General features: G+C 35.1%; 3 protein-coding genes across 5 annotated transcripts; 1 reads left to right on the top strand and 2 right to left on the bottom strand.

The window, feature by feature from the left end:
- Positions 1 to 37,248: 37,248 nt before the first annotated feature.
- On the top strand, positions 37,249 to 39,059 carry LOC131595323 (berberine bridge enzyme-like 13). The gene has a single exon (XM_058867647.1). It carries the CDS (start codon positions 37,289 to 37,291, stop codon positions 38,924 to 38,926), a length of 1,638 nt encoding a protein of 545 aa, XP_058723630.1. The 5' UTR covers positions 37,249 to 37,288; the 3' UTR covers positions 38,927 to 39,059.
- A 128-nt stretch (positions 39,060 to 39,187) lies between these two features.
- On the bottom strand, positions 39,188 to 48,060 carry LOC131595322 (uncharacterized). The gene is made up of 8 exons (XM_058867645.1): positions 47,725 to 48,060; positions 47,511 to 47,625; positions 44,291 to 46,695; positions 42,070 to 43,451; positions 41,684 to 41,802; positions 40,302 to 41,113; positions 39,815 to 39,927; positions 39,188 to 39,729 (listed from the first exon to the last, which is right to left on the bottom strand). The coding sequence occupies exons 1-8, from the start codon at positions 47,758 to 47,760 to the stop codon at positions 39,429 to 39,431; spliced, it is 5,283 nt and encodes a 1,760-aa protein (XP_058723628.1). The 5' UTR covers positions 47,761 to 48,060; the 3' UTR covers positions 39,188 to 39,428.
- A 4,201-nt stretch (positions 48,061 to 52,261) lies between these two features.
- On the bottom strand, positions 52,262 to 57,501 carry LOC131595321 (dihydroceramide fatty acyl 2-hydroxylase FAH1-like). Of its 3 annotated transcripts, none has more exons than XM_058867643.1 (7): positions 57,136 to 57,274; positions 56,067 to 56,124; positions 55,778 to 55,870; positions 55,010 to 55,206; positions 54,547 to 54,652; positions 53,405 to 53,551; positions 52,262 to 52,597 (listed from the first exon to the last, which is right to left on the bottom strand). In XM_058867643.1, the coding sequence occupies exons 2-7, from the start codon at positions 56,115 to 56,117 to the stop codon at positions 52,478 to 52,480; spliced, it is 714 nt and encodes a 237-aa protein (XP_058723626.1). In that variant the 5' UTR covers positions 56,118 to 56,124; positions 57,136 to 57,274; the 3' UTR covers positions 52,262 to 52,477. The 3 variants fall into 3 exon arrangements, with proteins under 3 accessions (XP_058723626.1, XP_058723627.1, XP_058723625.1); XM_058867644.1 differs by lacking the exon at positions 57,136 to 57,274 and adding an exon at positions 56,251 to 56,338; XM_058867642.1 differs by lacking the exon at positions 56,067 to 56,124 and having other exon boundaries at positions 57,136 to 57,501.
- Between the last annotated feature and the right edge of the window lie 14,588 nt (positions 57,502 to 72,089).

Raw genomic sequence — 72,089 nt, 5'->3', positions numbered from 1 at the left:
TCTGGCTTTGAACTGATAATGCACTCACCCTACTTTTGCTTGCTATCTTTCCAATTTTCAAGGTTTGCTAATCGCCAAAGCTCAAATAGTCGGTAACCCTAAAACCCTGACTTATTTAATTATTACTTGTTCAGACCTATTATTTTTTATCCGCTGGTTTCATCTTCCCTTTCCCCCCGCTGGTTTCTTTCTCCCCTTCCCCATATTGCTTTATATATATTTATATTAGTTGATGTGGTTAGTAATCCTAGGGAGTGACAACCATTTAATTGAATTAGAATCACTTAATTTTTACAAGATAAATATTCGAATTGATCACGTGATTGTTGCACCCACGCACACTTTTTGGTAACCCCTCTTGTTGCTTGTTGCCTGTTGCCTTTGTTGCCTTGTGTTTTTGCAGAATAGCCATGTCCCTCGAATACGAGGATACCTCAGCCATGTTGCCTCAATTAAATCATAAGTCCCTAATGATGCTGCCTTCGATACGCTAAACATGATCTCAACCCTCGGAAGTTGCCTACGAAAGGCTGAGGTATCCTCTGGCTGCCTACGAAAGGCTATTCTGGTTCTTCCCTTAGACTACCTGCCTCTCTATGGCATGGGACAGTCTTATGGCGAACGAACTCTCGATGACCCTTCAACCTCCAAATGAAAGGCTTCCTGCTCTCTTATGGCATGGATAGACCCTTTCACCCTGAAAGGCTAAAAGAACTGATTTTCTACATTATCAAGGTAATTGCCCCTAATTGCCTTGCTCTGGCTAAAACTTTTTCATATTCTTTCTCATAAACCTTCAAAATGGCTACGCTCATTTACGAGCTAAAGTCTGTATTCACTTCTTCTACATTTCTGAAATCAAAGAAATCAAAGAGCAAAGCAATTAAGAGCCCATGGATAACCATGGATGCAAAGGGTGCCTTACACCTTCCCTTTGCATAATTACCCCCCGAACTCAGTTTTTATTTAAAAGGTTTTTCCTGTTCTTTTAGCCTTTCTAATATTTGGATAAAATAAAAGTCGGTGGCGACTCTTGCTATCTGCACATTTCGATAAAAAGTCAGTTCACTGTATTATAGTAATTTTGTCAAACACTTGGTGTGCAAAATTCACCAAATTCTAACAGCTCACACTAACACAAATTATGCTAAAAAGAAAGTAAAGTGCGATAAAGAAAAAGTAACACACGATTTGTTTAGGCAGTTCCCCTTGTCCTCCTGGCGTAGGGTACGTCTGCCCCTAATTCTAAACTTAGAATTAGGATATATGAAATTGAATTGTAAAGTTTTTACAAGAGAAGAAATGTTACCCACAACCAAGATCGTGACCTCAATTCTTCCTTCTTTATCCTCCAATTGTTGCTACCTTGTTAAGCAAACCCCTGATTCCTCAATCCCTTAAGCACGGATGAATATTGATGAAGCGAAGAATTGTCAAAACCCCCCAAATCTCAATGATCTTGGAGGATAAAACCCTCAGATTTTATCCAAGAAAAACCCACAATCTCTTAACCGAACAAGAACTCAATCTACCGTCAGACGTTATCAACACACGCTCTTCGCCTTGATCGACAAAAATTGTTATGTGTAGTTGTCAATGGACAAGTGAGAGGTTGAAGATGATAAGAGCCTTGTGTATCTATTTCACTTTTCTTGTTGTCAACCAAATGAAATAACCAATGAAACTTATATATGTTATCCAAAGCCAAAGCATTAAGTGAACAGCAAAAAATCACTTTTTCACAGCGACAGGTCGACCTGAACAACTAAGACGGTCGACCTGAGCAAATCCGTGGCTGCAGGAAAGAAAGCTTGGCAACCTATGCATCACCCTATGGGTCGACCTGAGCAAACTCGTAGCTTACTCAATGTGCCATGCGTCGACCTAAACAGGGCCATGCGTCGACGCATATTTCCCCATCATGACTTCCAGGTTGCGTCGACCTATGGGTCGACCTGAGCATTCCCGATGCTTCATCAAAAAAACCATGAGTCAACCTGAACAAGCTATAGGTCAACCTGAGTTTTTCAAACTTCCAAAAATGCCATTTCTTGAAACTGTGAGTCGACCTAAACCCTGTGTAGGTCGACCTATACATCACAAACTTCCAAAAATGCCAATTTTGAGATCCTTCATGCTTCCTTCTTTGTCTTCACGATAAGAGTCACTTCCAAACTTAAAGTACATGTTTTGACATCATTGAAACGCTTCTTTGCCCTCACACATTTCACACAGATTATGAATAGTGTATAAAAATAAGATAGAGAATAATGTTTTTACTATAGTATCCTTATCATGTATTAAAAATTATGACATTTTTTTATTAATTATCGAATAAAATTAAAAAATATATTAGAAATTAAAATGGATCATTCATTTTGGGACACTATTTTATTCTAAATAGACCACTCATTGTGGGACGGATGGAGTAATACTCTAAGGAAATGGGAATTGTAATACGGTGAATTGACTTTTTATCGAAATGTCGCGGTTAAGCATGAGTCGCCACCGACTTTTATTTTATCCAATTAAGAAAGGCTAAAAGAACAGAAAAAGACCTTTTAAAGATTTTGAGTTCGGGGGGCAAGTTATGCAAAGGGAAGGTGTAAGGCACCCTTTGCATCCATGGTTATCCATGGGCTCTTAATTGCTTAGCTCAAAATGTTTGAATTGTTTGAAATGTAGGGTGTGAATAGAAAAACTTCGTTTAAGGACTTTAGCTTGTAAATAAGCGTAGCCTTGTTTTGAAAGTGTTTGAAAAATGAGTGGGAAAAGTATTTTTGATTTGATTTTGAAAATAGCAAGCAATTAGTAGCAACTACCCTAAGTTTGAAAAAAATCGTTCTTTTAGCTTTTCGGGCGAAAGGATCTATCCATACCATGAGAGGGCAGGAAGTCTTTCAATTGGATGTTGAAAGGGTCATCGAGATTATCGTTCGCCATAAGACTATCCCTGCCATAAAGAGGGAAGGTAGTCTGAGGGAAGGATATAATAGTCATTAATCTTTTTAGGCATCATGCGAGAATACCTTAGCAATAGGACAATCATCTTATTTTTCCGAGGCAACATCGAGGGACTAGATGATTTTTATTTCTTAAGACAACCTTGCTTTAGGTATCCTCGGAATCGAGGGGCTTGACTATTTTTAGGCAACAAAATTAATAAGGCAACCAGGCAACAATATAAGGCAACAGGCAGCAAGAAAGGTTACCCTAAAGGTGTGTGTGTGGCAGAATCATGTGTTTCATTCAGATATTGTTATCTTGTATTTAGTTATCCTACTTTTGTTAAAGGCTTGCACTCCCTAAGATTACTAACCACGCACTTTAAAATATGCAGAAAATTAAAGGCGGGAATTAAAACCTACGCTATTACAATAAACACCTGCGGGGATGGGGAATTAAAAGACAGAAGAAAACCCTTATAAGGTAACAGAACAATAAAAGATCCTTGAACGCCTTGATCTTCCTTGATTGACTCTGATCATCTGAGAATTAGACGGAAAAAAAATAAAAGTAAGTGTAGGAGAGATTCATTGACTATTGAAGTAAACCCTAATTGAACCTATAAGGTAAAAGTAAAAATTAATAAAAATTAAATTTAAATAAGAAAAGAGTCAGAACTTAGCTTTTTGGTTGGCATGGCGCATGGCTGGAGGATCGCGACTAACCCTGAAAAATAAAGAAGAGAAAGGTAGAAAACTTTTTGTGGCAAATAAAGGGCATTGAAATAGAAGAGGTTCTGAAAAAGGCAAAGATTTTGAAAACATTCAGGATAAATCCTGATTTTTAGGGAATGAAGATTTTATGAGAAAACTCGACACACTAGGATTAAGGGTAAAGATAAATGATGAAACCTAAAATCAGACCAAAATTGAATTATTGACCTGAAAATCCTAATTTGATTAAATTAGCCTAAGCCTAAAATTTATTTTGTTAATTAAACCTAAATTAAAAAATTAATTTGATTTTATTAAAAAACTACATTAAGAGTCAAACCTAAATTGAAGAAATATTATATCGATTTTATTAAGCCTAAAAATAAATTAAGAATTAATTATTTATGGTTATTTAAGAAAAAAGGTTAATAAAAAGAGGTTTAAAAAAAGTGATTAGTTAAAGAAACAATTAGTTTAAAAAAAAAGGAAACAAAATAAAATTAAATAAACAAAACACTAGAACCTGGAACAGGGATCTGATGTGTTGCTCCCCCTGAGTGTCCATGGTGCGCTTGCACTCAGGGGACGTTGGATCATACACTCACGTGATCTGATGGTTGACACGGCGAAGGTGCATTGTATTCCTGTGTGGCCTGTATGTGCTGGATCTACAAGCTTTACAAGTAAATAAAAATTAATGTAATGACCTGGGGATCGAATCCAGGTCCTTGAATACCATCATTCTTTTCAGTTTCCAACCAGGCTGCATGACTTATTTGTTTAAATAATGGTTCCAAGTAAATAAGTATAAAACGTAATAAAGAATCCAAAATTCAAAATGTTAGTTACGTGTGGGCCCCATCATCGTGATCAAGCCAATAGAAAAGAGAGAGAGACAGAACCTGTGAATCTTTGACCCACCAATAAAAACCTACACGTGTGGTGTAGAACCTTTAGACTTTTGACTGGCCAATGGGGTTTGCTGATCGTGTCACGCGTATACCTGAAACATCTACGGCCACCGGAACAGTATATCCGGTCTCCTTCTCCGGTCAATCGAAACGCCGAACCTGCAAGAATTAATCAAAAAAAGAAAAGAACAACCCAGATCCACTGAATCGACCCCTGCGAATTCAATGGTGGTGGCCGTTTGGCCTGAAACTGCCTAGAACACCAGATACGAAGGAAAGGACCTTTAAGCCCTAGTTATGGCGTTTTGCCACTACTGTGTTAAAACTTACATGTAACACATCAATCTTGTTCTAACAATGCATATGAGTTGATCTGGTATGTTTGAAATAATGGAAAATGCATGAGATCGAAGATTCGAGATTTACATCCTTACCAAACCGGTGTAACTGTATGAACGCGTTCTGGGCACTGTTGAGATTGATTACGGACCTGAGGACGTTCCAGGGGATCTCAGGAAGCTAGTGGGATGGTTGAAACCAAGTGAAACTTACTGGAGAAGATTTTTGCTCGTGCCCTACTTCTTGAACAAGTTTGGAATATTTTAATCCTTGGAACCCTAACTCTCCTCTCCAATTTTTTCGTTCCCCTAGTTGGCTGAATGTATTGAGTATATATAGGAGCAGACATTAGGTCAATTAAACTTGGAAAAATTTGATGATTGAATATTTGGAATTTTTACAAAATATTTGATTGAAAAATCTCATAATAACTTGCTATTTTCATCCAAATATTATTCCAATCAAATATGAATGACTTGCTTGAGTTCCAAGAATGCCTATTGATTAAAAAATCTAATCATGCTTCAATTGGATATTTATTTTATTTTTCATTGATTTAAATTGAATAAAATCAAAGAATAAATAAAATAATTGTTGAAACCATGCACCACGAAATTTTATGGTCCTCAATGAGTTTCTTGGGCCTTTATATGATCCAAACCAAAGCCTCACAATTTAATTTGTATTTTTGGTATTTTATTTGATTTATTTGCAATTTAAATGAATGAAATTCAAATAAATAAAATTAAAAAGGCCAAAAACATAAGAATGGTTTTATGGGTCCTTCTTTGGGTCATATGTATGCTTGAAGTCCAAAACCTGAGCTCATTAGTTTAAAAACACAAAATTATTCAATTATGGTTTCATGCACTTTTTGAAATTTGACCAACTTCTGAGCCTCATATCTCCTTCAATTTTTGTGGCATGAACATGTTCTAGGACTTTTTAGAAAGCTTAAAGAGTCCTCTAAAAGCTCCTTTTGGTGTCATCTCAATTGAGTCTACCATGTTCAAGTTATGAGCTTTGAGAAAAAATGCCTTTTGGCGATCTTTTAGAAGGACCTGTAACGTATTAGCTCATATCTCTCAAATGAAGCATTTTTGGACTTGGCTTGTGAGAGACAAAGTTGTAGAGAATTCAATTTCCTTCATTTTAAGCTTTGGATGGAAAATTTATGATGTTCCATGTGAAAGTTATGGCTGGTCAAAGTTGGGTTGACTTCCTCCTTAAAAACCCTAATTTAGAAACTCAGGTTCTTGATGATTTTGGAGCTTTTCTTGATGAATCATGATCAATCCTTTATCAAATGATGAATCTAACATTGAAATGATGATGTTGACCAAAAATCAAGAGTTTTGACTGTACTTTGACCACAGTTGACTGTTAGGTCAAACTAGTCGATTGCTGACCATTTGAGCTGTTGATTGAGTATTCTGTGGAATCAGAGCTTGAAACTTGTCATGAGGATATTATAAGACATATGAGAGACCCTGAGGTCCCCTTGAGGTGTCAGAACCTGATTTTTCTTTGAGAAAGGCAAAACCCTAGTCGGAGAACTGTTGTTTAGGAGAGTGTATATTATTTAATCAAGTATTGAAACTTTGATATTCAAATGAGCTTTAGCATGAAAATGTGGTGGGTAAATTTTAGGGTATGACAACTGCCCTTGTTCAATCTTCTTATACCTGAAGATGTAGATTGGCTTGTGTGCCCGTCGGAATCTGAAGGTAGAAGAGGATTGAACACTAGAATACCCAGGAATTTGCCCTGGCTGAAGCAGAGACTCTTGTCGGAGACGGGCTTAAAGATGCCGTCAAGTGTTGGAAAAGATGTATGAGACGGGCTTAAAGATGCCAGCTGATCTGGATAAGTTTTTGAGAGTCAGAATGAATCGTACGTTAGATTATATCTGGATTTGAAGTGTTGAGAAGTAGTTGTTGAATGTTAATCGTGTCATTTCTGTTCGTAGTAACAGAATTTAGACTTTGACAGTTGATTGCGTCTACCTCGTTTGTGGTGATAGAGCTATATCTTGGAAGGTTGATCGTGTCAGCACCGTTCGTAGTAACTGAATTAGATCTTGGAGAGATGATCGCGTCTACACCGTTCGTGATGATAGAATTAGATCTTGTAAATAGAATACCATAACGGGTCATACATTAGACCATATATGATAGAGGACGTCAGAACGAGTCATGCATTAAACCATATCTGAAGGAGAATATTAGATCATATCTGTTGGAGGGTGTCAGAACGAGTCATACATTAGACCATATCTGAAGAAGGATACCAGAACGAGTCGTACATTAGACCATATCTGGAAGTAGGACATCAGAACGAGTTATTCATTAAACCATATGTGAAGGAGAATACCAGAACGAGTCGTACATTAGACCATATCTGATGAAGGATGTCAGAACGAGTTATTCATTAAACCATATCTGAAGGAGAATACCAGAACGAGTCATACATTAGACCATATCTAACTGAGAATACCGGAACGGGTCATACATTAGACCATATCTGATAGAGAATGTCAGAACGAGTTATTCATTAAACCATATCTGAAGGATAATGCCAGAACGAGTCATACATTAGACCATATCTAACTGAGAATACCGGAACGGGTCATACATTAGACCATGTCTGATAGAGAATGTCTGCTTGTTAGAGTTGATAAGTTATTTGATGAAGTTTTGGAATGTAAAAGGCTTGTCGGAATGAATCTTCAGCTCGATTATATCTGGGAGGAATGCTTGTCGAGGAGGAACCTGAAAACAAAAGTAGAAATATGCCATGTCATGATGCATGTATTATATGACGAGTCTCTCCAAATAAATGAGAAACCCGTATGTTTATCATGAAGTAATGTATGCAATGTATGAATATGTATGTGATGTATATGATGTATGACTGATGTTGTTCTGAGAAAATAAATCCCTGTATCATTGTGACTTGGATATTTGATCTTGTTTTGAAGATGTGTAGCTGGGGATTTATGATTTCTGCTTGGGGATGGAAACGATTTGAATGATTTGTCTTGATGTACCCTGACTGGGGATAAGAGAGATGAATAACCCTGTTTGGAGAAGAGAATAGTATAGGGGAACCGGCAGTGTCAAAGATGTAAACTCAGTTGAGGAACTAAGTCTTTGTTGGGACGAGAACATTTGAAGATATCTTCTTAATGATTACTCTGTGGGGGTATGATCTTGTGAAACCAGCTTTGTGGGAAAGCATGGATGATTTGAATATTGCCCCCAGTGGTTACAAACTTTCCATTCCTGGACTCGCTTTGATTGGAACACCAGTGAGTATTGATCGAAGTTTTGATTATGCCTTGTATAACTCTGCCCCCGCTATTAGGGAATTTTGAAGAGGTTCGCCTCGCGAGGACTTTATGAGATGTGCACTATGGGCGACATGCCCCCTAGTAATCATAGACCCAGGATAATGTCCCATGTTGATTGGGAAGTAGCTTCGGATCTACTTGGATGCATGCCCCTGATTGTTTTGGCATCCTTGAGAGATTCTCGGAATCTTGACTTGATTGCCCTAGATTGATTGGGAAATAGTTTGAAACCCACTTGGGATGTATGCCTTTGATTATTCGGCTTTTGAGAGATTCTTGGAATCTTGACCTGATTGCCCCAGATTGATTGGACAAAACACGTCGTGCCCCTTGTAAACGTAAGAGACATTGCTTCTGGAATGATCTTGTCTGTCGGGATAACTGTTAGTCATTAGTTGTACCCTGTGCAGGTTCTTCCTGTTGCTAACATCTGAAATTATGTAGCAGAATATGTTTAATAATGTATTCATGAGATGCAATGCATACGTTTGTCTTGAGTTTTTGAAAAACATTAAAACAGGAGATGTAAAAGCGTGATATTTGTAAAAACGCGATGTTTGTAAAAACGGAATATCAACTCAGCATTTTTGGTGAACCTTAAGGAGTCAGGATACCTTTGTTGTGACAGTATGATTTCGAATTAACCATGCTTCAGTTAGGACTTTCAAGGGTTGTAGCGTGGCTTGGTTCACGGTTTAAGAAACAAAGGATAAAGGCTCAAAATTTTATTTATACCCATCCCAATCTTCGTGATGTCCTTCGATCTTATTCTCAGTTAACTTTGCGTTTCAGCTTTAGCAAATCTTGAAGTATTAACATTGATATTTGATGGTGGTTGAAGCACCCGAAGTTTATTTGGACAGTTAGTCATCCTTCTTTATAACTCTTTCTTTTTGTCGAGGATTTGTAGTGACCTCTTTTGAATTGTTTTCTTTTGTCGAGGATTTTTAGCAACCTCCTTTTAGACTTTGTTATCCCTAACTTTTGCCTGAACTGTTTATTTTGAGACTACAGTCAGCGGGATGTTTTTGATTTTTGATAAGTCTCCTTCATAGGTTTTGACTTAACATCTTTTCTTTTTTTGGTGGACATTGACTGCCTGACTTAATGGTTGCGGGAACCCATCATTATTTGTGTAAACAACAGCTAGTACAATCGAGTTAACTGAGTAACTACCCTGCCCCAGGTTATGATTAAGGGTTTAATTTGTGTGAGAAAGAAACTTCTACTTCTTCGGCTCAAACGGGGTTGACGAGGGATTAACATCCTTATATCTCCACTGTTTAGGAATTGAAACAATGCCTATACATCATCAACATAGTCCGTTCAAAGGCATACTGTATGAGGTTGCGGTATCATTTTCGTCATCCTCCCTTAAAAGGCTTACAGCTTAGCAGGAGTTGAATATCACAAAACATATGCAAGGTAAAGACATAATTTAAAATGAGTGATAGCGAAATAATTTATTCAAGATAAACATATGCAATGCACTGATGATGATTATTAAAACAGATAATGTCTATCATAAGTCGAATGTTTAAACAAACAGAAAAAGAAATTGCAACTGAAAGTAAAACTAATGATCTTAAAGTCCACCCTTCTAGCCATCCATAGTATTAGCACTCTTGTTGTGATTAGGCATGGTTGCAGGAGCGTCGAACTCGATTTCTCCAGCGTCGATCATATCCTGGATCTTGTTCTTCAATGGCCAACAATCATTAATGTCATGTCCAATGCTTTCGGAGTGATAAGCGCACCTTGCATTAGGGCTATATTGATGAGATGCGGTAGTAGGCTTCAAAGGAGGATCCTTTAAAGTAATCAACCCTGCTTTCAGCAACTGTTGTAATGCCTCAGCCAAAGTTATGTTGATCTTTGTAAATTGTCTTTTAGATGCGCCTTGTTTACGCTGGTTGCCCCCTTGTCGTATCAGCGCTTGATTAGAGGCTAGGATCGTCCCCACAGTATTAGATTCATTCCTCTCATTGTGCGCTTTCTTTGAGGTATTAAAATATGTAGCCATTTGAATTTTACCGCTTTGGATACCACTTTCAACACGTTCCCCAGTCAGTATATGCTCGGTGAATCCAGATGATGAACTTCCCAGCAAATGACTATAGAAAGGGTCAGTCAGTGTATTCATGAACATATCTACCATCTCTCTGTCAGCCAAGGAAGGTTTGACTCTTCTAGCTAGATCTCTCCATTTTTGAGCATACTCCTTGAAACTTTCCTTGGGTCCCATAGACATGCTTTGTAGTTGCATGCGAGTCGGTGAAAGGTCAGAGTTATATTCGTATTGCTGGTAGAAAGCAACAACCAAATCCTCCCAGGTATGGATATTGGTACTTTCCAGTTGATAGTACCATTCGAGTTGAGTTCCGGATAAGCTCTCTTGGAAGAAATGGATCCAGAGCTTCTTATCAGCAGTATGAGGCTGAATCTTTCTCACATAAGACCTCAAGTGTAGTTTAGGACAAGAGACTCCATCATACTTAGCAAAGGTCGGAGTCTTGAACTTCAGAGGGATAACAACTCCAGAGATGAGTCCTAGTTCTTCAAAATCTAACCCAGGTATCTTTTGAATTTCCATGGCTTTCATACGTTCTTCCAACAACTTGTATTTGTCATCAGGATGTTCATTCTCATGGTGATAGTCTTCTTCTTCTTCTTCAGAGGGCTTGGCAGAATCATGGTTACTTTTTGCATCAGTTTTGATACTAGCATCATCATCTTGCTCATCTTCGTCACTGTCTTCAGAGGCTTCGGCATCCCTGAGTTGCAAGATCGGTCTAAGCCTTTTCCCCAGAGTCTTCTTGCCTTTCTTCTTCTTTTTAGTCAGCATGGTTTTCAGCTCTTCTTGCCCCTTGGACAAGTTCAAGATCAAATCTTGAAACTGGGCATTCTGAGCTTGAAGGTCTTTGACTGATTGCTCAAGATTCATGGTGCTGAAATAAACAGCGAGGAGGTGAGAAACCTGCGGTAGAAACCTGTGGTGCGATGTTATGAATACAGATGCAATATTTTCAAGGATCTTTAGGAATTTAGTTAGAAACATTTAGACATTTAATCGGTCACAGCTTCCTCTGCGGAACCTTGGCTTTCGTCTTTAAGCGTCCTTCTTTAAGAATCAAGCTCACCATATCGAGTGGATCATCGCCTCTGATTCAGGATACTTCTTGAATTGGAAGGTATGTGGCTAGAGGAAAATAAATCCTCCTGCCCCTTGATTAGGAATTCGGTCCTTGATAAGAGTACCTGAAATTGTGCGCCCTAAATCCCTAAGATCCTTGAAAGGGTTAGTTAGATCATGTTATGCTTATGATGTCATGATGTCATGAATGTTATGCGAATGCAGTTCATTAGGCACAGCGTGAGATATTAAGGGCAAACAAGTCCTTTAACAAAACCTGCAAGGAAACAAAGGTTAGTAGCAAACACAAACAAGTCACACAAGTGTCCTTAGGTTTTGAGGCTTGCATGAAGTTCGTAGGTAAGTACCCTCCCCACTGAAGTTAAGTTGGTTCAACCTGTCCTACATAAAGACCGGGTTCTAGGGAGCTCATATCATTGACCTTTCTCGAAGGCGCTTATATCAGTTCGGCAATCGAATCACCAACCGAGAAGGTCCTGAAAGTCCAGTCCATATGAGTGTAGCATCGAGTATCAACCAACTTCAGTCGGAACCAAAGCCAGCCATCTCGCTACTTTCTAATAGGCCAAAGTCAAGTTCAACTAGGGTTCTAAGGGCAAATTAGTGCTTAATGACACCATGCAACAGCCAAGTGTTTCCTCAAGTCGGATCCCAAGGAACACCAGGACAAACCAATGTGTCACACTAACGATGACCACCATATCAACCACATCAGTATACGCTGTGCAGTCTCCTTGGTCTCATGCCATTTACCTAAGGTACTCAGATCCGGGTTAGGATCTTTCACACGAGTAAATACCCAAAACAGCCTTTGAAATATAAAGCAGACAAATCAAACAGTTTAAAGTGAATCCTAAGCTTTAAGGTAACCCCTCTTTTAATTCGAAAGCATCCCCAGTAGAGTCGTCAGTTCTGTAATACGGTGAACTGACTTTTTTATCGAAATGTCGCGGTTAAGCATGAGTCGCCACCGACTTTTATTTTATCCAATTAAGAAAGGCTAAAAGAACAGAAAAAGACCTTTTAAAGATTTTGAGTTCGGGGGGCAAGTTATGCAAAGGGAAGGTGTAAGGCACCCTTTGCATCCATGGTTATCCATGGGCTCTTAATTGCTTAGCTCAAAATGTTTGAATTGTTTGAAATGTAGGGTGTGAATAGAAAAACTTCGTTTAAGGACTTTAGCTTGTAAATAAGCGTAGCCTTGTTTTGAAAGTGTTTGAAAAATGAGTGGGAAAAGTATTTTTGATTTGATTTTGAAAAGAGCAAGCAATTAGTAGCAACTACCCTAAGTTTGAAAAAAATCGTTATTTTAGCTTTTCGGGCGAAAGGATCTATCCATACCATGAGAGGGCAGGAAGTCTTTCAATTGGATGTTGAAAGGGTCATCGAGATTATCGTTCGCCATAAGACTGTCCCTACCATAAAGAGGGCAGGTAGTCTGAGGGAAGGATATAATAGTCATTAATCTTTTTAGGCATCATGCGAGAATACCTTAGCAATAGGACAATCATCTTATTTTTCCGAGGCAACATCGAGGGACTAGATGATTTTTATTTCTTAAGGCAACCTTGCTTTAGGTATCCTCGGAATCGAGGGGCTTGACTATTTTTAGGCAACAAAATTAATAAGGCAACCAGGCAACAATATAAGGCAACAGGCAGCAAGAAAGGTTACCCTAAAGGTGTGTGTGTGGCACAATCATGTGTTGCATTCAGATATTGTTATCTTGTATTTAGTTATCCTACTTTTGTTAAAGGCTTGCACTCCCTAAGATTACTAACCACGCAGTTTAAAATATGCAAAAAATTAAAGGCGGGAATTAAAACCTACGCTATTACAATAAACACCTGCGGGGATGGGGAATTAAAAGACAGAAGAAAACCCTTATAGGGTAACAGAACAATAAAAGATCCTTGAACACCTTGATCTTCCTTGATTGACTCTGATCATCTGAGAATTAGACGGAAAACAAATAAAAGTGAGTGTAGGAGAGATTCATTGACTATTGAAGTAAACCCCAATTGAACCTATAAGGCAAAAGTAAAAATTAATAAAAATTAAATTTAAATAAGAAAAGGGTCAGAACTTAGCTTTTTGATTGGCATGGCGCATGGCTGGAGGATCGCGGCTAACCCTGAAAAATAAAGAGGAGAAAGGTAGAAAACTTTTTGTGGCAAATAAAGGGCATTGAAATAGAAGAGGTTCTGAAAAAGGCAAAGATTTTGAAAACATTCAGGATAAATCCTAATTTTTAGGGAATGAAGATTTTATGAGAAAACTCGACACACTAGGATTAAGGGTAAAGATAAATGATGAAACCTAAAATCAGACCAAAATTGAATTATTGACCTGAAAATCCTAATTTGATTAAATTAGCCTAAGCCTAAAATTTATTTTGTTAATTAAACCTAAATTAAAAAATTAATTTGATTTTATTAAAAAACTACATTAAGAGTCAAACCTAAATTGAAGAAATATTATATCGATTTTATTAAGCCTAAAAATAAATTAAGAATTAATTATTTATGGTTATTTAAGAAAAAAGGTTAATAAAAAGAGGTTAAAAAAAGTGATTAGTTAAAGAAACAATTAGTTTAAAAAAAAAAGGAAACAAAATAAAATTAAATAAACAAAACACTAGAACCTGGAACAGGGATCTGATGTGTTGCTCCTCCTGAGTGTCCATGGTGTGCTTGCACTCAAGGGACGTTGGATCATACACTCACGTGATCTGATGGTTGACACGGCGAAGGTGCATCGTATTCCTGCGTGGCCTGTATGTGCTAGATCTACAAGCTTTACAAGTAAATAAAAATTAATGTAATGACTTGGGGATCGAACCCAGGTCCTTGAATACCATCATTCTTTTCAGTTTCCAACCAGGCTGCATGACTTATTTGTTTAAATAATGGTTCCAAGTAAATAAATATAAAACGTAATAAAGAATCCAAAATTCAAAATGTTAGTTACGTGTGGGCCCCATCACCGTGATCAAGCCAATAGAAAAGAGAGAGAGAACCTGTGAATCTTTGACCCACCAATAAAAACCTGCGCGTGTGGTGTAGAACCTTTGGACTTTTGACTGGCCAATGGGGTTTGCTGATCGTGCCACGCGTATACCTGAAACATCTACGGCCACCGGAACAGTATATCCGGTCTCCTTCTCCGGTCAATCGAAACGCCGAACCTGCAAGAATTAATCAAAAAAAGAAAAGAACAACCCAGATCCACTGAATCGACCCCTGCGAATTCAATGGTGGTGGCCATTTGGCCTGAAACTGCCTAGAACACCATATACGAAGGAAAGGACCTTTGAGCCCTAGCTATGGCGTTTTGCCACTCCTGTGTTAAAACTTACATGTAACACGTCAATCTTGTTCTAACAATGCATATGAGTTGATCTGGTATGTTTGAAATAATGGAAAATGCATGAGATCAAAGATTCGAGATTTACATCCTTACCAAACCGGTGTAACTGTATGAACGCGTTCTGGGCACTGTTGAGATTGATTACGGACCTGAGGACGTTCCAGGGGATCTCAGGAAGCTAGTGGGATGGTTGAAACCAAGTGAAACTTACTAGAGAAGATTTTTGCTCGTGCCCTACTTCTTGAACAAGTTTGGAATATTTTAATCCTTGGAACCCTAACTCTCCTCTCCAATTTTTTCGCTCCCCTAGTTGGCTGAATGTATTGAGTATATATAGGAGCAAACATTAGGTCAATTAAACTTGGAAAAATTTGATGATTGAATATTTGGAATTTTTGCAAAATATTTGATTGAAAAATCTCATAATAACTTGCTATTTTCTTCCAAATATTATTCCAATCAAATATGAATGACTTGCTTGAGTTCCAAGAATGCCTATTGATTAAAAAATCTAATCATGCTTCAATTGGATATTTATTTTATTTTTCATTGACTTAAATTGAATAAAATCAAAGAATAAATAAAATAATTGTTGAAACCATGCACCACGAAATTTTATGGTCCTCAATGAGTTTCTTGGGCCTTTATATGATCCAAACCAAAGCCTCACAATTTGATTTGTATTTTTGGTATTTTATTTGATTTATTTGCAATTTAAATGAATGAAATTCAAATAAATAAAAATAAAAAGGCCAAAAACATAAGAATGGTTTTATGGGTCCTTCTTTGGGTCATATGTATGCTTGAAGTCCAAAACCTGAGCCCATTAGTTCAAAAACACAAAATTATTCAATTATGGTTTCATGCACTTTTTGAAATTTGACCAACTTCTGAGCCTCATATCTCCTTCAATTTTTGTGGCATGAACATGTTCTAGGACTTTTTAGAAAGCTTAAAGAGTCCTCTAAAAGCTCCTTTTGGTGTCATCTCAATTGAGTCTACCATGTTCAAGTTATGAGCTTTGAGAAAAAATGCCTTTTGGCGATCTTTTAGAAGGACCTGTAATGTATTAGCTCATATCTCTCAAATGAAGCATTTTTGGACTTGGCTTGTGAGAGACAAAGTTGTAGAGAATTCAATTTCCTTCATTTTGAGCTTTGGATGGAAAATTTATGATGTTCCATGTGAAAGTTATGGCTGGTCAAAGTTGGGTTGACTTCCTCCTTAAAAACCCTAATTTAGAAACTCAGGTTCTTGATGATTTTGGAGCTTTTCTTGATGAATCATGATCAATCCTTTATCAAATGATGAATCTAACATTGAAATGATGATGTTGACCAAAAATCAAGAGTTTTGACTGTACTTTGATCATAGTTGACAAACTAGTTGATTGATGACCATTTGAGCTGTTGATTGAGTATTCTGAGGAATCAGAGCTTGAAACTTGTCATGAGGATATTATAAGACATGTGAGAGACCCTGAGGTCCCCTTGAGGTGTCAGAACCTGATTTTTCTTTGAGAAAGGCAAAAGTAGTCGGAGAACTGTTGTTTAGGAGAGTGTATATTTAATCAAGTATTGAAACTTTGATATTCAAATGAGCTTTAGCATGAAAATGTGGTGGGCAAATTTTAGGGTATGACAGGAATACAACAATAAGAAATAAAATCAATCAAAATATATTGAATATGGAAAACTTGATCACTACAAAAACGATTGTCCACTACAAAAATATTGTCCAAGCTTGTGGAATCACAAAAGCAAGCAAGAGTTATATTAATTAGTCCAAATATGAATACTCATTATCTTTTAACATTAGTTCAAGTAAAGAAATAACTAATCTTTTTTAGCGGCACGACACAAGCAAAAGGCACAGAAGTGAGGGATTTTAACACTTATTATTTATCTTCGAACAATGAGTTGTCTAAGATTTTTCATAAAATGTATCATAATGTTCTAAAAGCTTTTAAAGAAAATTTTCTGTAAAAAAATTATTTTGAAATTTTTGAGGAAGGAAAGTTAAAACTTAAAAGTGCTTCAGAATCATTAAAAAAAATCATGCATCTCTTGTTAATGATGTCTCACTTTAGTAGAAAATGATGATGATGAATTTAGTGTCATCCTTGTACTGATTTAAAAATTGAAATTGAAAATTAGCATAACTCCACAACTCACCTAGGATTGCTTTTATGAGTTCAAGTGATAAAAGATAAGATTTAAAAAAAAAATATCTCGATCATTATAAAGAAGAGTAATGCTATTCATACACTCAATTGTTACACCAATACTTACACCCAACAGAACTTTACAGTAGTCACTAAATTTGGTTAATACAGTGTAAAAACTTGATTAATCCAATAATGAAGTTGGTTAATGCAACATCCAGGCATTAAAAAATTTTTTAGTAGTCACCAAACTTGGTTAATGCAGTGTAAAAACTTGGTTAATGCAGTAATAAAGTTGGTTAATGCAACATCCAAGTATTAAAAATATTTTTTAGCAGTCATCAAACTTGGTTAATGCAGTGTAAAAACTTGGTTAATGCAGTAATGAAGTTGGTTAATGCACGTCCAGGTATTAAAAATAAACGTCCGTACATGAATAGTATTCTTCCGTACATGAACAGTATCGTTCGTACATGAACAGTGTCGTTCGTACATACGGTGTAGGTGTAAGACTTGGTGTAAGAATAACATCTATAATATAAGAAAATTAATGGTTGTGGAAAATTTCAAAATACCCTTATTTGATTTTTTGCCACCACATTAAAATTGTGATTTTTTGGTCTTTGTACCATAAAGTTCTTAATTTTATTATTAAAATAATACAACTATTATATTTTATCAAACTTATCAAATCTCTCTCTATTCTCTATTTTTTTTCTCTTTCATCACTTTCTCACTTCTTTCTTCTAAAAAAAATCTATCAATCTATAATATAAGAAAATTAATGGTTGTGGAAAAATACAAAATACCCTTATTTGATTTTTTTGCCACCACATTAAAATTGTGGTGTTTTGGTCTTTGTATCATAGAGTTCTTAATTTTAATATTAAAATAATACAACTCTTATATTTTATTAAACTTATCAAATCTCTCTCTATACTCTATTTTTTTCTCTTTCATCACTTACTCACTTCTTTCTTCCAAAAAAAACTATCAATCTATAATCTATAATATAAGAAAATTAATGGTTGTGGAAAAGTCCAAAATACCCTTATTTGATTTTTTGTCACCACATTAAAATTGTGGTTTTTTTGGTCTTTGTATCATAAAGTTCTTAATTTTATTATTAAAATAATACAATTCTTATATATTATCAAACTTATCAAATCTCTCTCTATTCTCTATTATTTTCTCTTTCATCACTTTCTCACTTCTTTCTTCCAAAAAAAAAATATATCAATCTATAATATAAGAAAATTAGTGGTTGTGAAAAAGTCCAAAATACCCTTATTTTTGTAAATGATACCTAAACAAAAATGAAGTCTGTATACGGGAAATAAATCTATTATTGACCTAAATATTTTAATATACGAAAATTTAATATTGATCCAAATATTTGTGTAAATGATACATAAACAAAAATAATAGTTGTATACGGGAAAAAATCTATTATTTACGAAAAATGGTATTTATGACCCAAAATTTTTTTATTTAAAAATGGTATACGGGAAAAAATTTATTATTGATCTAAATATTTTTATATACGAAATTTACTATTGATCCAAATATTTTTGTAAATGATACCTAAACAAAAATGAAGTCTGTATACGGGAAAAAAAATCTATTATTGATTTAAATATTTTTATATACGAGAAATTGTATTTATGATTAAATATTTTGATTAAAAAATGGTATACGGGGAAAAAATCTATTATTGATCTAAATATTTTTATATATGAAATAATCAATTATTTATCTAATTTTTTTCTTTTTTAATATTTTTATTTAAAATAAATAATGTATTCAAATTCGCGTAACCGAACAGAACCCGTGCGTATGCACGGGTTTGTTACTAGTTTCGATAAAAGTACAATGATCCCTTTACGAGCTCTTATTTTGATTTCAACGGGACACCTACGAACCAAGAGTTCATGATACCATTTGTTTGTTCATAAGGAGAAACATTTAACATTGGGCCAAGAGCAACACACATGTGAGAAAGACACCACATATTCACCCAAATCTTAAGGTGATAGGTGTATGAGTTCTCCCAATTATAAATGTGCAAGTCTCCACATTAATAATCAATGTGGAACTCAAACTCACCCTTGAATTATTATTTTCAACAGAGGTGACCATTGCGGGTTCTAAGTCCACTTGAAAAGGACCTCAATTAGAGGGAAGAAGATCGTATTTTCAAAATTTTTGATCGGGTCCTCTACAATGTTGAGTGGGGACTCAACTTTTTGAAAGAGTTTGCTAGAGTTTTTCTTCATATCCAATCCGACCATCTTTCCATTACTTCTACGCTGTAGGGGGCTTAAATTCGAAGCGACTTGTCTTATGCATGATAAATTTAGGTCTTGGATGCATGAAAACAGAATGAACGTATGGGGAGAATTAGTCTCATCGTTAAATGGTATGACTACTTTTATGAAAACCTCTTCAAACGTAAGAAGGAGATCATAGCTAGGTGGAATAACTTAGAAAATAGGTTTGACTATGTTTATAATAATTACCTTGAGACTCTGGAGTTTGATTTATAAACTTGTTACTAAAACTATGGCGAATCATGTGAAGCCTTTTCCTAATAATATCAATTTGCAACATTTGTTTATCTTTATTCCGGAGAGGAATATTCATCATAATATTATTATATACCAATAATATTGTTATATACCAGGAGATGGTTCTTGTAATGAAGAGAATGAAAAGTTAGAAGGTGTTTATGTTAATAAAAAATGATTTGGAGAAAACCTATGACATATTGAATTAGAAGTTTGTCACTCGATGTCTCAAGGACTAAAATTTTCCTAAATAATTAATTAATTTAAGTCATCATTGTATTTCTTCTTTGTATTTTAAAATTTTTGTGGAACAGGGATAACCTTGATAGTTTTGCTCCCACTAGAAGTATTCTTCAAGGTGATATATCTCTTTATATTTTTTCTTTTTATATGCATAGATTCTTGTCGTATATTATTGTTGACCAGGTTAATGCATATTGTTGTAAGCATGTAGGTGTAAGGCATGAATGACTCAGATTTCTCACCTTCTTTTTGCATATGACCTTCTTTTTGTAGAGGTCACTATAGAGCAAATTTATTGCATCAAATACTATTTTAATCAATTTTATCATGCCTCGGGGAAAAATTAATTTAGAGAATACTCAAATTTATTTCTCAGCCAATACAAATTCCCAAATTCAGCATGAGATCATGCAACACACATGTTTCATAGAAGGCTACATCATTGGCAAGTATCTTAGGGAAAACATTATACATGGTAGAAGCTCTAGAAACACATTTGAGCATATTGCTGAGCAGGTGCAACAATCTGCAAATGGCAAAAAATATTACCGCTTGAGCTTGGCCGGAAGAATTACCCTGTGTCAATTAGTGTATAACTATATCCTTTACTTTCATATGTAGTATGCTAAAATTCCCACCCTTACTTGTATTGAGTTGAAAAAAATTACAAAAGAGGATTTATACAAGGAGACACAAAGACGACCCACAAGACTAAAATGTTCCTTATCAGGTAATGCATATATATATATATATTTCTTCTTATCCGAATATTGCTGATACATATACTAATTGGAATATCATTTGGAAATGGAGATTCCCCATCGGATCCAAATATTCACTTGATTTATGTTACAAGAAAGACTTTTGACAAACTCTGGTCACCACAAGTGGAACCCAACACTCTATGTTGATTGCAACTAGTGTCAAATATTGAAGAGAGATTAGTTCATGTGATTATTGATTGCCTTTATGCAACACATGTGTGTATTAGACTCGTTCTTTATAATATGAACAAAATAATTTTTGAAGAAGGTTTTCAGCGACCTAATAATCCAACGGAAACAATCTTGAATCTTGTGAATGAAATCTAAAAAGGTAACTATGTGCAAAAGGATAGTAGGTTATTAGAACCAGAATTCAAACATGTTCACCGTTATTTTTCAAGAAACAATTGGATTAAGCTCAATTATGATGATGCTTACAAGAAGTTCATGTTCACTAACAGATGCAAATGCTTGTTTAGAAACTCCTATGAAAATTTGGTGAGAGGATATGCACAGAAAATTAATTTGTGTGATGCTCATATTGCATAAATATGGGCGATGTTACATGGGATTGGTCTAACTTGACAAGAAAGAATTGCAAATTTGGTGGTCGAGAGTGTCACTAAAGTTCTGATATATACATCAACCAAAAGACTGAGAATGATCACAATTTCCGAATCTTAGACCACAAAATTTGAAAGATAGCTCAAAAGAATTGGCACATAAAATTTAGCCATGGTTGGTGGAAAGAAAATCATTGTATAAATTTGGACAATCAATTATAACTTTACTCTGAACAACAATAAACACATCATTTTTTTAAATCTCACATCGAGTGAATTAAAGCTCATGTTTATTTATGATAATTCTGACGTCTCTTTCTCTAAACTTATTAAAGTGTCTTGTTAGTATCTATTTTTAGTCTTTAGGCTCTCATTAGCACCATTTTTTCCTGAATTATATATATATATATATATATATATATATATATATATATATATATATATATATATATATAATTTAACAATGTTTTTATATCAAAGGGTGTTTATAGTTGGAATCAAAGTTATAAGTCTTGAATTTGTGGATATACTTTTTGAATGAATATCATTGAGTGAAGTGTTGAGACTTTGAGATGATAAAGTAATATATTATTTTTCTTTCAAAAAGAAGAAAAGAAATTACTTTTCTAATTATCAACAACAAATTATCCATTTGTCAAAAAAGAAAAAGAAAACAAATTATCTTTTAAAATTTTAATAAAATTATTATTTGGTTTTTAAAGAAGAAATTAACCATATTTAGTGTTTGTTTGTTTCCACGGTGTATATTCATAGAAAACAACTTCTCTCTTAATGCTCCAATTTATAACCTTACAAATGTTACATTAAACACTTTATTTACTTCTAAGGCCACCTCTAAATTATATCTCTTTTCTCTAAGGATGTGAGAGTTAACAAAAAAGACAAAAAAAATTAAACAAAGTTTGAAGTACTTCTCTAGTATCTAAAGTTATTGTTTAAATCTTAAGATGCATGTACACCAACTCAACTTCACATTCTTCCAATTAATCGAAGATCAAATCAAACTATAACATTTTTTTAATTCGAGATGATGATAGTCTACTTGGTGGGCTTCACAATCCTAACAGCAGCCTAGACAACTGTTTGGTTAAATGGCACATTAATTAATCCATATTATTAATTCAAAATTCCTTGAAATCTTGTCCTAGATCTTCCAAGCTTATGACCCTTGTTTATAGAATCCTTAAACCCCAACTAACTTGAGGATTTAGTGTTTTTTAATTATGGTAGTGGTTGACTAGAATCTTGGTACCACTTTATATGCAATATCCCAAGCAATTAGACTTATCCAATTGTGCCATCACGTAGCAAAAATTCCTCAAAAGATTAAGATTGTGGACTCCAAAGTGGCGCACGTAACTCTAAAGCTAACACTAATATATAATTTATGATGTCATAGATTTTATTGAAGATACATAGGTTTGTCGCTTAACAAAAGTGGTTCAGTTCAGAAAGAGTTACTCCAATGGTGTAATTTATAGTATTGGATAAGGTTGTGAATTTAATTTAATTTTTTGTGTTGATGTGGAAATATTTTTAGTGGATATTATGTCAATTAACCTCCAAATTGAGTAACCAATGGAGATATTGACTGAGTTACATTCATCCAAGGGAATATTACAATTTTGTAAAGCTCACACCTTTTCTAAATGGTTATAACTGTTGCCTTTTGGTGGTGCTCGATGCAAAGAGTTCATGGTGCTAAGAACAAACTTTCTTTTATAAATGGGTCCATTTAAGTTTCTGAATTTCTTGTTCTCAACAAAGCTACATGGAGACATTGTAACTATCTTGTTCATTCGTGGAACTTAATCATTGAACCAATTGCTCAAACTATTGTTTTTCTAAAGAATGCATTAGATGTATTAGATGTATGGATTGATTTCAAAGAACGATTTGCTAAAGTTGATAGAATTCAAGTGTATAATCTTCGAGTTGAGATTAATAATCTCAACTAAGGTACACTTTTTTTCTTGAATACTTCACTGAGATGCATGGATTATGGGAGGAACTGATTTCACATAGACCAATGTCAGTTTGTACATGTATGCACCAATGCATATGTGAACCAATGTGTAACACCCTGGATTTCCGCTTACCCCGCAGGGCTTCCGGCCTACCAAGCATGTCACCAGCTTAATCAATAATCCCCCCTAGGTCCGCTTACCGGCTGCCCAGGAAATATTGTTTTTGCCTCCCGCAGGAATCGAACCACGTACCTAGGGGTTAAGTACGTATTCATAGCAATTCCTGCTACCTTTAATCAAGAAAATGTATTAATGGTGATACAAGAAGAAAGTAACAACATTGCTTTACTACCTAAACCCGATAGTAAACCTCAACATGAAGAATAAAATACATTGATTAATGGAAAGGTATTCAATTTTACACTCATTACAACCGATCAAGCCTTAACGTAGAAGTTTGTTACACAAAACATGGCTTCCCTTGACATGTTGGAAAGAATCAAGTTTTTAGACAATTCTTACAATTCTAATGGTTGTGGGGCATGAAATTTCAAATGTCGAAGCAAGGTATGGTGTTGCATCAAAGGATGTATGTCAAAGAGATACTCAAGAGATTCATAATGGATGACTCGAATCCTGCATCCTCACCTGTCAAAACAAACTTGAAGTTGGAGAAGCATGGAGAGGAAGACAAAGTCGATGTAACTTTGTTCAAGCAAATTATAGGATCTCTGAGATATGTGTGCAACAGTCGACCTGATATAGGTTTCGTAGTCGGATTAGTGAGCAGATACATGAGTGAATCAAGAGTGTCACATATGAAGGTTGCAATAAGAATTCTAAGATACATAAAACGATCGATAGACTATGGAATTCTATTTTGACGAGACTATAAAGGCGAAGAAGCAACAATTACTTTCTTTTCAAATGCTGATTGGTGTGGAGATAAGGAAGATCGAAGAAGCACATCTGGATATTTCTTTCAAGTATTTGGTGCCTCAATTTCATGGTGTTCGAAGAAACTGAAGGATAGAAAAACACTTAGAAATAGGGGGTTTGAATAAGTGTGACTTTAAAAACTCTTAAGATAAAAACAATTGCATAATGATTTTTATCCTGGTTCGTTGTTAACGAAGCTACTCCAGTCCACCCCCTTAGAGTGATTTACCTCACCTGAGGATTTAATCCACTAATCAACCTTGATTACAATGGTTTTCCACTTAGATACCCTCTAAGTCTTCTAGAGTATTCTGATCAAAACCTGATCACTCTAGGCACCTTTTACAAATGAATGTAAACAAATTCTTACAAGAGTATTACAATGCTTCTTAATAAGCTATAATCACAACTGTGATATTTCTCTTAAGTTCTAAGCTTAAATCTCACTAAGATATTACAAACGAAGTGAGGTTGAAGATGAAGTTTGAGAGCTTTTGAATTTGACAGTGTTTCTGTATTTTTGCGCAAGAGTTCTTCTTCAGCTTCTCATCAGAACTTCTATATATAGGCGTTTTGAGAAGATGACCGTTGGGAGCATTTAATGCGTTGCGTGATCCATACAGCATTGCATTTAATGTTTCACTCTTTTGTCAACTACCTCGAGTCTTGCTTCTCCTGCTTTAACTGAATTTGCCTTTAATAGCTTCTAACGTTCCTTTTGTCAGTCAGTGTAGCCTGCCATCTTGTTCTTGCTTCTGATCTGATGTTTGTAGATACAACGTTTGAATTAATCAGAGTCAAACAGCTTGGTGCAGAGCATCTTCTTGTCTTCTGACTTTGAAGTGCTTCTAGCGTGATACCATAAGAACTCCAGTGCTTCTGCTTCTGATCTCAAGTTCTTCTGATGCTTAGACCATGTTCTGATTCTGCTTGACCATCTTCTGATGTCTTGCAAGAGCATGTTCTGATGTTGCATACTTGAACCTTCTGAGTCAGTGCTTCTTGCACTGAATTGTGCATACTCTTTATATATTTCCTGAAATGGAAAATGCATAGGATTAGAGTACCACATTGTCTTATACAAAATTCATATATAATGTTATCATCAAAAATAAGAATATTGATCAGAACAATTCTTGTTCTAACAGAAACAACCTGTGGTGGCATTATCATCGTGTGAAGTTGAATATATAACATGATCCTATGCTACATGTCAAGCAATTTGGATCAAATCAGTACTTGAAGAAATGGAGGTCGAAGTGAAGAAACCTCTTATGTTGTAAATCGACAACAAGTTAGCCATAAATATGGCGAAAAATCCAGTTCTGCATGGAAGAAGTAAGCATATTGAAGCTAGATTTCACTTCCTAAGGGAAAAGGTAAATTGAGGTGAACTTGGAGTTAGACATTGCTCGAGTGAAGCACAGTTGGCGGACATTTTCATCAAGATTGAAGATCGAAAGATTCCTAAATTTGGTAAAGAAATTAGGAATAGTTAAGATTGACTATTTTTAGAGTTGTTCGACAACTTGAATTATAGGGGGTATGTTGAGATATTATTGGGATTGATATTATTAATATAATATCAAATACAATCTAATTTAATACTATCAAATATAATCCAAGTTGTGTAAGCACAAGCCCAATCAAAGTTGTATATAAATAGTCATAGTCTGTATCATTATTTGTACAATTTAATTCAATAATATAATCTTTATTTCCTTATTCTCTCTCTATTCTCTCCTCACTAAAAGTGACTCACGCATTAATATATATACGGGTGGCAAAACGGGCGCGGCCCATTGGGCATGCCCGTTTTGCCCGCACTTTTCTACGGGGCGGACCAAGGTTTTAGGCCCTAACTCTTTAGTGTGACCATTCTGCCCTGTTTTTTATGCAGGCACCGAAATTAACATAAAATTTTCATTTTTAGACTTAAAAAGTGCGGTGCCCGCGGGTTTAGTCTGCCTCATCCTCACTTTTTTACGGGGCGGGTCAAGATTTTAGGTCCGCACCCTCTACTATGACCGTCCCGTTTTCTTGCAGGCTTTTGCGGGGCGGACCTAAACGGAACGGGCATGCCCATTTGTCACCCCTATATATATATATATATATATATATATATATATATATATATATATATATATATATATATATATATATATATATATATGAGACAGAATCCGTTGACACCAGGTGTAAGTACAAATGTCTTACACCAAATCTTAACCGTTAATAATAATAAATCTAACGGTTATATAATAAGAAAATAAATGATCATTTATTTTTCCTAAAATATAGACTACTTATATGATTATTTGATTTATCTACAATGTAAGAAAATCAATTGCTCTAGAAAATACTATTATACCCTTCTGCTTCTACAATGTGCCACATGTCTAACTTCTCTATTCTCCAACTCTTACTTTGTTACCTCAAGTGAAAATGCTGATAATATTAACACAATTTTGTTTTTCAATTGTATACTACATTTCTTGCATTTAATGCTCTTTAGTAACATTTCATATTTCCACATATTTTATTAACCTCATTTCAAATCAACTGTGTCTTTTCCAATTTCCAATGCAATTTAACTTTTGCATTTTTTTTCTTTGATTTTCCAATACATTGTTTCTTTTTAGTTTTTTTTCTTTTCTGTCTAACCTACTTTTTCTTCTTTTTGCTCATACAAGTCTCTTTTTTATTTTCGCTTCTTCTGAGATTTCTCTCAAACCTCTCTTTACTTTTTTTCTTTTTCACTTATCAGTTTACAACTGAAGAGATCATCTTCTTTATCAACTCACTCATCATCAATGAAGTAAATTTTATTTTACAAACCTTTATTTATTTTGTATGTTTTACTAACTAACTCAGTTTTTGTTTTATGTTTTTCAGTTTCTATTCATCACTCTTCAGTGAATATTTATCTTCTCTCATTCATCTTTCCGATCTGAAATGACTTATGGCAGAAACACTAGATCTCAAATCAAAACCACCGAATCCACCGAATTTGAAATCAAAATCTCCAAATTTAAAATCAAAATGGTTTGCTGATTATATATTTTGGGCTTTGATTTTCGGACAGGTTTTGTTCTATTTATGGAGGATATTGTTCATCTTCTTCGTCTAACTCTGAAAGGTATTTTTAACTTCTTGATAAAAATCACTTCTTATTGTTATATATTAATCAAATCTTATCTTTATTTGCTCTTTTTCACCTTATTGTGCACATACTTTTCCTCTTATTTTGTTTTAGGTTGTCAACAGATCTGGAGAGTCGAAAGAAAAAAAAGATCTTGAAAATACGAAGTTTCAGAAAAGTTTGGTATTGGTTTTTCAAATCTAAAGTTGTATCTTTCAGCCAAAATATGATTTATTGTTAATTGAACAATAATTTGTTGATTAAATATTTTGTGTTTTGAATTTCTGACAGATTTATCATGCTTATGGAGGATATTGTTCATCTTCTTCATCCATCTCTAAGGTATGTTTATCTTTTCTTTTTTTCTATTTTTTAAAAAAAAATCACATATTTTTGTTATATTAGTCAAATCTTGTCTTTATAGTTCTTCTATGGTTAATTTATAATAAAAAAATAGGGCTTACACATTTAGTTAAATGTTTTTCTTTTTAGATTTACATAAAAATGTTAGTTTTTTATTACTTTATTCACCATCATCTTTATTTTGATGCTATTTTTTAATGTTATTTTTTATGGGTTTACTTATAAATTTGTTTTGGTAGGGTTTCTTTTTCTTTGAATTTTCTCCAACACAGGAAATTACATCTATTTCAGCCCGTATGCAGTTTGAAACCAGTCAAAAGAATTGATAGCTTCTTGCTTTTTTGAAAATTCTGCAAGCAAGGGTTAACTCATCATTAATTGTGACCTGCTACCTTTATCAGCTATGACAATTGGCTGTTACTTTTTGCATGATTTGACTTCTGTTTTGCGACAATTTAGGTCTGTTTTGCTACAGGACATCATGTAAAACAATAATAAAAAAGTTACTCTTATATTGCTTAGAGTCTTCCTTTTAATATGTAAGTATTTAGTTCAACTATTTCTGGGAGATAGAACATGTAAAAGTCTTTTTTTTATAGGGTCCTGCTAACCAGGGTTCCGGGGCACTGGATAAGGAATATTAAATGAGATTTAATTAAATTGTTATTGTTTTGAAATAAATGCAATAAACGTTAATTTGTGACAATAATTAGAATGCAATAAATTTATTGATAAAAATAATTTGCGGCATTTTAAATACGCTAACAAATTAAGTTACTTTGTGTCTATAAATTAAGTACAATACATTTGTATAGAATGAGTATACACATGAACCGATGAATATGATTCCATCATAATTTAAATATACAGTTTTCTTGCCATAACAAAAATGTTGTTTTATTTGTCATTAAAAGAAAATTAGTAGGTGTAATACTATTATATATTTTTTTCTTCTAATTTTTAATATTATTTATCATTTTTAATTATAGTTTCATTCACAAGAATAAAATAGATTTAAAATGTTATCATTGTAAATTTTCCTTTTTTACCATGTGAATAAATATTTATAAATGACGTACAAAATCTCTCTTTAATTTTTTTCATTAATAATGGTTCATAATCATAATAGAATTTCTATAAATAACTTAACAAAACTAAAAAAAACTTTTCTATAATATTTTGTCACCATTATCACTTTTTCATATCAGTAATTGTATAAACCTTGTGTTGGAGGATAGTTATGGAATTAAGTGTAGTTTTTAATTATTAGAATGTCACATTTTTTTTTCAATATAAAAATACTATAAAAAATATTATATCAATATATGAAATCATAAATCTACATCCAGTGTATGTCTTTTAAATTTTATTTATTATTATTAATTTATAATTTATGTATTAATTATTATAGAAAATATAACAATAATAATCTTTATTTTTGGTTAAAAATATCGAATCAATTATTTTCAATTATCCATTTATATGTGTTTTTAAAATATTGATGAAATTATTATGTTAATTAAAATAATATAAAATCAACCTGTAGTAGCATATACTACATAGATGTCAAAATATAATATATTATAGATGATCCATTATAACACGTTTGTTCATATATCATTGTATATTAATTCATTATTAAATTAATTTATTAATGTATTTTACCACTACTTCACACGTTTCTAATTTTTTTCTATATTACATTACTAATAAATTTATTTATTTATCTTTATTTCATCGCAATGTCTTTTTTAGTCTAATTATGACTTAATTACGACTTAACGTATTTTCATTATATTTTTTAATTAACTTTTTATAAAAAAATTAATACACCACTTTTTTAACCTATGCAACCTTGCATAGGATAAGAGATAATTAATACACCACTTTTTTAATTATAAATTACCATATTTATATTTATTTATGTTCATCCATTAATTGAGTAGGAGAGAAAAAATATAAAAGATTACTTTTCATCAGAAAAATAATTAATATGATAATTTATATGGAAAGAAATAGTTTATTAATTGCCCTTATGCTATGCAATGTTGCATAGGTTAGAAAAACCCTATTTTTTAATTAACTTTTTATAAAAAAAATTATATGAAATTAAAAGATGATTTATGGTTTGAGTGTGTTAATTACTTTTTTAAAAATTTTATCAGTAAATATTACTTTATGAGCCTATTAAAATCTATTAAAATGTGTCTACAATTGTTGAGAAATAGATATTGGTAATAAAATGTATATAAATTTAAAATTAATTATTTTTATTATCATAATAAAGTGTGTCTATTTCAATGTTGAAGTTATTTCAAAATTTATTTAATCCCCAAGTGTATATTAACCTAAAATTAATTGATTTTTATTACTATTATTATATATAAATATTTTAGAACAACTATAGAAAAATACCCTTTTATATATGAAATAAATTAAAGAAAAAAAAAGAAATAAATAAATAAAATTTGATGGAATATTTATATATTGATTAAAATGATGGTAAAAAAAATAATTAAGTTTAAAAACAGAGTGTTGGAGAGAGAAAACAAAGTAGTAGAGAGTTTAACTAATGTACACGTTAATAAAATTTAATAGAGTGTTACAGCGTTTTTTCATAATTGTGACTGTGTAATTTACTATGTCATTTTTATTATCTTTGCAATCAAGATCTTTTTCTTAAAAATAATATATTATATTATATTAAAAAGATACCACAAATATTCAATTTAAATATTTAAATTTAAATGATATTTATGATCCAAGTATTTTTTATTCAAAAATTGTATACGAAAAAATATATATTGTTGATCTAAATATTTTTATATATAAAAATTTACTATTGATCCAAATAGTTTTTTAAATTATACCTAAACAAAAATAATATTTGTATATGAAAAAAATCTATTATTGATCTAAATATTTTTATATACGAGAAATGGTATTTATGATCTGATATTTTTTATATAAAAATAATTTACAGCGAAAAATCTATGATTTATCTAAATATCTTTATATGCAAAAAATTTATTATTGATCTAAATATTTTTTTTCTTCGTTAACCTTGTATTTAAAATAAATACAATATGTAAACAAATGCGTGTAACAGACCAAAACATGTGCGTATGCACGAGTTTTTTAATAATACATAAACAAAAACAATATTTTTATATGAAAAAAAATATTATTGATCTTAATATTTTTATATGCGAAAAATTTATTATTGATCTAAATATCTTTCTTTTCTTTTTTAATCTTATATTTAAAATAAATATATTATGTAAACAAATGCGCGTAACACACCCGAACACGTGCGTATGCACGGGTTTGATACTAGATAAAACTCGTGCATATGTGAATAAATTTGTGCATTGCATAAAAATAAGATGGAAACATTAGTTTCTCTATAACTACATAAAAACAAGATGAAAAAATTATTATTAATCTAAATATTTTTATATAAAAAATGGTATTTATGATCTAAATATTTTTTATCAAAACATGATATACGGGAAAAATTTTATTATTGATCTAAATATTTTTTATCAAAAAATGATATACGGGAAAAAAATTATTATTGATCTAAATATTTTTATCTACAAAAATTTATTATTGATCCAAATATTTTTGATAACACTACCTAAATAAAAATAATATTTATACACGGGAACATGAAGTTATTGATCAAAATATTGATTATTAACGGGAACATGGATTTACTGATCAAAATATTTTTTATTAACTATGCATTCAATTATTATTTTCTCACGGATAATCAGATATTTTTTTTATTAAAAAATATACATCTAAAATAAATGCGCATCCCGTATCAGAACCCGTGCGAACACACGGGTTTGTTACTAGTTCTTATTAACGGTTTAGAAATAGTGTAAGCTGTCATTCACACTTACTGCTATGCACACTAGCTTAACATGAATATCATACCCACTATACCTCTCTTCCTCTAATATGTACATATGTGCTTTTTTTATGGACTCTATATTATGTTCTTTTATATATACGTCGTATATTTTTATTTTTTTTTATGTTTGAAAATGAAACCTCCCACTTACCTTTCTGATGGGAATATTTTATCTTAAGATACATATGTATTAATCCATTTTCGAGTTAATTAGCAAAGTAACTTTTACGGTTCAAACTTTTGATCACAGAAAAATACTTGCATGGATACGAACCTAAATCCATATTTTTAGGCACAATTAATGAAAAGAGAGAGAATATATTTATTTAAATTTTAATTTGGTTTTTAATTTGTATCATGGGAGTGGTTGACATAAAAGAGAAGAGAGACAATTTTAATTTTAATTTTTAATTAATAAAAAAATGTGATTGATTGTGTGTAAGTATAGGTATTATGGTTATGTCTATGTAAGTATTTTTTTTTTTTTATCATATACTTTTCAATCATTTTTCACACACTTTTCTTAAATGGTTTGCTCACACTACACGAAATCCTCTCCGTCTATCTCTAAGCGTAAAGGAAAAATATTCACTATCTTTGTCTTTCAACTGCTTATGTCACCTCTCCTCCTTTGTTTATTTATTCAATTTTTACAGCCACTTCTTTTTTAAGTGTTTTTAATAAAAAAAAAAAAAACAAGACAAAGCTATAAAAAAATATATTAAATTAAACAAAAACATATTCTTTTTAAAAAAATTGATTTTCATCATGTTCAAAAGATTTTGGGCATCTTGGAATTTTGTAATTTATTATAGTATTTAGGTGCATAAATATTTTTATTAATAGATATACTTTAAAATGAAAATTTTTGGCTTCTAACTTATATATTTTTTTTAACAATTATGTGGTTTGATAGAAAGAAAGGAAGAGATCTTCATTGAGTCTCAACAAATTTTCATTGATTGAAAATTAGTTACAAATGCTAACTAACTTTTTTTTATATTACAAGAGTAGTGATCTGCTATAGCAGGTTTAGACTTACTGACCCTAGACAGATGTCAGTCATAGAATACAAAGTTAGCTTATTATTGTAGTTAGCTAATACTCCTAATATCTCCCAACAAACTCAGGAGGCTGTCACAACTAGGGATGTCAACTTGTCTCCGTTAGCAGGGAACTCCGTGGGGATTCCCTGTTTGGGACTCCAAAGACGGAGAATTTTTCCTCTGTGGGGATGGGGAACAAAATCTCCCATAAGGCACTTCGGGACGGGGATGGGGAACAAAATTTTCCCGAAGGCACGTCGGAGACGGGGGTGACGTAAATATCCCCCGTCTCGTGGAGTTCCCGCCCCGCCTAAAATAGCATAATGTCCTTAATTTATATATAATTTTAAACTATTATGTAAGTTTATTTGTCATTTCATATAATTAATCTTATACACAAATTTAAAATATATGTATTGTTAGTAAAAGAGTGAGATCTAAATGATTATTTCAATTTTTTTAGTTTGGAATTTTGGTGGTCATGACACTCAATATTATAGATTAATTATTGTTAAAACAATATATTTATCTTAAAGGAATTATTTCTAAATTACTTGTGGTTAGTTTTTAAAGCTTTTACTATTAATTTGGTTTAAAATAATAAATAAAAAAATAATGTTTATGGATCTCTGCATAAACCTTGGGGATCCGCGGGGACGGGGATGGGGGACAAAATCTCCCCATAGCGGGTATCCGAAGCAGGGATGGGGAATAGATTCGAGGGCGGGGATTGTGATGGGAATGTATCCCCCGCTCCGCCCCACCCCATTGACATCCCCAGTCACAACTTTGAGTTTGTGTCTTAACTCCAAGAACTTAGTAGAAGCTAAAGGCTTAGTAAGCACATCAGTTATCTGATCAGTTCCAAGAATGTGCACAACTGATATTTTTTTGGCCAAGATTTTCTCCCTAACAAAGAATAAATCAATCTCCATATGCTTGGTCTTGGAGTACATGATAGGATTATGTACTGCAGGCAGATTGTCATAAAGCACAACAGGGAGCCTGATAGCCATGTGAAGTTCTTATAAAAGAGTTTGGATCCAGAGCAAGTCAGCAGTAGCAAGATCTAGGGATCTATACTCAGATTCAGTGCTGGAACGAGCCACAACCAACTGTTTCTTAAACCACCAGGTAATTAGATTGTCACCAAAGTAAATGGCTGCCCCAGAGGTGCTCCTTCTATCATCTGGGTCAGAAGCCCAGTCAGCGTCATAGAAAACTTGCAGTGCAGGAGGAGTAGAAGAGGACAGAGGAGATAAACATAGACCATGGCCTATAGTGCCTTTTAGGTACCTCATTATGCGCTTAACCGCCATCCAGTGTGCCTCCAGAGGATGAGACATGAATTGGAAAACTTTGTTAACTGCATAGGCCAGCTCAGGTCTGGTAATAGTAGCATATTGAAGTGCACCCACAACTGATCTGTAGAAGTATTGACAGGTGAGACTTCCAACATGTTGGTTTTGTGAAGTAGATCTCTAATATATTTGGACTGAGTGAGTAGGAGAGAGCCATTAGCTAGAGGCTTCACTTCAATGCCAAGGAAATAATCGAAATCACCCAGAAACTTGAAGGAAAAAGCCTCATTGAGCTTAGTGACAATAGAGGTGATGAGAGACTCTGAGTTGCATGTGATGATTATATCATCAACATACACCAAGAGGTAGATAGTATGCCCATTAGCCGAGTAAGTAAACAAAGAGGGATCACATTTACTAGGCTGAAATTTGACAGCAATGAGGGTTGTTTGAAGTTTCTCAAACCATTGCCTAGGAGCCTTTTTGAGCCCATAGATGGCTTTATTCAATTTGCAAACAAGGGTAGAATCCTTATCAACAAACCCTTGAGGCTGCTGCATATAAACTTCTTCAGCCAACACTCTATTGAGAAAAGCATTATTGACATCCAATTGCTTGATGGGCCAATGATGACTGATGGCAATAGTAGTCTCACTGTGACAGGCTTCACCACAGGGGAGAAGGTTTCTGTGAAATCAAAGCCCTGTTGCTGATGAAATCCCTTAGCCACCAGTCTGGATTTAAATTTATTGACACTTCCATCAGGATTTTCTTTGACCCTGAACACCCACTTACACCCTATAGCCTTCCTATTAGTGGGCAGAGGAACAAGGGACCAGGTTTTATTTGCCATAAGAGAATCAAACTCAGCTTGCATAGCTGATTGCCAATGAGGAGTAGCCAAGGCTTACTTAATAGTTTTTGGTTCTGTATGAGTCAGAAGTAGTTTAGGTTGAAGCCTAGGCTGAATGAAACCAGATTTGGCCCTGGGTGTCATACTATGTTGGTTAACAGGTATAGCAGGTGCAGGAATAACCAGGGGAGGAATGGAGATAGAACTGACATCAACCTCAGTAGACTCCTGAGTGGAAGTGTTTGAACTACTTGAAGAACTAGCAGGACTGGTCGATGACTGACTCAAAGAGGTTGAAACACCTGCAGGGAGCTCGGTAGAACCTGACCTGACAGACTTACATGGAGAAGCAGTGGCTGAGCTCCCAAATAAAGTAGACTCCAAGGCAGAATGAGGGTGATTGAAGGGAAGAGCAGATAGAGTTACACCTTTGGCAGGAGGTCCCTTTGACACAGACTTAGAAAATAGCTCATGAAAGGGGAACTTAGACTCATTGAAGATAACATCTTTGGAGATGTATAATCTACCTGTGAAAAACAAGCACTTGTACCCTTTATGAGAGGTAGAGTAACCAAGGAACACACACTCTTGAGATCTAAAATCCAGTTTGTGTGTATTATAAGGCCTCAACATAGGGAAACATGAGCAACCAAAGACTTTGAGAAACTTGTATTCAGGGAAGACAATTAAAATTCTTATTTTTATTATAGACAAATAATAATGTTACGAATCCAATTTAAGAAGGATGCATTATTTTAATTTCTATCTCGAAACATATTTTAATTACTATTCATTGACATTAAATAGAAAAAATTTAGTATTATATATTGCTATCAAATTTTAAATAATAAAATATTTTAATTCACGGGTCAGTATCAATACAATATATATTTTATTTTAATCAATTAAATTTATATGATTATGTTTCATTTTACAATTAAGAAATTCATTTTAAAATTACATATGTATCTAAATATGACACGTGCGGACGCACATGTATCGTACTAGTGTTATTCCTAAAAGAGAGTCTCTAAAATAAAAATGATCTCTCGTATTGACCTTTCGAAAGAGACAGACTCACTTGTATAGAAATTTCTTACTAGGTAGGAGGTGATCCGTTGAAAAGTAGCAATGATGGTACAAGTGTAAAGAAGTTTCGACTTGAGAGAGAACATTGTGGATAACCTCATACTTAAAGGGAAGTGTTGAGAAAACAAATAATTTAGCAAACAAATAATGTAGAATTTGTTCAGGTTTTGGATAATCATAAGATGCAATTACAGAATACAACATGTTTCTTTTTTTTTTTAAATAGATAAATACATGTTTGAATTCGCTTTTAGAAAAGTTTAATGTAATTTTACAAACATAGAATTACTTTCATATGTTTGTGTATTTTTAAGAATAATATTTTTTTATTCAAGTCAAATTTATGTGAAGGTATTGATATAAAAAATTATGTTTAATTTAATTAATTAAAGTTAATTTCATAAAATATATTTCTTGAAAATTAAATTTTCCACATAATTTAATTTTTAGACCTTTGAAGATTGTTGCTTTGATTTTGTTGACCACCGATGTAAATCAGAGTGAGTATGTTTTGGATTTAGAAAAATATAATTTTGTTTTAAGAAAAAATTTAATAGAAAGTGAAGAATTTTTATATTTAAGATACTTGCTTTAAAAAAATTGAAAAAACTATTGAGATTAGTTTTTTTTAGTTTTAAGACTAAAAATGAACTTTCAATTAAAGACTTAAATAATTTTTTGTTCCTATAACTTGGTGTGTTTTTAATTTCTGTCTTATATCTTTCTTCTTTTTTCTTAAATAGTTCTAAATATTAAAATTCTTTTCACTTTAATCTCTAAAGTTAAAATCAGTAGAAAATTTTGCAGATTTCCTGCAAATTTTATTTTTAAGGACTAAAACATTTTAACATTAAATAATTATTCAAAAAAAAAAGATACAAGACGAAAATTAAAAATACGTCAACTTACCATATTCAAAAGACTATTTAAACTTTAATTAAGAAGTAAAAATATACTATAAAAATTATACTGATTTAGGAGAATAAAAAACTATTTAAACTCTAATTAAACTTTTGTTGTAATCACATTCTCAATATCTAATTTAGCATTTTTATAGTGATTTTTTATTTTTAAATATTTTTATTAAATATTTATGACAATAAATTATACTTTCTTTTGGTCTTATTTATAAATGAATAAATAAACATATTTTTTTAGGTTCATTGAATAATTAATGTGATTTATATATTATCTAAATACAGTAATTATTTATGGAATTTAAAAATAAATCATTTTTTTAATAAATAAGACTAGATATACTAATAACAACAAATTGATTCTATAAACTATTAAAATAAATCAACTTGAAAGTTCATATTCCAAGATATTAAGGTCGATGATCTTCTAATCAAAGTTATATCATAAAGTTCATATTCCACACTTTCATAATTAAAATATGAATATTTCCTTCAAGATAATGCGAACACTCTTCAACTTTATGTTGTTTACTTACCTCAAATTACACGTAAAACTTTCCATCACCTTAGCACTATACCTTATATATAAATACATCACATTACCACAAACTATAGAAACCAAAACAGAACCCAAATCAGAACCATGTTTTCATCACCCACTTCAAACTTAGCAATTTTAATCCTCTTGATATCAACAATTTCATTAGCAAAATCAGCTTCTCTTGAAGAAAACTTTGTCCAATGTCTGAGTTTCTATTCAGACAAAGCAGCACCATTTTATGCAACAATTTACACACCAAACAATGCTTCATTCAATAGCATCCTTAATTCTTCAGCACAGAATTTAAGGTATTTGGTGCCTTCGGCTCCGAAACCCGAGTTTATATTCACACCTTTAACCGATTCTCATGTCAAAGTAGGTGTTGTTTGTTCAAAGAAACTTGGTGTTCATTTAAGAGTAAGAAGTGGTGGTCATGATTATGAAGGACTATCTTATGTTTCGGAAATCGAATCGCCTTTTATAATCATTGATCTTGCCAAACTTCGCGATGTGAACGTTGATATCGAAGATAATAGCGCTTGGATTCAAGCCGGTGCTACTATTGGAGAAGTTTATTATAGAATACATGAGAAAAGTGAAGTTCATGGCTTCCCTGCAGGTCTTTGCACAAGTTTAGGTGTTGGTGGACATATAACAGGAGGTGCATATGGATCCATGATGAGAAAATATGGTCTTGGAGCCGATAATGTTCTTGACGCGAAAATCGTCAATGCAGACGGAGAAATTCTTGATAGAAAATCTATGGGGGAAGACTTATTTTGGGCTATTAGAGGTGGTGGAGGAGGAAGTTTTGGTATTCTTCTTTGGTGGAAGATTAAGCTTGTTCCTGTTCCGAAAACCGTGACGGTTTTTACCGTTACGAAAAGCTTAGAACAAGATGGAACTAAGATTGCCCATAGATGGCAAGAGGTGGCACCAAATATTGATGAAAATCTCTTTATGAGAGTTATCATTCAGCCGGCTAGTGTTGCAAACAAAACTCAAAGAACTATTACTACTTCTTACAATGCGCAATTCCTCGGTGATTCGGAGAAACTCCTTCAAGTTATGAAGGAAAGTTTTCCAGAATTAGGTTTGACAAAACAAGATTGCATGGAAACTAGCTGGATCAAATCTGTTATGTATATTGCAGGCTTCCCGAATGATACGCCACCTGAAGTTTTGCTTCAAGGAAAATCAACCTTCAAGAATTACTTCAAAGCAAAGTCGGATTTCGTAAGAGAGTCTATACCGGAGACCGGCTTACAAGGATTATGGCAAAGGTTGTTAGAAGAAGACAGTCCTTTGATGATTTGGAATCCATATGGAGGCATGATGAACAACTTTTCTGAATCTGATATCCCTTTTCCTCACAGAAATGGAACACTTTACAAAATTCAGTATCTAACTCTTTGGCAAGATGGTGATAAGAATGAATCAAAGCATGTTGATTGGATTAGGAAGCTTTATAACTACATGACTCCTTATGTGTCTAAGTTTCCAAGGGAAGCATATGTGAATTATAGAGATCTTGATTTGGGAATGAATAAGAAGAGTGATACAAGCTTTATACAAGCAACTTCTTGGGGGAGCATGTATTTCAAAGATAATTTCAACAGGTTGGTGAAAATTAAGACCAAAGTTGATCCTGAAAATGTGTTCAGACATGAGCAGAGTATTCCTCCACTTCCAGTTTCAACTATGCAGCTAAAAGACAAGAAGTGCGAGAGCTGGGAATAAGGCACTGATGCAGTGTTGTTTGAATGAAATAGACAAATAAAAGATATACTATGAATTTTTCTGTTTTTGGAGTTTTTAATGTTGTATGATACTGATGCAATACTTAAACATTGCTTTTATGTTTTTGTGGTTTTCTTAATGTTGCATAAATATAGTTCTTACAAATATCTGATACAGAATACTATTTGGAGTTCTTAACTCTTTGATGATCCTATCATGAACTGAACAATTTGGACGATAAACGCCACTTTGGAAACGAAATTGGTTTTTAAAACTATAAATTTACATAGATTAACCAATATAAATATGGAAACAAGATATTCTCCCCCAAAAAAGTAGTGTACAAAATTTGACAGCTACATCAGCCAATATCTCAATGCTCTCAACCGCCTAATTTCCTATAACCTGTACAGCTTTTCAACGAGTAACCTCGATGAATCGGAACAAAAATATTACATCAATTCATCTGAAGGTACTGATTTAAAATTTTAAAAAAAAAAAACTAATCAGTACATTTTAAAATGCCATATAGCGATTCCCTTTGATGTTCCGCTAGTCCAAAAAACCACTTCTTTAAACCTTCAGTGTCATCAGAAATAGATTTACTAGAATATGCTGAAAGATTAAACTCATTCTTCAAAACTGCTTCTAAATCAAGAGGAAGAAGGGCAAACAGAGCAGTGGCTGCGGCAATTTGAAGAGAAGTGCCTGCTTTGATGGAAAAGTTGTTTAGATAAGACAATAATTTAGATCTCAAATTTTCAATTCCTTGGTCTTCATATCCACCAGCATCAACTCCAAACCTGATAAAGAAAAAGATTAAAAAGAATAGAAAAAGAAACAGATCACAAACTTTAAAACAATATCATCAAACAAAGGTCAATTTACCTTCCAAGCTGACCAAGAAGAGCAATGATAGCAACCGCAGCGTTCTCCACCACACAAGAGTCCAGTACATGAAGCAGCTGAGGAACAAGTTTTGTGTTGGTCCATTGCCAGCCCTGAATTATAAGAGAAAACTACATGATCAGGCTTAGGAACCATTAAAATAAAGGAAATATGAGAACATTAAAAATTAGCAATTGTGTAAGGACAAGTTGAATGTCACAAAAACATAAAATAGAAAATTGACAAGGTTTTCATTATTAAAGAGGCAGTCAGAGAAACATTTGAAGAATAAAAGAAAAGGGGGGTTGAGGTGAAGATATCAAACTAGAAGACCGGGTGTCTAAAGATTTATCCAGGTAGTACACTCATCAGACCCGTCACAGAAAGATTTGAATGGAAGTACAGAAATACAGTCATTTAAAATTGGAGCATTAAAAAGACAACTTAATGAAAGGACCATATTAACTTGAAGCACGAAAAGAAATACCATTTTGTTTGAAACAAGCTCCAACAATGAGAGGATGTCACTAAGTTGGCAAAAGTTAACATCAATACGAACATCTGGTTGAGTATGACAAGCCACTTGGTTTTTCAAACAGCATGACACATCACAACTTATGCTATCGGTACATGGAACTATATCCTGATTAGAACACTGTCCATTATTATAATTGTCTGAAAGGGATCTGAAACTTGACGAATCAAACTGTCCTTCCTGAAATAGATGCTTCTTGATCTTTTCTAAAAGCAAGAATGTAACAGCATCAATGGACTCGGCACCTTCCGAGAAAGGGCACTTAACGTTGGTACATAAATCAGTACGCAACTGATTTATTGATGGAAGACAAGAAGCAGGAGTGACAGATATGCTCCCTCCCTCAAGAAACATAACTAGAGATTTCAAGACAGTCACCGTCAAGCCAAAACTGCACGAGTCAAAATACTTTTTTCCACCCAGGTTAGCAAAAAGGTGAAGAATAGTTAGCGCCATAAAAATATCATATCTGCACAGTCTAAGAATATTATATGATGCCTCGGAAAGAAATCCAATATAATTGGTTGCAGCACATATTGATGCTAGTATAATACCCGCCGCTACCAACTGCTCATCAGTAGCTTCTTTAGAACATAATGTGTCTACGCCATCCAGAAAACTATCATTTCTCAAATTACTATCAGATGGAGTCTCAGTAGGTACTATAACTTTTCCTTCTATAAGAAAATCTTCAATGAGGCGGAGCAGCTCCAGCAACGAATTTTTTTCTAACAGCAAGATCCTTGTGTCTGCATCAGCCAGAACTGCCCAAAAAATAGAAAAGTTATAGGTTCAACAGAATATTGCCCAAAAGTTACAAGAAATCAAAACCTCTACTTAAATATACTTATACTCAATACAAGTTTAATATCTATGTAATAGGTTTTAACAATTGGTATTCGATATTCAACTCACTATTAGAATAGATTTTCTAACTTAATAACACAACTACAACATGATGTATGATACATTAACAATTTCTAACCGCTCCCTCTGTTCCAAAATAAATGACATCCCAGGTTTTTCACGCAAAATAAGAAAAACTGTAAATGACTGACAGAATGTTGCAAATATCTAAGTTAACAATTGGCTATTTGCTGTTGTCATAAATGTATAGTGGAGTATATTGTTTTGAAAGTGGTACTCACAGTATAAATTTGGTGTAGAATTGGAAAAAGATATACATGGTCACATTGAAAAAGCAAAACGACACTTATTTTGATGCATTTTTATATGCTAAAACGACACTTAATTTGGAATAGAGGGAGTGAATCTAGCATAACATTGTTTCAAATATACAGAACACAAATGAAACATGAAAGAGATGAATAAACCTCTACAGATGTGTTCAGCATAAGAATTCAAGCAATGGATTAAGTTGCCACCACTAAATTTCATTGCAGTCTTGGTAAAGTTGAACAGCAAAAGTGTCAACAACACGGAAAGCTTTTCCCTGACAGAAATTAGAAGAAATAATGACCATCATTTGCCTTCATAAAAACTATAAGACAAAATGTTCAGTAGATAACTATGAAGCATTTATACAGGAAAGGATAACACTTGCATGTCTAAGGGTAATAATTTGAGAAAATGAACTCTAATGTAACTACATGTGTTAATATTGAACATCTACATATTTCAATGGCAGACACCCGCATGCTTCAGCACCGGGATGCCTTTGACACGAAGTAGTAAAAAAATTAGATTATTAGAGTCTTACTTTTGTGGGGATATTTCTTCCATGTCAACTGCAGCCAGAATGCTAGCAACTTCCCATCCTGTTTGAGTATCCAAACTGCACCGTGCTATACAATTCCTTGTAGCAAGAAGTTTCCTAGATATGCTACTGTTATCATCCCTATCTGATACTATGAGACAAGAATTAGGAAATTGATTGTGTAAAGATCCATTTCCAGTATCTGCCAAAGATGTATCCTTTAAATTTTCCAAAGAATGAGTCTCCTGCAATGTTACATCAGTTGGTATAGCCTGCTTTGACTTGTCTCCATTACAAGGAACTGTAAATGCATCAAATTTTTGCATGTTGGAATTCATCTCAACATCAATGACATCGCATCTAGTCGAAGGAGACAAATCTCTTTGATTCAACAAGTCTGTATGAAGAACTTTGTCCTGAAAAGGCTCCATATTTAAAGAACTTTGTCCTGAAAAGTCTGTATGGAGACAAATCTCGAGAGATAGTGGTGACAAGGGTGCATTCATGGCTCTTCTATAGCATTCCTCATCAACGGCATTTTCTAAATCTAACAACTTCATAGCATTTCCACTATATATTTCATCAAATATCCTCTCCCTGCATGTCTGAGTAGTTTGAGTATATAATGCAGGACAGGTGGTTTGTCTGAAGCCATCTGCATCCTCATAGACTCCAGCTTTTGGGTCTTCTGCTTTCTTTTTCTCATCCACAGGTGTATGTTCTTTTTCCCTATGAGATTTCTTTCTCTTCTTGTGGGGCCTGTCACTCTCTGCCTGTAGATTATCCCTATGATTAGTGGCCATCTCTCTCCCTCCCTCACCAGATTCGTTGATTTTGTCATACAATAAACCACATAAATCAGAGAGCTTATCTTCTAGTTGTGTGTTTAACTTCTTACCCTCAGAAGACAAATTTGCAACACATTCGATTGTATCAGAAATCCTATTCCTTATTCCATCATGACAAATAACTGATCTGTCAAATGGTTTCAACATACTTGATCTTGCATTGAAGTTCTCCTCAGCTGATTTTGTTGATGTGGTAACTTGCAAAGCACCCCTTTCCTGTGAGCCCATCAAGTGTGCATCAGAAAAAGACGCTGTACTAGAATTTAGTGCATAACTCTGTATCGATGTTCTGTTTGAGCCTCCTATTAGAGGCTCCAATTTATAACCAGTACCTGTGATGGGTTCAGTATAATTCCCTTCAGATATAGCAAGAAGTGGAGGATTCTGCATGCTCTTCCTTAAAGAATCGCATGCACCAACCCTTACGCTGCAAGGCTTCGTAAGTTCCTTTTCAACACAGCTGTGCATTTGAGGCATACCTAGATTGCAGAGTTGAGTCATGACATCAGGTTTCTGTATGCTTGGCATATTCTGACACTGCAATCCAATCATCCGAAAAAAGAGTGATCAAACAATTGTACAAGTATAAGATATACATGAAAACACAAGTACATAACTATCTAAGAGAAATAGTCAAAGTATAAAATTTCAACTTAAGACCATTCCCTTTACAATATCTATGTTCAACAGAAACCATCCATATCCAATGAAAAGGCGCCATTAAAAATTATCACAGTAGGAACCACTAACACATTGAAATAAGCAAAACAATAGAAGGGAGCTATAAAACTAATTTTCACAACCATAAGATACGTATACAAAATCCAATGCATACAGCTAGCCTGCCCCTTTTATCTACATACCTATACTGAGAGAAAATTGGTTACCAACATAAGTTTTGCTTCTAAAGAAACTAAACCACAAAAAACTATAAACCAAAAATTAACATGAGCAAAAGATTTTGTGATCAAATACCAATACAGTCGGCAGTTTCAGCTTTTAGCAAAAACTCATCCAATTAATACAGTTTTACCGGGAGTTGTCTTCCTCTTCTGCTAATCAAAAACCGTCACCCTAAAATTACTATCCATGTGTTAATAATTGAAGTAACTTTAGATCCAATTTCAGATTTAACGGAAAATTCGTAATGCATAATAAAAGCTGTTTTCTACTACCATTCCAGCTGTCTCTTGTAGTTTGTATAATAACATTAAGTTCACTATTAACATTTAAAGACAATACTATTATCAACGATATCAATATTAAACTTAGTATGCATTCATATGGAAACTACTATGTGCCATGGTGATCAAAGGATACAAAATAACAAACTTAATTGTGAACTTGTATTACTGAAGTTCAGCAAGGAAACTAACCTTAGCTGGGCCATGTATACCTCCTGCGACAGGTGAAAAGGATGCATCCAGCATAGTAAGGTGATTGTAATTTTTAATACAATCAAGCTTTAAACGGTGCAATTCCTGCTGTAAAATGTTACGACAACTTTCTTCGTATTTAAACTTCATCCTTTCATGCTCAAACTTCTTCCTTTCATGTTTTAACTTTTCCCTTGCATGCTTTGCACGTAATTTTTCAAGCTCTAAATTGCTTTTCAAAAGCTGTATTTTATCACTTTCAGCATTCACATTAGAAGATACTCCAGATATTTCAGTGGGTTTTCTTAGAGATGAAAGTTCGTGTATCTTCTGTTTCAAATCCTCAATTGTCTTCTTATTTTCTAATAACTCCTGAGACCTCTGATCAGCAAGATGTTTTGCTTCCTTGGCGCTCTTCCAGTTATCTTGAGCAAGCCTTTTCTGCTCCTCTACTTTAACATGCTCCTCATCTGCACGTCGCTTTTCTCTAACCGCCTTCTGTTTTTCAATCCCTACCTGTTCTTGAGCTTTTTTCATCTTTGACTCAGCATTCCTTTTTTCTACCAAGAGCTTCTGTTTTTCAGCTTCAACTCTTTTGCTTGCCTCTTTAAACTTCAACAACTCAGAAGCCAGCTTCATTTTTGTTTCAGTAACTTCTTTCTCCAAGTGAACTTGTTGAAGCCTGTACTCTTCAACCTTCTCTGCCTCGATTTTGGAAAGTTGCATCCCCTTATTCAGAGATATTTTCTTCTCTTCTTCCAATAACATACAAGCTTCAGCAGCCTTCTTTTTCTCATTCTCGGTAACCTTCCTCTCAGAATCAGCCTTTTTCTTTTCTTTTTCCACAAGCTTCTTCAATCTATCAATTTCTTTTTCCTTTTCAGATATATCAGCTTTCAAAGCATTCACATCCTCATTTTCTTCCTGAGCTATTGTGCCACATTTCAGCTGCAATGCATTGATCTCAGATTTTAAGGCAGAAACCTCATTCTCGGCAACCTTCCTCGCAGAATCAGCCATTTTTTTTTCTTTTTCCACAAGCTTCTTCAATCTATCAATTTCTTTTTCCTTATCAGATAAATCAGCTTTCAAAGCTTTCACATCCTCATTTTCTTCCTGAGCAATTGCGCAACATTTCTGCTGCAATGTATTGATCTTAGCTTTCAAGGCAGAAACCTCATTCTCGGCAACCATCCTCTCAGAATCAGCCATTTTCTTATCTTTCTCCACAAGTTTCTTCAATCTATCAATTTCCTTTTCCTTATCAGATATATCAGCCTTCAAAACTTTATTCTCATTTTCTTCCTGAGCAACTGTGCCACATTTCTGCTGCAATACATTGATCTCAGATTTTAAAGCAGAAACCTCGTTCTCGGCAACCTTCCTCTCAGAATCAGCCCTTTTCTTTTCTTTCTCCACAAGTGTCTTCAATCTATCAATTTCCTTTTCCTTATCAGATATATCAGCCTTCAAAGCTTTATTCTCATTTTCTTCCTGAGTAACTGTGCCACATTTCTGCTGCAATACATTGATCTCAGATTTTAAAGCAGAAACCTCATTCTCGGCAACCTTCCTCTCAGAATCAGCCCTTTTCTTTTCTTTCTCCACAAGTTTCTTCAATTTATCAATTTCCTTTTCCTTATCAGATATATCGGCTTTCATAGCGTTATTGTCATTTTCTTCCTGAGCAACTGTTACACATTTCTGCTGCAATGCACTGATCTCAGCTTTTAACGCAGAAACCTCATTCTCAGCAACCTTCCTCTCAGAATCAGCCCTTTTCTTTTCTTTCTCCATAAGTTTCTTCAATCTATCGTTTTCCTTTTCCTTATTAGATATATTGGCTTTCAAAGCTTTCACATTCTCATTTTCTTCCTGAGCATTTGTGCCACATTTTTGCTGCAATGCACTGATCTCAGCTTTTAAGGCAGAAACCTCATTCTCAGCAGCCTTCCTCTCAGAATCAGCCCTTTTCTTTTCTTTCTCCTTAAGTTTCTTCAATCTATCAATTTCCTTTTCCTTATCACATATATCGGCTTTCAAAGCTTTCACATTCTCATTTTCTTCCTGAGCAGTTGTGCCACATTTCTGCTGCAATGCACTGATCTCAGCTTTTAAGGCAGAAACCTCATTCTCAGCAGCCTTCCTCTCAGAATCAGCCCTTTGCTTTTCTTTCTCCACAAGTTTCTTCAATCTATCAATTTCCTTTTCCTTATCAGATATATCGGCTTCCAAAGATTCCACATCCTCATGTTCTTGCTGAGCAACTGCGTCATATTTCTGCTGCAATGTAATGATCTCAAATTTTAAAGCAGAAACTTCATTCTCTAACAAAACCTTAGCATTGAATTCTTTCAGCTTTTGCTCTTTTTCAATTTTAGCCCTATCTGATTCTTCCTGGTATGCTGCAAAAAATACAAGTTAACAAATTTGGTTCAATAACACTCTCTCCCCAAATCTCACACAAATAAAAAGATAAAGAAAGTGTCAAGGGAAAAACAACATAAACACTCAAATCTATCAACTTATTCAAACATAGTTAGCCAAAGATAGGGACTTGAATTACGGAATACACATCTGCACAATGTTTAAACTTACAATTCTTTCAATTTATTATTCAAATAACTTTTAATGTCATCCTATCAAGCACCAACACTTCAAATTGAAAGTGTGTATGCTCTCAAGACAGCATCAACACCAACACGAGTAATTCTATTCAATTAATCTCATTTCCTCAAATTATCACTAGAGATATCATGCCGGTGATGTACGGATGCTCGATAAAAGTAATATCATACATACTATTAGTCACTACAGCACGGACACCTAGCACCGACACCTCTGAAAAAATGTGTCCGAAACTGACACTTGTGATAACTTTTAATTTATTCATTTTTCAAATTATTACCGTTATGGACGTGGCAGTGTCAGTGCCGTGTCTCCAGTGTCCGTGCTTCGTATTAGTACCTCTAATAAGTCATTTCATTTTTGCTATCATCAACTGATAGAGAGTATAATTTAGTATTTAAGTTTATTAAGAATTTATATAAGTGGTAGTTTTATTTGTATTGTTATGTATTGTTATGTATTTAAATACATAACAATACAAATAAAACTACCACTTATATAAATTCTTAATAAACTTAAATACTAAATTATACTCTCTATCATCAACATACAAGAAATGTACAACAAAAACAAATTTCAAATTCAATGTCACCTTTTTTTAGGCTCTCATTCTGAGCTTCGAACTTGTTAACGGTTTGTTCAAGCAGATTCACAGCTCCTCTTAGAGCGTTCCGTGACTCTTGAAGCTTAGAATACTTTCTATTCAGCTGCACACAAAATCAAAAACACAAAATTGCCGATTTCAAATTCAATCGAAACCCAAAGCACCTGAAATTGAGAATTGAGAAGAAAGAACGAAAAATTACCTTGGCACAACAAGCATTTTCCGGTAAAAGATTCATTTTTGAGAGGATGATGATCTTCTCTGTGATGCATATGAGATCTTAGAGGATCGTTAAACCCGTAAACCCTGATTTTCGCATTCAAGTTACTCTTCAGTGTTGGTGTTGTAGTGCTTAAACCTTGTGTTTCGAACCGACTCAAGTCTGTAAACCGGGTTTAAAATATGGACCGGTGGGTCTGAGTGGTTCAATCGAATGATGTCATAAAATCAATGTTGAACCGATGTACTCTAGACGAACCGTTCTGATGAAAAAATGCAAAGGTGAGAAGAGAAAGTTGAGGGCGGCTGTGAAAGAGCCAAAAACCCTAATTAATTAGTTAGAGAAATTAACTTGTGACCCCAAAATTTTATTTGAGACCTTTATTTTTATTATTTCAGAAATGTCCTTGATGAAATAGGAATAATTTTGTTGAACAAAATTTTCGGGAGCGAAAAGTAAGTTTCTGGTATCGACTAAATTTCTGGTAGTTTATATGAATTTTCAAAATATTAAAATTTTCGATAGTGCATTTGAAATTTTCGGTATGGTTAAATTTTTATTGGAAATTTCAAATTTACCATTATGTACCAAAAATTTAGTGGTATAATAAAATTTTCGGTAGTGTACTCGTTCAGAATTTTTCAACGATTTGAATTTTGTCGACATATTTGGAGGGTTCTGATTACACCAACAAATTTGTGTGGTCTAGAATAAATTGTCATTTGTATAAATACAGACATATGTTATAGAAAGATACTCCTCCATAACAAATGATAAACAAATTTTGCTTTTTTGTTTCATTGAATAATTGATGTATCTGATTCATATGTAGACCAGATACATTAATTATTCAATGAACCTAAAAAGCAAAATTTGCTTATAATTTGTTACGGAGGAGTACATCTCAAAAAATGTCTCTTCCTCAATTTTTTTATTGAGGCGGAAGTGTATTTCAATGGAAGCAACCCTCCTGTTGAATTCAAGCTTCCGAATGGCGTCACATCTCTCGCCAATTTGACCAACAATTTGAATGAATTATTGTCTGATACAGATAACAAAAGGGTGAGGAAGTTCAAGTTTTGTGAAGATTGGATTGATAGTAATGGAAGGGTGAAATACAACTTGATTGAGTTGAAGACCGACAAATATGTCAAGGTCATGTGGAAATCATTTCGTCGTAGGATAACTAAAGGTGCGATCAAGTTGGATGCGCAAATAACAAGATCTGTCGACGACATAATAAAGATGTTGAAACGTCCATGGTCATCTTGTAGTACCTAGGTTTTTATGTTTAGTGTTTTTTAATGTATGTTTGTTGTACTATTTCATGTTGCGTTCATCTTTGAATCATGTAATCCCCAAAAAAATTATGCAATAAATAAGTACGGTGATAAGAAGTTTGTGTCACAAAATATACATATACATAGACAAAATATAACACAAATATATAGGCCCCTCATGGTCTACGTCGGTTATCCTAGATAATTCTGTAAAAACCTGATCATTCGGGTTTACCAAACCCGTGAGGTTATCTGCAAGAACAACAGTAAACTGAAGGCGACTATTCTAGTCCGCTATGGATGGTGGAGGTGGTGGAAGGTTTGTCGTTAGATTTGTTGATGACTTTTTCTAAAAAATATCATGATTAATTCATATCAAAGAAAAATCAAAGATCTTCATCATCTCCTTCAAGATATCAGAAGGATGTATTATGCTGATAACAGAGTTGTTGAAGACTCCAGAACCTAAGTCAATGGTTCAATTATGGAGAAAGGGTCTGATGTCCAAGAAGATGTTGGAACATCATCTAAGCAGATTAGCACTCCAAAGAGATATTGATTCAAAAGCTTGCAGACATGAATCAGAAAACTTCCAAGACTTCAATGTTTTCTCCAGAGCTCGGATTTTTTTTGTAAGAGACTTCATTATTTGGAGTTTGTATCACCTCTGTTTCAAAAAAAAAAAGAAATATTTAATCATGGTGATTTTAGGAGTTAAAATTATAGGCCAAGTCTGATAATTTGTTTCTTCTTAAGAAACAATTGTGTCCCGTGGTAAAACCAAGTTTAGGTTAAAGCTTAGCTTGTGAAAAAAGCTTATTTCAGTTTAAGATCAACCGAGTGGTAAAATATCATAAATTCTTGGTCAGCCCGTGATAAAAATAAGTTTAGATTCATGAGCTCAGCCTGGTGTTAAAAGCTCTCCCGAGTTCAAGACCAGTCCGCGATAAAATCTGCGTTTGAAGCTTGAAGACTAACCACTCTATATTTCTTTTGGAAATGAGACTAACCTCTTCAATACATCGTTTAGAAGGAAGACTCTCCATTTCTCTCTGTGTTTGCTGTTTGGTTGGAAGTTAGCCATAAACTTCATTTTTCTTGTATAAGTGGGTTCGAGAGTTCAACCTACTAAAAGCTCTTAAGTTTATTAGATCCTCTCAAGATCAAATCTTGGGGACATGACTAAGTCATTTTTTACCAAATATGTATAATTCTCGGTGTCTTTTCTCTTCTCTTAAACTCTTTATTTCCGCACTTTACTTTCTGCAATTCTTATTTTCCATTGCTTTATTATAAAGTTTTCTAAAATATTTTTAAATTCTGAATATGATCCAAAAAGTTTTTCAAACTTAATTTTTCTGAAACACAAATTTTTTTTCATTCTCTTGTGTCTGGAGTCACATGTCCAACATAAAATATACATAAAAAACGAAACGATGAATATAATCAATCTTTATTCAAAACAAGATGGATTAAAGATTCCCAGTTCTCTTCGAATTTTGTGAAAGGGCTCAGCGAACAACAATTTTGTAACAATATCAGCAAGTTGATTTTTTGTGTCCACATGTTAAAAAATAACATCACCATTTTTAACATGACCCCTAAGGAAATGATGGATGATCTCAATATATTTGGTGCATGAATGCAGAACTAGATTCTTAGTTAGGTTTATAACGCTAGCGTTATCGTACTTAATTGGAACACATTCGAGTTTTAAGTCGTGATATAGTAACTATTATTTTAAGCATAATACTTGTGCACAACAATTACTAATGGCTACATATTCGCCCTCGATGGTAGAAAGAGTAATGTTATGTTGTTTCATACAGTGCCAAAAAAACCAAATAGTTTTTAAATATGTGATAGGTATCACTAGTGTTTTTCCTATCTAATTTGCATCTCAAAAAATTATAACTACAAAAACCTACTAAACCACACTAGTTATCGTTGGAAATCCAAATACATGATGGGAGGTTCCATTAAGATACGTCAAAATTATTGTTAAGATTTTAAAGTAAGATTATTTATGAGACACTTGAAATCAAGCGCACATACACACACTAAACATAATATCAAATCTACTTGTTGTTAAATAAAGAAGAGATCTCAGCTACATTTTCATCTTTATCAGTTAGTATGTTTGACGCTATAGGTTTTGATATTATTTTCGAATTCTTCATGTCATATTTCTTAAGTTAGTCCAAGCAATATTTCGTTTGGTTTTTGAAAATTCCACTCTCCATTTGCTTGATCTGTAATCTTAAGAAATAGTTAAATTCTACCATGAAAGACATCCCAAACTCTTCTTGCATGACATTGGAAAATTATCTACACATTATATCTGAACTAAACTTGACATTAATATATAATCCCAATTTGAATATTAGTAACTATAATTACTATGACACCTTTATAATAACAATTTTAATTTGTCCGGATGTCCTAAATGTTAAAGTCGATATTGTTAGATTGAACATTATCGAGAGTTTGAAGTCAATATTGTTAGCTACTCACAGTTGTGAGAGTTTTAAGTTATTATATTCATTTGAAATTGATTAAAAAGTTTGTATACAAACCATAATATTCTTATCGTAGTTGTGTATAATATTTGTAGTTGTGTATGAGAGTTTCAAGTGATTATATTCGTTTATAATTGATAAACAAGTTGGGTAGGATAGTTCAATTAATAGTACTAATTGAGTTAATTAGGTGTAAGTTGCTTGTTTAAGGTTCAATCTCTCAAAAGATTTTTTTTTTTTTTTTTTTGCATTTTCTCATCATGTAATGTTCTCATAATGATTTTTAAAAAAAGTTGACAAAAAAGAAATAAAATACTCATGTCGTAAATACTTGTGCTAGAGAGAATGCTGAAAGCAAACTTGGAAGAATGTATTTTCAAAAAACAATTAAATAATAATGTTTAAACATTTCCAATCTGTTTTTGAAAATTGTAAGAGATGGTGAGAAAACACAAAAGAGTGCCCCGATAATTTTTTATGTTCATCAGTTGAAGTGAAAATTAAAGCATGAACCATAAACCATATTTTAGGAAAGAAGGTGAACACTAAACCATATGTGAAGTTAATGGTGCAAACACTCTAACAATCAAATGAGGGCTATGTCATAAAATAAAACAATTCCTTTTCATAGCTTTTTAGGTAGAAAATTCTCCAAAAGAAATTATCATTTTGGAGAAGTAAAATCACAGCAAAGAGGAAGCAGAGAGGAATATACACAAGTAGATAAGATTTCCACCATAAACCTCATAAAATGTATCAATTTTTACAGTGTTCACATTGGAGAACTTTGGCCCTATAAAATTGTCGAAAAATTGCAAGCTAACCCCACACAAACTTTAATCAGGGAGAAGAATAAATGATTAGACAAATAAAACAGGAATTCCTGAATTTTCTATTATTTTAACCAACCAACTTATGCTATTCCTAACAGTAAATTTACATACTTTTCGCATCCGCTTTTGATGAAGGAAGTGTTCCAAAAACTTTATCCCATAGTTTTGAAGTGATCCCAAAGCCTTTGTCCTGGATTCGGAAGTGATGGTTCAAGTGGTACTTCTGCAGAAAACCAGGGAAAGATGATTAGGCTTGTATGGCTTACAAGACAGAAATAACTGTCAGTAAATGTATTAGCAGACTTTTAAATAAATCTGTCCAAGTTATTTCATCTTTCACCTTTCCTTATCAATAGCATGTTTAGGAAGATACAATGATAGGAAGAGACAAAAAATTATACCCAAGTTTGAAGGGTACCCCCAAGCAGGACATGTGAATGTGAAAAATGAAATTATTGTGTTCCCAGAAAAGGATGATCTAAACTCCTTGAGAAACTTGACCATGTGCGATGTTTTGTGACCGTTATTTCAAAAGGCTGATAAGTATTATTGAAAAGAGGGTGGCAAACGTCTATATTCACATTTTTTATTTAAATTATAGAGAAAATCAGAAAAACTAAAAGAGAACTATTAACAAAAATCTCGAGATTAACGAATTGGATAGAAACATAGTCTTTGATAGAACATTATGACGTAATTTGATCCATGTGGCCAACCCCACTTATCGGGATAAGGCCTGGTTGTTGTTGTGAAGAGAAAGCCAGAAAGAAGGCAAGAAAAATAACTATTGCACCAAATGGTTACATACACATATCTAGGTTCAATGTCCTTCAGTTTCTACTGAAATTAAATACTTAACTACTAGAACAACTAACTTTGATCAGCTAATATCTGGTAAATTATACAGCCATTATTATCCCTTTCATTGATTTTGATTAGAACAATATGATTTTGCTAAGAATAATATTGGAGTAATGAATGGTAATTTAATTGACGTCCACAATTAAAGGAGGGAGGGAGGTGTTTTTACCTTGAGATTACGGGGAACTTCAGTCCTTGGCTGACCATGGTGCAAGTAATAATGGGTGCAATCGTATATTACATACCCCAATAAGCCGCCTCCAAATAAAGCAGGAGCAGTTGAAGGGGTGGAAAAGAGCTTCACCGTGTTCCAGAACTAGAGACCGACATACAAAAACATCAACATCACTTCATGGAACCTTAAACTATGTGTGCAAAAGTTATCTCTGAACCTTACCAATATTGACATATCACATATCTACATTCAGAATTAATAGAAGTATTTTATAAAATGGCAAAAAGTTTTTTACATTTTCAAAAGAAGGCTACAAATTGAGTTATACACGACGGGAGCATCTGTCCTGACCTGAGTCAAGAAATCCAGATACAACAATTTCTTTGTTTTTCTTAAGCTAAGGAGTAGCAAGACCTTAAATTATTATTTGAAGAATCATTCTTTTCCAGGATGAAATTAAATACAATTCCAACTATAGTGAGGATCTTAGCCGCCATTCTTATATGTTACTCTGCTTTAAAAATGTTCTGCTTCAAACTTCCAATGATGTACCCCTAGTGGTGACTTTCCTTCCAAATCATTTTATTAAATAGTGGCATGTAGTAATGCCATAAAAAATTATCAATCTAAAACTTATGATTTAAATAACCATTTGACACACTTCCCAAACTTCGATGTGACACTATTTAAAGGAGTAATTGGATGAAAAAATTGTTGTAGGAAAAACATTAAACATGATTGGTGAGCTACCCAAACTGAATGATTTTATAAAAAGAATGACCAACATTAATAGATTTTAACAATATAATTAAAATATACAAGGACCAAAACCTTAAGCCATACTTCTAATAATCTAATTAAATTGGAGACAGTCTAACGTTTTTTGGACCTAACTCAACCTTAGAAGATCGACTAGTAAGGTGAGGATTGCTGAGGTTTTAGAAGCTCTACTTTGACTATATCACAAGCCTATGCAAGACTTGAATTTTCTTAGTAGAAGGGAAAAAATCTAATTACTCTTTTGGTCACTCCAAATTCCTATTAGAATTCATGGTAAAAACTTAGATGAAATCGCAAGATTTATTCACAGTCAATATTGGAAAATGCAGCATAAAATATGGCAAAAAAATAGATACCGGGAACAATAATATAGCTGTTGCAGCAGGGGGGAAAACAAGTCTCAAACCATCCATGGGGTGTTTGTGGTGGCAGCCATGTAGAAGATAATGCAAGGTATTTCCCCTAAAACAACATTTAACCAAAAAAACATTACAGAATAAACTTTCAGTGTGATTAAAAAACAACAAGCAGTAGATATGGTTCAAGACAACTACATGCAAAACCTAATGATTAATGCTAGCAACACATTCTTGTAAAAATGTTGTTTATTAATGGGTAAAATTCCTATTGAAGTCCACTAAATCATGCCAGTGCCACATTTTCTTTGGTGGGACACACTCAGTCTTTGGGCAAAGCAAACCAACATGTATTCTTTCTATTACAATAATAGAGCATGTTAGGGAATGTGTTGCCAACATTTCTCAAATCAAATTATAATTTCATGCTATAGAAACAAAAGGGAACACAGAGAGATCTAACCAGTAGGTCTTTGTTTTAATGTGGAAAAGAAAACGGTGCAATGTGTACTCAAGCAATGTCCACACAAGAATGCCAAGAACCACCATCAGAGCTATATGAGGACAGCTGAGGCCCATTTGTACAGAGTTATATACAAACCAACATACAACTGGAAGCCAAATGACTGGTATTGCCCACCAGACTGTGAGGGTCAAGAACTGTTCCAAACAGTAATGAGTCAGGAACACATGATATTCTAAAATGTATAGAACATAAAATTCAAAATCCCCATTTGCTTGTAATGTGATTATTTGTTAAAAGGATAAGATAGCACCATGATCTCTATAGTTGTAACATGCCAATCAAACTCAAAGGAAATTTTTATCTAAAAGCTATATACCAGAAAATTTTGTCATTAGTATAAACTAGAAATACACGGAAACAAAATAAGATTAGGAGTGATTATTCAGGGAGATACTTAGATTAGAGACTATTCATGACAAGGTAACTGAAACTCGTGCTGTGAAGTTTCATCTGTGAGAAGAGGGCTAATAAGAGCTAAATGATAGAAAGTAGAAATGTAGAAGATATAGTGAAATTAAAATTTTGGAGGAACTATGGTCATAGAATTATTTTGAAGAAACCATTGAAAAAGACCTTGCTCTAAACGGTTTCATAGTTTACCAAAAACTCGGTTTATTATACATCTAGTATCATCAATTGGTCTGCCTAGCCACCCCCACAAAGTGATACAAGGCTTGGCTACTTTGGAAGTGTTTAATGACATACCTCCAAAACCTCATTTTGAAAGAAACGGGGGCCTTCCTTGCTAACAATGGGCTGATGAACCCACTCTTCATAAGCTTCACCAAGATGACCAACCTGTAGAACACTAAAAATTTGCTCAGGTTCTTTGAATATTTACTTGGTATACGTAACACAAAGTACAAACTATCCACTTTTTATCACTTATCACATCAGAACTTCACACATAAACCAAATGAAAACTATGCAACATTTGAAATCTAATACACGGAGACCATTTTTGAAAGAGGATCTTTAAGGGTTGAGCCCGTACCTGGAAAACAAGGGCCTTATTCAAATCAACTACAAAGTTCTGGGCAACCATCTTGGTACTGAACTCCAAAAATAAGAAAGTGTTAAAACTCTTACCCCGAAACTAGTTCAACGACAAAAACAACGATGTTGCAAAAGCATTATATGAAACACAAATTGTATTAGGAAAAAGCTAGGAACATGACCTGCTGTTCTAATGACATCAACTATTTTGACCTTTTTCTTAGGAAAAAGCCACAAGAAAACAAAGTATTTTCATTGCTTCAGACCAAAGCTAACGTACCAAATTTTAATTAATTCAATCAATCCCATAAACACCCTTACAGCCACCAGAAAAGACCACAGTCTTATCCATCATACTATAAATAAATACCAAACTTTTCACTCCTCATCATAACATCATACAAAAAAAAAGTAATCATTTCACATGCATACACAACGAAAAAAATACTGCTTCAGAAAGAAAAAAAAACAAATAATTGAAACTTCCTTTTTCTAAACCCTCATCATTACTTGAAGTAAAAAAATAAATAAATCCCCTAGTGAGTGAATACAGAACAGAAATATAAGATCATATCGATGAAGTGATTAGTAATCTATGAAGCTCGAACACCTAAAACATCACCCCGACTTTGACACCTGGATATCAGTGATTACTAATCTATTTACTAATCTACGAAGTACAGACACCTGAAACACAACACCGATACTTATATGTCGACACCAGTGATTACTAATGAAGATTACTAATGAAGCACAGACACCCCAGACACGACACCGATACAATTATTTTCCGAGTTTTCGGTGCTACAGACTTTCTAATGCAAGTAACTAATGCAATCAGCTATAAACTATATCATACATCTACAAACAATCCAACGGAGCAGTAAATTGAAGTAGCGAAACTCTAAAATTGTCAAAATAAAAACACTCAACCACACTCGAAATTGAATTTTCAGTAAACAAATCCATCACACGAAGCAAATTCACTACTGAAATAGCTGAATTGAAACGCTGAATCAAGAGCAAAACTAGATCTAGAACTCGGAACTGAAGTTGACAAAACTAACCGAACAGTAGAAGACGACAATGCAGGTAAAATTCAAAACAGCAGAAGACGGCAGTAGAATCGTGGAGTCTTTTTCACTGATCGGAGAACTAAGAAGCACCGTAGACCGCCGCGGAAACCACCGTTTGAGTTGAGTGACCGCGCCGTTCCGTTTTCCACGTTGAGCTATGGAAAAGGATTGGGGATAGTGTTTGCGTGTTGTGGTGAGTGATCGATTAGTGTTTTTGGGGCATGCATAGATGATCTGGACCGTCCGTTTTTGTAGAATAGTAAGGAATAAATTCTGTGGGCGATGGAATCTAGCCGTTGACAGTCTGGCAATTGGGTGTGGTTCGGGTAAATGGGGGCTCATGTGTTTTCGTAACGTGGCTAAAATAAATTGGACTTTGATTTCATTTTTGTGCTTTTACAAAACAATGCTATTTTTCTTAAAATAAATTAAGAATATTAAGAAAATTGTGCATCTATTTTAAAGGGAAAAAAATTTCAATGTACCCGTTGATACTCTTATTTAGGGTTGTTTTTGGTCCAGTCCGGTTCGGATATTTGTTATTCCGAGAATCGGATCGAAATAGTAATTGAGTAAATTTGGACCAGACCGAAACAGTAATGGACCATTTTTTTGAATCGAAATCGGACCGTTACTTCGGATATCTGACAAAAGTATCCAATATAGTATCCATTTTTGGTATCAGATAAAAAATTATCCATTTCCGGACCGAGTAACATTTCGATCGGTCCATTGGTCCGGTTCCAATGGACCGGTTCTCGGGTGATTTTCCGGTTTCATAGGTCAAATAACAGCCCTACTCTTATCCATCTGGAAAAATCTCAATTATGTTCTTTGATTTCATAGATACACATCTGGAAGTATCTTTTTATTTAAAAATTTTGGTTTTTTCCGTAGGTCATCTATGGAAGCGTTAAAAAACATAGTGAACATAGGGAAAATTCAAAATATTTCAGTTCAGTAAATCTTTTGTAGATGTATATATGGAACGTGTTAAAAATACAGTGTTCAGTAGATGTATCTACGGAACCTTCAACTATATTTTAAATCAGTGTTATTTCATTCCCACACTCCAATATTTTTAACAATAATAGAATATCAAATTATAGTACATCAAAGTAGTGCAATTTAAAGGCAATTGAATATAGTACAACAAAATAGTACATTGTATAGATCATCTTAATAGTGTCAAATACATCATCAAAATAAAGTGCAAAAATGTAATTAAAATACAGACATAATTAAAACCACAGGCATCACTATTGTGTGTGTCAGACAACATCCTCATCATTTACCCTACCTCTGGCCTCGCCTCTTCGTCCACCACGTCGTATGCTGGCTACTCTGCCTCTACCGTAAGTTCCCCACACGTCATGGCACGATGTCGAAGGAACAATATGCTTCATGTGCCACCCTAGAAATACCATCCAGTATACGCCTGTGATCAGACTCCTCAGGGAAGAAACCATCGGCAATGCCTTCCCGTGCCATGTCAAGTATCTCACGGCAGCGAGGAAGAACATCGTCAATGTGGTTTAACTGAGACTGATGAGTCTGCAAGATCTCCTCGTGGGCTGGCCTGAGCGTTGATCCCACTGCAGTGGGGGATCATGTAGGGGTGTGACACTGTGAAGTACCAAATGATGTACCCGTTGGCGCAGCTCCAGTCTCTCTCTGATCTGGTCTCTCAAGCCTCGTCAGGAACCATGTGATGCTTCCAGTCTACAAAGACCTCATTTATTTGTCTACAGGTCATTAAGATAGGAGCAGACACAAGAGGTCGCGAGGTATTTACGGAACAAGCTAGCATTTCAAAAAAATGGGTTTGTTTCGTAGGTGCATTTACGAAACTACCTTGTTCCGTAGATGCACCTACTGAACGTTCTAAAACTCCAAGGAGGCAGCAATGGCGTTTGTCACTGTTCCAGAAGCTTAAAAACCCCCCATTTTGGCGACTTAATCGTCCGTTATACACATTCAAAAATACCTATGTTGTCTTTAAACTATGTTTCCTAAACTATCCAATTATTTTTACACCTAAAAATTGATTTCTAACTCTATTACGGGAAAACTCAAAAATAATTCGAAAAGTAAAAAACTTACCGATTAAGTTACGTTTTGAAATTGTTGGAATGTGTTGATCATTGATGCACACGTTTACCACCGAACTCGGGAGAAAAAATATGTTGTGAATTCAATGCCAAGAACAAAGTATAAAACAAGGAAGAATAAAGGACAAGGAAGAAGAGGAACACAAGAATTGGTTATAACTGCTATTCTTTCACTTTCTCTTAAAACAAGATTACAAGTTTACAAGAATAACAAATAACCTCTCTCACCCTAAATTAGGATTTGCAACTTAGCAATGATGAGAGACTAGTATGCTATTTATAATAAAACCTAACATACTAACTAATGGGCTTTTTCAGCCAGGCCCATTACACAAGCCAACTTAATAAACAAGCTAACTTAACAAATTAGGGTTTAAACACTAAAACCTAATTTAACATGCTAACAACCCTAGCATCTTCGACATCTGCATGCTAGACCCATCTTCGACTACAGCATGCACACTTCGACACCAGCATGTGAACAATCCTTCGACTTCATGCTTAACTCTGTCGAACTGTCGAACCAAGAAGCTACCCTTCGACAATACTAGAGTTCGATCCAATATCTCACAAATCTCCACCTTGGACCTAACTCTACAACGTCAAGGAACAAACTAGCTTTCTTCATGCAGCTTTATAAACTGCATACAGTGGAAAAACTTGCAACTCGGCAATGTCTTGGTGATCATATCAGCAGCATTGTCTTCAGTCGAAACCTTCAGCACTTGGACTTCTCCACGCTCGATTACTCCTCTGACGAAATGCAGCCTCACATCAATGTGCTTAGTTCGCTCATGATAGGCTGAATTCTTCGACAGGTGTATTGCACTTTGACTATCACATTTAACAGTGATACCTCGACCTTGAAGTTTCAGCTCCTTCGCAAAACCTTCAAGCCACAATGCTTCTTTCACAGCTTCAGTTAGGGCAATATACTCCGCTTCAGTGGTTGATAGAGCAACAACCTTCTGAAGTGTTGCTTTCCAACTAATTACAGTGCCAAACATAGTGAAAACATATCCAGAAATAGATTTTCTGGAATCCATACAACCTGCATAATCAGAGTCGACATATCCTTCTATTACTGCTTTACTATCTTCACCCAAGGCTCCACCATAAATTAGGACTCTATTCAGAGACCCATTTATGTACCTTAAAATCCACTTCAATGCTTGCCAGTGAGCCTTTCCAGGATTCGCCATGTACCTGCTTACAAGACTGACTGCGTAAGCTATGTCGGGTCTAGTACAAACCATAGCATACATCAAAGAACCAACTATATTAGCATATGGGATGCTATTCATATAGGCTCTTTCGACATCAGTATTGGGACACTGATCAATACTCAGCTTGAATTGAGGGTTTGTTGGAGTCACAACTGGCTTCGAATTCGACATACCAAACTTTTCAAGAATCTTCCGTAGATATGCCTCTTGAGATAGGCATAACTTCGACTTCTTTCTATCTCTTCGAATGTCAATTCCAAGAATCCTGGAAGCAGCTCCCAGATCCTTCATATCGAACTCCTTATTGAGTTCAGCCTTCACCCTCATCACACCTTCGACACTGTTGCTTGCTATGAGAATATCATCCACATAAAGTAACAAAATAACAAATGAATTACCAGGTCGAAATCTGAAGTAAACGCAGTGGTCGAACTGACTTCTAATGAAACTTATGCGTGCCATGAACTTGTCGAATCTCCTATTCCACTGTCGAGGAGATTGTTTCAGCCCATACAAAGATCTCTTTAACTTGCATACATAATCTTCCTTCCCCTTTTCGACATACCCTTCAGGTTGCCTCATCAGGATCATTTCATCTAGATCACCATACAAGAACGCAGTCTTCACATCCATCTGTTCCAGTTCAAGATCGAACTGTGCCACCATGGCAAGCAACATTCGAATGGACCTATGCTTCACAACAGGAGAAAACACATCATTGAAGTCGACACCTTCTTTCTGAGTGAAACCCCTTGCAACTAACCTTGCCTTGTATCTTTTCGACGTCACTCCTTCAATTCCTTCCTTAACTTTGAAAATCCATTTACAGCTGACTAACCTTGCCCCAACAGGCTTCTTGATCAGTTCCCAAGTATGATTATCATGAAGAGATTTCATCTCATCATCCATGGCCTTCAGCCATTCAGTCTTATTTCGACTCCTCATAACTTCCTTATAGTCTCTAGGTTCTTCGTCTAGAACCTCACTTGCAGAGATTAAGGCATAAGCTATAAGATCTGCATATCCAAGTCTCTGAGGTGGCTTGATGACTCTTCTCGACCTATCTCTCGATAATAGGTAGTCATCGTCAGTTTCCTCAACTTCAGCATCTTCTGCTTCTTCTTCGACTTCATCTGGGATATGCAATTCAGCATCAACATGCTCCACCTCAACAGGAATCTCTACCTGTTTCAGCTCTTCGTCAGATGTTTCTGTACTTCGACCAACATCATCAGTTTTCTTAAAAGCCATTTCAGCTTCATTGAAAACTACATCTCGACTGGTGATACACCTCCTTTGACCTGGCTCTAGGCACCATAGCCTATAAGCTTTGACTCCTTCAAGGTATCCCATGAACATGCATTTCAGAGCTCTAGGTTCGACCTTGTCTTGCCTAATGTGAGCATAGGCTACGCAGCCAAATACTCTCAGTTTGTCGAGATCTGGTGGATGTCCCGACCAAACTTCTTCAGGTGTCTTCATATCTAACACTGTCGAAGGACATCTGTTTATCAGATATGTTGCTGTCGAAACAGCCTCAGCCCAGAACACCTTTGTTAACCCCGCATTAGTCAACATGCATCTGACTCTCTCCAAAATAGTTCGATTAAACCTTTCTGCCAAACCATTTTGCTGTGGAGTACCTGCAGTAGTTATATGCCTTGCAATACCAGAGGCAGCACAAAAACTGTCGAATGCCTCATTGCAAAATTCAAGGCCATTGTCGGTTCTCAACCTCTTGACCTTTCTGCCAGTCTGATTTTCAACCAGAGTCTTCCAACTTTTGAAATTCTCAAAAGTTTCATCCTTAGTCTTCTGGATGAATACCCATAATTTTCTGGAATAATCATCTACTATGGATAGAAAATACCTTGCTCCTGAATGTGATAGACACCTTGCAGGCCCCCAAAGATCAGCATGGATGTAATCAAGGGATCCATGTGTTCTTTGTTTGCCTTTGTTGAACTTCACTCTGCAAGATTTTCTAAGTACACAGGGTTCACAAAACTTCAGCTTTTCGACTTTGTCTCCACCAAGCAGATTTTGTTTCCCTAATTCGACCAGACCCCTTTCACTGACATGGCCCAATCTCATGTGCCAGATTTCTGTTTTCGACAAAGGTTTCGTGGATGCAACATTTGTCGAACCACTTACAACTTCAGCCTCAAGGGTATACAAGCCTTGTTTCTTCACGCCTCTCAAGACTTCCTTCGAACCCTTCATGACTCTTAGGATACTTTTCTCTCCTTGGAAAACATATCCTTTCTTGTCGAATTCACCAAGAGAAAGAAAATTTCTCTTCAAATCAGGAACATACCTGACTTCAGTCAACAACCTTATTGACTCATCATGGAGCTTGAATCTCACAGATCCAACACCTGCAATCTTGCAAGCCTTGTTGTTTCCCAGCAATACTGATCCACCATCTTGATCACATAATTCCTCGAACAAGTCTTTGTTTGGAGTCATGTGCCAAGTACAACCTGAATCCATAATCCACTCTCTTCTCGAGTCACTGCTTGAAACCACAAGAACATCAGATGATTCGAAATCATCTTGAACAATGGCTGCATTGCCATTATCCTTACCTCCATGATCTTTCAGGCGTTCAGGGCACACCTTTCTTGTGTGACCCTCCTTCTTACAATGGTAGCATCGAATGCCAGATGCTTCGCCACTGTAAGTCTTCGACTGGGTTTTACCTTTCTTCTTGTCAAACTTACCATCCTTTCGTAAGAGTTTTCCTTTAACGGCCAAACCTTTGCCAACAGTCGAAGGTTTATGCTCCTTTCGTTCATTCAAGTCCTTAGAGTACAAGGCTGATTGAACTTCTTCAAACGTCAGGGACTCCCTTCCATACAAGAGAGTTTCTTTGAAGTGAGCATGTGATCGAGGCAAAGAACACAATAGTAACAGCGCTTGATCTTCATCATCGATCTTCACATCAATATTTTCAAGATCAAGAATCAGCTTGTTGAACATATCCAACTGCTCAGCCAATACTTTGTCTTCAATCATCTTGAATGAATACAAAGCTTGCTTTAGGTAGAGTCGATTTACCAGCGATTTGGTCATATACAAACTTTCAAGTTTCACCCATAACCCTGATGCCGTCGTCTCCTTTGATACCTGCCGGAGAACCTTATCACCAAGGCTCAACAAAATTGCGCTGTGTGCTTTCTCGATCATATTCGTCTTCTCCGCTGCCGTCAATTCTGCATTCATGGTTGCCTCTCCCTTCAACGCTTCCAAACAACCCTGCTGAACCAGTAGAGCTTTCATCTTCAAGCGCCACAGACCGAAATCATTCACTCCGGTGAACTTTTCAATCTCATACTTTGTTGAAGGCATCTTCTCCACGCTCACCGCACCAATTTGTTGTGAATTCAATGCCAAGAACAAAGTATAAAACAAGGAAGAATAAAGGACAAGGAAGAAGAGGAACACAAGAATTGGTTATAACTGCTATTCTTTCACTTTCTCTTAAAACAAGATTACAAGTTTACAAGAATAACAAATAACCTCTCTCACCCTAAATTAGGATTTGCAGCTTAGCAATGATGAGAGACTAGTATGCTATTTATAATAAAACCTAACATACTAACTAATGGGCTTTTTCAGCCAGGCCCATTACACAAGCCAACTTAATAAACAAGCTAACTTAACAAATTAGGGTTTAAACACTAAAACCTAATTTAACATGCTAACAACCCTAGCATCTTCGACATCTGCATGCTAGACCCATCTTCGACTACAACATGCACACTTCGACACCAGCATGTGAACAATCCTTCGACTTCATGCTTAACTGTGTCGAACTGTCGAACCAAGAAGCTACCCTTCGACAATACTAGAGTTCGATCCAATATCTCACAAAATAACTTTGATTGATTTTGATTTTTAAGGTTGAGAGAGATCGAAAGTGTTTAGAAGATGAAAAGTGAAGAATGAGAGAGGAGAATAGTCTTGCGCAAATATAACATCAAATGCTTCCGTAGTGCATATATGGAAGTCTTGCGTAGATGCACCTACGGAATAAAACAACTTTGAAACAAAAAAAAAGTGCTTTCAAAGGTACATCTGCGGAAGCAGTAGACATTTTTTGCAACACGCATGGTGCATGAGAGACACAAGGGGTGGGGTTAGAGATTCTTAAAAAAAAAATGCAACACCTTCAATCAATCACTCTCATATATTCTTTCAACTCATTTTGATAACTTTAACCTTTTTACTTTATTATAATTTTAAAAAATAGATATGCACTATCAATATAAAATATAAAATTATTTTATCGTGTCAATAAATTACCACCATGTATCCCACTATATCAAACTATAAATTTTAAGCTACTGATATAACATGATTGATTAATTTATTCTTATTAATTTACAGTATAAAATTATTTTACACTCCTAATATTTAAACATTAAACTCTTATAATTTAGAGTTTATTTTTTATTTATTTTAACATAAATTTTTGTTTATAAATCTCTTAATATTTGTTCTGTAATGTAAATTAACATGATTTTTTTATAATAAGAAGTTAAAGTATTTTTTTCATTTATTTTAAAATAAACTTTTGTTTATAAATTTTTTAGTATTTGTTTTCTAATGTAAATTAACACATTTTTTATAATTCATCGAAGTTAAACGAATTATTTCGTTTTGTAAAATTATTAAAATGAAGTGTTATGGTAAAATTAAATAAAATTTTATTATTTTGACTATTTAAAATTGGAACGGAAGAAAAAAACAATATCTATTTTTATTTTTTTAATTTATTACTATTCTGTCTTTTTCTTTTTGTTTAATTCTAAAATTAAAAAGAGTTTATGATGGAGTGAAATGAGGTTTAGATGAGTGAGACGTGTTTTCGGTGTGGCGGAGTAGGATGGATATGTAAGATTAGTATTAAAATGTCAAAGTAAGTGAATGAATGAGAAGTAGTTTGTTTGTGAGAGTGAATATAATACTTGCATATCTTTATATAATCTAGACGACTAGAACTTATGTTGTTTTCTCTTAATTTGACGCATTTCCTTCCGATTAGATCTAACTATAGCAAGTTAGCAAGACACGAAATTACGTGTTTCATGCTTGACTGATGTCGCACTTGTTCCTCATGCCTTTCTTCGTGGTGTTTGTAATTGAGCTTTTATGTGTGGGTCTTGTGAGTGACCCAAAACACATTTATTTGAGCGGAATGAAAAAATTATTTCATTATGATCACTAGTTGTTCTTTTAGACCATGCTTCCTCGTTATTTCGAATGATTGTCGAGTATGGTCAATATGACTTTTTCCTAAAACAAACTTAACAACAATATCATCAATGGAAATTTGCATAAATGTCCAGCAAGGTCTATTTCGCCCTCTTCGAAATCGAAAGGCTCTTCATAGACCCTTGTCCGCCTTCGTCGAACTCGACATAGGCTATTATTTCTTTTATATTATTCTTACTTGCTCTAGATTTTTCGATTTTCAGGCGTTCTATTTGTCAAACTCTATCAGCCAATTGGGCCATGTCTCTGAGGTGTTGGGTATCCAATTTCTTCCTAATGGAATAATCCAAACCTCATGCGGCCATTTCGACCAATTCATGTTCAGGCACCTGAATGAAACATCTGGCTTTGAGAAAACGAAACCTATTTGGATAATCATTTATTGGCACAATGAACTTTTGCTTCACACTTGCCAATTCTTTTAAGCTAATCTTGGTATGTCCCAAGTAGAATTGTTCATGGAACAACCTTTCTAATTGTGTCCAACTATGAATCGAATTCGCTGGTAACATAGTGAACCAAGTGAAGGAATTTTTTGTTAGAGAAATTGGGAAGTGCTTAATTTTAAGGTTCTCATTCCCAACAATTTCACCTGCCTTTATTAGGTATCTAGCCACATGTTCGACAGCGGACTCGGTAGTGTCCCCAAAAAATTTGGTAATTTTGGGACCTTCCACCTATGGGGCATATCAGACTATAGGATGTATTCGTTCAAAGGAGGGGTGTAACTTGGCCTATGAAGGCCAACATTCACACAGTTTCAAGCCATGATTCATTCGACCATGGCTGCCAAATTGTTGTCTACTTCCATATTATCATTTCACATCTGATGTGTAACTTCATTAACATTATGGGTTTTATCCATCATTACTACCCTTGGTTCTCTCTCTTGGGATCTGTTGCCATTGCCTAAGAGGTTCGACCCTTGGTGGTTCGATTGCCCCTCCTTGGTTTACCACGTTCGTTTGGGGAGCATTTCTTTGATTTTTGTTAATTATTGGGTCTTCTCCAAGGGTTTCCCCCTGACTTTCTCTCACCCAATCCCTTTGAAGATGTGGTGGGTGTTGAGGCACACCAAAGAACTTAATGATGCACGTCATTTGTGCTACCATTTATTTGTTCGCTTGAGTGGTATTTTGGACCAAGGGGTTAAAAATTGTACCCATTATCTGTGCAAGCATTTGGAACATTTCATGGTTGTTTTCGTCCATTTGTTGCCTAATCACTGTTGTAGAGTTATTTGTCAGATTTGGTATTTTGGATGAGAATCTTGCCCCAAAATACTTGCTAACTCGACCCAAGTTATAAACAGGAGACCTAGAACCTTGTAACGGAGAAGTTATGTTTATTATAGGTTCTGAATAAATCAAAGTGGAGTTATACAAACCTTCCATAAACGAAGTTGGCATGCCTTAAGGTTGTTCACGACCATTCAAAGGGAAAGTAAAACTGGGAGACCCTATAGGCCTTTGGGAAACATTTCTCATCAGTGGGGGGGGGGGGGGGGTCACTGGTGGACCCTGTGGTCATATGTAAGTCAAAATAAGGCCAGTTTGAGCGTTCGACTGCATTGGCATCGAACTTGTTGAGGACGATATAGCGTCTGAAACAGGCGCAGAGACCGTAGTTCCCCCTGTCGAAGAGACTGGGGGTGGTACTTCATTATTGTTAGGGAGATTTTGATTACTTGACTGACTTTGATTTCCCATTTTCCTAACATATCTTCTCTTAGGTATGTCTTCGTTATTTGTGGCTAATTTACCACTTCTAAGTCTCATGCAACGAAGTATAATACTAGAAAATAATGAAGAATTTTGATAAATTCTTTGCATGAACAAATATTTGCAATTGAAGCATAAGTCCCACTGGGCATGCTAATTTTTTTACCGTAAAAATTGGTAAATAAGCGCTAGTCCTCCAAAAAACCAGAATTCTTAGTTACTCATAGGATCAACTAGATTGATCCTAGGACATGTGTTTTTTACTTTAAACTTTGTTCTTTGAAATGAAGAACATTTCGACAATGTTCATAATCTTATGATGATATTTGTTAATCTAAATGATCCTCTAAAGTAATCTCATAAAACTTGTAAAGAAAGTACAATAAAGGCAATTGAAAATCGATTGCTATAAGTAAAATTCATGAATTGATAAATTATAAACTGTAAAAAGTAAAGATGGTATTTACATGTACATTCTCAGGAAACTATTTTCTCAATTAACGCAAATACTTTTAGTTTTATGTGAGATTTTATACAAATGGATGAATCACTCCTATTGGGCCAATCCAGCCTTCGGCCCAAGGCACTCTGGACACGCGCATGACAGCCTCCCCCGGTCCGCTCTGGGCAAACACCAGACATAACCGAGCTTGAGAGAGCCTCGCGCCTGATAGCAGCTAGCTCACGTGTCGTCTAGATTCACGCCTTGCAAAGCGGAGCCAATTTTGCTTGGGGCAACCCTATAAATAGACCTCTAACCTCAGAGGGCAAGGTAATCTTTTTCTTACCCCCAAAACCTCTCACTTTGTTGTACCTTGTTGAACACATACTTACTTCAGAGTGCCTTGCAGGTACAACCATTTTTTCCCTTCTTAACCGTTCCGAATTCCAAGCCTTCTTTGTTGTTGGCCATCTGATCTACTCGGTAAGATCAGCGGCGCTGTCTGTGGGAAACTCCAGCTTCCCCGTTTCTTTTCTTGCACTTTCTTGATCCGTTCTTACCTCCTGCAAGAATCCAGAAACCAAAGCTCTAACTCAACCATCAACCATGGCTGGCAATAACGAAGACTTCTCTTCTATGAACGCTACATTATTCAACAAGAATGACATCTCCTTCATCATTCCTCCTCCCAGAAGCACCGTCCCTCGGGACAGCGCCACAGCGTCTCCTTCCCCGAAGGATTTCCAAGATGATGCCCTCCATCATCTCAGAGATACCGGTGGTAAAGATAACCACGAAGAGGTTCTAGAAAACCCTTTTTCTTCCAAGGGTCAAGCTCCCTAGAACCATACCATGACAGCCGTTTTGGCCGCCCTTGCACAGACAAACGCACTTATTCAGCAGCAGAACGACAGGATCAGGGCACTTGAGCGGAAGCGCCGCTCGAAGACTCCCCCCAGCCACAAATCTCGCTCCCAGCGCGACATGGTTCCCAAGAAACGCCCTCGTTCACCCTCCCCCAGGGAGAACACGGGCCCCGCTTCCAAGAAAGGATCAAGCGATCACCGCTCCTGACATCCTGACATTCCCCTCGACCGAAAAGAATTTCCAGTTCACCTCCTGTGAAGCACGACGATAATCGTAGGCGACACAGGCGGAGTCATAGTCGGTCCTCCACTCCTTCCGCTAGCGACGAAGAAGAGGAGCGACGGGGCCCTTTGTCCCACGCAATCTTAGAAGCACCCCTGCCGTTCGGTCTTGAAAAACCACCGCCGCTAGGCACGTATGACGGGACCATCAACCCAGACGAGCACATCGAAAACATCGACGCCCTCCTAGATTACAGACGGGTGCCCGACGCAATCAAGTGTCGTCTGTTCCTGACCACTCAGCGCAAAGGGGCCATGACGTGGTGCAAGAGTTTACTCGATGAATCCATCACTTCATGGAAAGTGCTCGGGAAACTTTTCTCCAGACACTTCACAGCCTCCCGAAGATATCCAAAGTTCGAAGCCTCCTTGGAAGCCATTATCCAAGGAAAAGGCGAATCCCTCCGGGCCTACATAGAAAGGTTCAACAAAGAGGTCGTGCAAGTATCCACAACCATCCATATGAAGAAGTTCTTGCTTGAGCGAGGCCTCCGGCCACACTCAGATTTTGCCAAAGCCGTCGAGATCGAGACGCCCGCCTCTCTGGATGAATTCTTCCTCAAGGCCCAAGCATACATACAATACGAGGAAAAGGAGGCGGCTCACACAGTCTGCAACTCAAGACAGGAAGAGAATACTAAAGGTGCCCGTCAAGACGACTCTCGCCGAGAAACTGATAAGAAGAAAGAAGATAAAGGTCGAGATCCGAAAGACTACAAGGCACCAGCAGGAAAGCTTCGGGAGTACACCCCTCCGAACGCATGCCGAGAACGCATCTTGAACGAGTGCGCGAATGCAGAATTCCAAACGGGCAAAGTCCGCTTCTCGAAGTCCATGCCCCCGCGGCCAAATATGGATAAATCGAAGTGTTGCCGGTTCCACAAAGGCCACAGGCATAACACAGAAGACTGCATCCACCTGAAGGACGCAATAGAAATATTAATCCGAGAAGGACACCTAAAGCAATACACAAAGAAGCAAGAGGCCACCAAAGAAGCCAAGCCGATCACCGAGGAAAAGCCGGCGGAAGATACGCCCGCCATGCAAGTTACCATGAGTATCACCAGACCAGAGGACTTCTACCTCCCCGATTGGGATCGGGTGTCTTCCATTCCCTCTCCTCACAGCCCATGGGAAATTTTCCCTTCCGCCATGGTCATATCTGGGGGAGGATTCAGCAAACTCACCGTCGGATCCGTGAAACAGAAATTCGACGAGCTAATTTCAGCTAGTTCGAGCAAAGCCGCTACTCTCGACCTCGCCAAGGGCGGCTCATCTTCCATATCTTTCTACAAAGAGGAATTTCCCGACGGAGCACCCAACGTGGCCAACCTTCCTTATCCGGGCTCGAATGGCCAACTTTGACGTGCGCCGCATTCTGGTCGATCAAGGGAATTCAGTGGACATCATATACTCCCAGTTATTCAAAACGCTGCAACTAAATGAAAGCCACCTCACCCCCTACGTAGGATCAGACCTACAAGGTTTCAACGACACCGTAACAAAACCATGGGGGTTTGTTGAGGTTATTGTTTTTATCGGGTCGGCGAAAACCGCAAGGGCCGTCAAAGTCCAGTTCCTAGTCATTGATTGCCCCTCGATCTACCAATGCATCTTGGGACGCTCGACGCTGGCCGAGCTAATCGCAGTACCCTCGACCGTGCATCTCAAACTCAAGTACTACACGGCCAAAGGACAAGTTGCAACGCTTAACAGCGACATTGAAGCGGTCATAAGGTGTTTCGAAGCCTCCGCCAAAGGCCTCAGCTCTATAAAAGCAGCCGCCTAAGACAAAGCAGCATCCAACGCAGGCCCTAAGCCCAACAAATCTATGCCCCGTATTGACACTATCGACCTTGTCATACCCCAAATTTGTCCTACCCTTTAACTTCTAACTAGCTTAGGCTTTGCATTCATGTACATACATCACTTAGGTCATAATCCATACCCATGCATGCATATCATTGGTACCAATCAAAGACTAGCAGGAAAGAACTTTTGTGGCAAGGAATTTCCTACCAAAGGCGTGGATCTGAGGTAATCATGTGGCTCCATGTTGCATTGAGGTTTTCTTGGATTAAGGCTTTTCTCAGCTCAAGGCATTGATGGAGATGTACAAGTCTAGAAGCCACCTGGTCCTCAATCAGGGTTTCTTTGACCAAAGTCAACCAGTTAACTTTCTGGTCAACACTTAATCAGGAATGGATTCTATGAGTAAAAATTCTCATACTGACTAGGAGGATGTGTTTGTTTGACTGGATTTGACTGGAAGAGATTTAATCGGGAATTTCATCAATAGTCGGAAAAATCAGAACAGTTGACTTTTGGGTCAAAATCAGAAGAATTATTCAAATATTGACTTTTGGTGGAAAATTAATCAAGAAAAGTCGAAAAATGGATAAAATCGGGAGTTCGACAAAAAGTTGCCAAAAAATAGCAAAAAGACAAATCTCCAACACTTAGAAAAATTTTTGGATCTTTAAATCAGGATGAGCAGTCCACTTCAGCACTAGATTACACGTGGCAGATGACATTTTTTGAAGAAATTTCCAATATCAAAGTGTCACCCTCACAAGGTCATATTCTGACTATAGGCATGGCCCAGTTCCTTGTTGGGCGCACGCAGTGAGGATGCCTTGAATTCATGATCACTTTTCTCCCATTTCCAGATGACAATTCAAGATCCTCCCAACATCAAATCTCATCCATTCCATATGCACTTCTCAATGAGCCCAAGAACAAGTCCATTGATGACCCATGGCAAGAGATATGTATGCATGAAGAGGGCATATGGGACTAGTTTGCTTGCCAAAACTCCATGTATAGCCATGCAAAGGAAGAGAGGCTTGCTGTAGCATGTCACCCATTTGAAACCACACATATTATCTCATATTGCCATACATAGCCATGCAAGCTGCTGAATTATGAAAAGGTACATGGGAATCTTGCTTCATATGCAACACTTGTCCACTAAGCATGGAAAAGCAACAACATACAATACATACACACAATCAAAT

Source organism: Vicia villosa, linkage group LG4 (assembly GCF_029867415.1).
Source record: "Vicia villosa cultivar HV-30 ecotype Madison, WI linkage group LG4, Vvil1.0, whole genome shotgun sequence".
NCBI lineage: Eukaryota > Viridiplantae > Streptophyta > Magnoliopsida > Fabales > Fabaceae > Vicia > Vicia villosa.
The sequence above is the reverse complement of the archived record's forward strand: the minus strand, read 5'-3'. Positions and strand labels throughout refer to the sequence as shown.

Coding starts and splice junctions, on each gene's coding strand:
- LOC131595323 (XM_058867647.1), top strand. CDS start 37,289: ATGTTTTCATCACCCACTTCAAACTTAGCAATTTTAATCCTCTTGATA.
- LOC131595322 (XM_058867645.1), bottom strand. CDS start 47,760: ATGAATCTTTTACCGGAAAATGCTTGTTGTGCCAAG. Junction 43,452..44,290: donor GTATACATGGCCCAGCTAAG/GTTAGTTTCCTT, acceptor ATTGGATTGCAG/TGTCAGAATATGCCAAGCAT. Junction 41,114..41,683: donor TGCTGAACACATCTGTAGAG/GTTTATTCATCT, acceptor TTTTTTGGGCAG/TTCTGGCTGATGCAGACACA.
- LOC131595321 (XM_058867642.1), bottom strand. CDS start 57,486: ATGAGCCCCCATTTACCCGAACCACACCCAATTGCCAGACTGTCAACG. Junction 55,871..57,135: donor TTGTCGTCTTCTACTGTTCG/GTTAGTTTTGTC, acceptor AGTGTTCTACAG/GTTGGTCATCTTGGTGAAGC. Junction 53,552..54,546: donor CAGCTATATTATTGTTCCCG/GTATCTATTTTT, acceptor GTCGGTCTCTAG/TTCTGGAACACGGTGAAGCT.